The sequence below is a fragment of the Tachysurus vachellii genome, chromosome 23, assembly GCF_030014155.1.
Source record: "Tachysurus vachellii isolate PV-2020 chromosome 23, HZAU_Pvac_v1, whole genome shotgun sequence".
NCBI classification, from domain to species: Eukaryota; Metazoa; Chordata; class Actinopteri; order Siluriformes; family Bagridae; genus Tachysurus; species Tachysurus vachellii.
Window position 1 is genome coordinate 1,959,217 of NC_083482.1, and position 52,713 is coordinate 2,011,929.

General features: G+C 36.0%; 4 protein-coding genes across 6 annotated transcripts; all 4 read right to left on the reverse strand.

Annotated features, from left to right (window-relative positions):
• Positions 1–214: 214 nt before the first annotated feature.
• Positions 215–3,323, reverse strand: LOC132839056 (myelin-oligodendrocyte glycoprotein-like). Its single transcript, XM_060859816.1, has 4 exons — positions 3,279–3,323; positions 2,461–2,501; positions 2,007–2,327; positions 215–1,085 (listed from the first exon to the last, which is right to left on the reverse strand). The coding sequence occupies exons 1-4, from the start codon at positions 3,302–3,304 to the stop codon at positions 985–987; spliced, it is 489 nt and encodes a 162-aa protein (XP_060715799.1). The 5' UTR covers positions 3,305–3,323; the 3' UTR covers positions 215–984.
• Positions 3,324–13,888: 10,565 nt separating this feature from the next.
• On the reverse strand, positions 13,889–31,621 carry LOC132838860 (uncharacterized). 2 transcript variants are annotated; one of them, XM_060859475.1, is made up of 9 exons: positions 30,386–31,621; positions 29,900–30,250; positions 29,654–29,773; positions 29,415–29,491; positions 28,405–28,446; positions 26,517–26,632; positions 25,148–25,188; positions 15,477–15,794; positions 13,889–14,751 (listed from the first exon to the last, which is right to left on the reverse strand). In XM_060859475.1, exons 1-6 carry the CDS (start codon positions 30,408–30,410, stop codon positions 26,588–26,590), a joined length of 660 nt encoding a protein of 219 aa, XP_060715458.1. In that variant the 5' UTR covers positions 30,411–31,621; the 3' UTR covers positions 13,889–14,751; positions 15,477–15,794; positions 25,148–25,188; positions 26,517–26,587. The 2 variants fall into 2 exon arrangements, with proteins under 2 accessions (XP_060715458.1, XP_060715459.1); XM_060859476.1 differs by lacking the exons at positions 13,889–14,751; positions 15,477–15,794; positions 25,148–25,188; positions 26,517–26,632; positions 28,405–28,446 and adding an exon at positions 20,090–20,662.
• On the reverse strand, positions 31,606–39,270 carry LOC132838487 (uncharacterized). The gene is made up of 8 exons (XM_060858812.1): positions 38,775–39,270; positions 38,289–38,639; positions 38,045–38,164; positions 37,639–37,661; positions 33,900–33,946; positions 33,073–33,113; positions 32,619–32,939; positions 31,606–31,743 (listed from the first exon to the last, which is right to left on the reverse strand). Exons 1-8 carry the CDS (start codon positions 38,797–38,799, stop codon positions 31,643–31,645), a joined length of 1,029 nt encoding a protein of 342 aa, XP_060714795.1. The 5' UTR covers positions 38,800–39,270; the 3' UTR covers positions 31,606–31,642.
• A 6,291-nt stretch (positions 39,271–45,561) lies between these two features.
• LOC132838881 (uncharacterized) lies at positions 45,562–48,345 on the reverse strand. 2 transcript variants are annotated; one of them, XM_060859523.1, is made up of 5 exons: positions 47,851–48,345; positions 47,365–47,715; positions 47,116–47,244; positions 46,877–46,953; positions 45,562–45,816 (listed from the first exon to the last, which is right to left on the reverse strand). In XM_060859523.1, the coding sequence occupies exons 1-5, from the start codon at positions 47,873–47,875 to the stop codon at positions 45,742–45,744; spliced, it is 657 nt and encodes a 218-aa protein (XP_060715506.1). In that variant the 5' UTR covers positions 47,876–48,345; the 3' UTR covers positions 45,562–45,741. The 2 variants fall into 2 exon arrangements, with proteins under 2 accessions (XP_060715506.1, XP_060715507.1); XM_060859524.1 differs by lacking the exon at positions 46,877–46,953.
• Between the last annotated feature and the right edge of the window lie 4,368 nt (positions 48,346–52,713).

Consider the following 52,713-nt stretch of genomic DNA (forward strand, 5'->3'; position numbering starts at 1 on the left):
ATGAATACAACAATAGACTCCTAATTCATTAGTACTGATATTGTGGAAAACTTTTAGTGTAAAAATAAGAAGTCAAGCAACAAATTAAACAATACATTTATTCTTGTAAACAATTTAGATGAAATTAGAGAAGAAATGTGATCATTATAATATATAAATATGTTCAAGGTTATTCAACAACCTGTGAAAATATCATAGAAAGTTTCCATAGAAATGTCAAAGGAAATATCTGTTTAATCTGTTTATTTTCATTCAACTACACACTAACACACACTAATACACTGTAACACACACTAGCACACACTAATACGCTCTAACACACACTAATACACTCTAACACACTGTACACACTACTACACACACACATTAACACTAACACTGACACAGACACACACTGTACACTAACACACACAGTACACTAACACAGACACACACAGTAACGCACTGTATTTACTTTCCTTTAAAACATGTAAACACTGAACTGATAACAATGGATGTGACCATACAGTAAGGTTGAGAGGTTGGTAAGAAGTCTGTAAACACTTCTGTGAATCATTGTAATCGTGCACAAATAGGTAAAAAACATATCCGTGTTGAAGTGCTTTAGATATCACACATGACCTTAAACAGAATTTATAACAGATTTATCACTATATTTATCACTGGATAAACACTGCAAAAACACACGGAGGGGAAAAGCATGTTAAAGCGCAGAACAGCTTCCCTAGTGGTGACCACGCTTTATGACATCGGATTGTGCGTTTCCGTTATAACAGTCCAGTTTATACGCTTTAATAAATATAAATAACATAGAAAAACATGTACTTAAACTTTGAACATATTTAACACTATTTTAAAAAGAAGTACTAAATTATTGTGTTTATATATTTTTCTTTTCAAATTCATTTATTTTCTACCGCTTTATCCGAACTACCTCGGGTCACGAGGAGCCTGTGCCTACTGTATCTCAGGCACATGTTGTATTTAAAAGTCCAAACTGTACAGCAGACTGAACCCCAGCAGGAACAAGCTGCTTGCTCTTATTGTGATGTCACCATTCCTTGGAGTGATTTTTTTTTCTCCTTCTGTATGTGTAAGTGAAAGAGAAAAGCAGAAGTGAGTAAAGGTTTTATTAACATACTTGTATACTGACCCTGCAGTGTGAGAGACTGGGTTATTAAACCTGGTGGGAAAAACAGTGATCATTATAATGAAGAAGGAATAACAGGAGATTTGTACACACACGACACACAGCATATACTACTATAGACTGAATGGAATGTGGCACTGAGACAAGGCAAGAGACGACAAGTCAAACAAAGGAAGTAAGAGAGTCTTATTGAAAGCAGTTAAAGGAGCAGTGACTTTAGCTGTAACTGAACAGGTCATTTATTTATTCTGTAACTGAAAACCAGGCAAATGTTATAATATACATCCTTGTTGTGGAACATGTAGTTATTAAATGTTGGCTAATCTTTTATGTGGATTAGCATGTTATATGTGTGTGTTTTTTTTCCAGATGACACTGAGTTGACTGATTACAATAAATGATTTTGTATATTTCAGCGTGTACATTATTAGGAAAGTTAATTTGATGTGTTTCGATGTGCTTATTTACATTTACATTTACATTTACAGCATTTGGCAGACGCCCTTATCCAGAGCGACGTACATAAGTGCTTTATGTAAGTCACCGTATATTTACTGCAAGATACGGTGTAACTCAATATTGTTATGTGAGAGCAGGATAAGAAATCTGTTCTGCACACACACCTCTGCTATGGGGTACGACATGTCATGTACAAACAAATTTCAAATTCATTTCAAGACAAAATTGTACACTGTGTGTTTACTGGACATGGAATAAATTCCTCAAACCAAATCACACTGACCACAGTTTCAGAATTCATCATAATAATCATTTTCATTAAAAGGTCTGGTTAGATTAACATAGTCTTTAAGAAACTATTTTCACATCTGTGTGCTTTTGAAAAGATGATACTAACCTTTAACACTCAGTTTTACACTCTGAACAGCTCGAGGGGGGGGATGACAGGTGTAAGTTCCCGAGTCAGAGAGCGTCACATTACTCAGCTTGATGGAGAAGTTTCCATTTGCAATCTCAGTTTGAAAAGTTTGAACTCTTCCTCTGTATTCTGGGCTCTGATCAGAAAAAACTTCTTTACTCCTGATGATATCAACCAAAACTTTTTGTTCATCATCTCGCCAAAAAACATCCACACCCGCTACAGTGCGGTCGATGGAACATGGTAAGATGACTGTATCACCTACGATGGCTTCACGAGTCTCAATGCTCTGCACCAACACTGAAAGTACAACACAAATACACAAGAAATCAAATGTAGGTGAAATCTACTAGTAACCAGTTCCCTCCACTTCCTGCTGGATTGTGTATCATCAATGAAGTCAGACAGTTTTTCAGAGGTGTGTTAATCTCACCATTGTGTATCAGCAGATGGACCATGAAGAATAATAAATATCTGTGGAAAAGGAAAAGAGGAATAGCAGGATTCATTTATCTTGTGTTAACATCACAAGCCACTGTTACAGTTTTCAGGACAACAAACTGACAAAACCAATGTAGTGTCTGAACTGAAGGGTTCTGTCTATAAAAATCTCCTGTTTATAAAATATTTGGACATTTGGACAGGATTTAATCAGGTCCTCTTACTGAAATGTGATTTACTGAAGCCTCGATTCGAATGTAACAAGCAGGAAAAATACTGTTCTAAATATTTCATTAAGAACTTGAGGAAAGACATCAATCCTGAATAATCTTTCATGTCATTAAGATCAATTTTCCTTGTGTCTTTCTAAGAGGTTTGCTCTGACTAAACAATAGGTCATGATTTTATAGAATATGTTCATGTAAGTTTCCTTCATATGTGTGTGTGATCTCTGAGAAATCCTCTTAACACACTGATACTCAAATTTGTTGTTAAAATACAGCAAAAAGTAATAATCATTACCAGCTGACTACATCCTTGAGGACCTGCAGGAATCATTTACAATACTGTTAGAGTCATGATTATTATATAACAAAAAAAGTCAAATAAAAGAAAGTCTCTATGAGCTCTGAATATTAACACACACATACACAATGTTAATTACAATAATATTTAAATGAGTAATTGTTCTGTATCTCGGTGTGTATAAAGTCCTGAACACTATATACACAGATTTATTATTTATATTAATATACATGCTATAAGAAGGTTTTTATAGTTTTACTTCTTCCCCTTCACTCCTGTTCTTACTTATAGATGATGGTGAAAGCTCTCATGGTTCTGGCAGTCAAACACACAACTGAAACTCATTTACACAGCAAGTATATTTAATGCACTAACCCAGAATATTGTGTCGTTATTCTAACGAACCAATCAGGTAGCTCCCCTACATTAGTGGGCGGAGTCAGACACGCCCTGCAGTTATATTGTCCAGGTGTGTTAGTGTACTAGGGTATGTTAAAGTGTATTAGTGTGTATTAGTGTATTATTGTGTCTTCGTGTGTACAGTGTGTTTTAGAGTATTAGTGTGTGTTATGTTTCTCATAATTTGCTCCTAAAGCTTAGAGGAACAGTTCAGGATGGAAGATGGCTGGAGCCTCACTGCACATCTTTTCTTACTGTCTAATGTTTACTGAATAAAGTGTGTTTTCTCTCAATCAAAGGCCTACTTTGAACCTGGACCTGTGACAATGTGTCTTATTATATTCATCTGTAAGGAGTGTGTGTATAAAACACATTGTAGTGACTCCTCTGTCCTTTGTCCTTTGTGGACTCTGACTCCACAGTCCTTTGTGGACTGTGATAATCAACAATTTTTTTTTAGACTGAATGGAATGTGGCACTGAGACAAGGGCAAGTGACGACAAGTCAAACATTTAAGTAAGAGAGTGTTATTTACAGCAGTTAAAGGAGCAGTGACTTTAGCTTTAACTGAACAGGCCATTTATTTATTCTGTAACTGATGACTAGGTAAATGGTATAGTATATATCTTTGTTGTGACACATGTAGTTATTAAATGCTGGCTAATCTTTTAAGAAGATTAGCATGTTATATGTGTGTTTTTTCAAGTGTCAGTGAGTCGACTGATTACACTGAATGATTTTGTATATTTCTTTGTGTACTTTATTAGGATAGTTAACTTGATGTTATGTACTGAAAACTATGGTGTATCTAAAAAAACTATGTGAGAGCAGGATTAGAAATCTGTTCTGCACACACACCTCTGTTATGGGGTATGACATGTCATGTCATGTACAAACAAATTTCAAATTCATTTCAAGACACACAAAATTGTACACTGTGTGTTTACTGGACATGGGATAAATTCCTCAAAACAATTCACACAGGGGGCACGGTGGCTTAGTGGTTAGCATGTTCGCCTCACACCTCCAGGGTTTGGGGTTCGATTCCCGCCTCCGCCTTGTGTGTGTGTCTCCGGTTTCCTCCCCCGGTCCAAAGACATGCATGGTAGGTTGATTAGCATCTATGGAAAATTGTCCGTAGTGAGTGTGTGAGTGGATGAGAGAGAGTGTGTGTCCTGCGATGGGTTGGCACTCTGTCCAGGGTGTATCCTGCCTTGATGCCCGATGACACCTGAGGGGGGACGCCTCCCCGTGACCCGAGAAGTTTGGATAAGTGGTAGAAAATGAGTGAATGAATGAATGAATTCACACTGACCACAGTTCCAGACTTCATCATAATAATCGTTAACATTAAAAGGTCTGGTTGGATTAACACTGTCCTTAAAAATCAAAACACTCTACATCAGAGGTATTCAACTAAAATTTAAAGAGGTCCAGTAAGAGAAAATTTCTTGAAGCAAAGGTCCGGAAGATCATAATGTCTAACTAGTTAGTGTGATATATATTTATGTAGCCTAGTAGTTGTATGAACATCTGCAAGCAATCAATACCTGACTGTCAAATCAAATAAATTCAGTACAATTCAAAAACTAAATATTTATTGTCACGTAACATAGAACTGAACATATGTATGATTGTAGATATGTATAATGTTCTCTCATTAAATAAATAAAAGTAGGGCTACATTTCAAAATAATAGAAAATAAATAAAATGTGAATATTGTGTATGTGTAAATAAAGTGCTTAACTTTCCCTTTTATATCTCAATGAGAAAACTGAGCTCTGGCTTGGCAGGATGTTAAACCTGGGCTTGAATGGAGTCAGGGCCGCTCTCATACACATGTGGAGGTGCTCATTAGTGACCCTGGAACCATATTTAGTTTGGATTATGTTCATTGTAGAGAAAGCTGCCTCGCAGTTGTATGTAGAGCCAAACATGGTCAGGATGTATAGGGCTACTTCACTCAGACCTGGGAAAGCTGTCTCAGGGACGCTGTCTTCAGATTTGAGTGGATATGTTTGTTCAAAACCTTTATGTTTTGTCTCATAATGGCGTTTCACATTAACACTTTTAATAAGTGTCACAGTTTCTGTACATGACACACAGTGGTTTAGTGGGAAGTGTGAACAGAAATCAGTCTGTTCATTCAGGATTAAATGCTCTATTTTCGCGGTCCACTTTTCTTTTTTTGGAGAGCGCCATTTGTTCTTTATTCTCCCTTTCTCCGTCTCACTCGTCCGTTTCTCTCCCTTTCTCCGTCTCACTCGTCCGTTTCTCTCCCTTTCTCCGTCTCACTCGTCCGTTTCTCTCCCTTTGTTTTCTACATGTATCGCTATCTTTCTCTCACGTGTAACTTTACTCTTAATTTGATTTATAGAATATTATTAACTGATAAATATTTATTGTTTCTTTTTTGTAGTGAAAAGTATTCTATTAAAGACAAAAAATATTTAATATGTAAAATAAGTAGTTTTTCAATTTTTATTTATTTATTTAAATATTTATTTGTTTGTTTTTCAAATCTGCTTATTATTGTCTATAAATTCTATGGTGTATCTGCTGTACAAGTCCCTGTGAAGTGTAAAGTTTTAACACATGTACATTAACACCTGCACTATTGTTAAAGCTGCTGTTATAGAAAATTATTGAACATCTTCTGACCAGAATCCCGAATCTGACCTTCTGTGTTAAAAATACAACCACAATACAAATGTTATGATCTTTGTATATCTTTGGCTTCATGTTTGAGGTTAAAATCTTTTGATTAATCAGTTAGAGATTGTTCTAATTATTACAAATCTTAGTGCAGGATCTAGTCATGATTTATCATCTTCTACAGAATGGTCCTCTCTGTTTTTGTCACTAGTCTCTATTTGTTTGTTTATTCTATTCTATTTATTCCCGACAAGCGCGTAATTTCTAATATTGGGGCAACTTTAATGATTAAACCATATAAGGAGTTTTGCCTAGCAACAAGACAACTATTGGATTGGATCTTTTGGCCTTGTGGCCTCAACTGTTTCCGTCACCACAGTCTCAGGTTTTTCTTTGTGTCTTATGTTCAGTAAGTGAAATTATGTAGATATGAAGTTATTTTGTGTGGTTTTTAAAGGTGAAAGATGTTTATTTAAGTCCCTGTGGTACATTTCTATAATAAAAGACAACCCACCCATAATTACAATATTTCCTGGTCAAACTTTTCCATCGTCGATCTTCTTATTGCTGTTTTTTGTGATGGTATGATAACTGAGATATTAAGTCATTCTGTATTTGATTTGTAATACTGAAATATGTTAGTCAATAAACTATCACAGTGTAATCGTGTATTTCTGAGGGAAAGAACATGGCAGTCACTTCTGAGACCAGTTAATTTCTTCCCGTCATTAATTAACCAGCTCTTTGTTCAAGAAATGTCACTGTGAGACTTTAACACCACTCTTTGTTTTGGGTATTTTCCCCCACTTTCTATTCATTTATGAAGAATAAAAAGTATGTTTAAATTGTTAGTTCTATATTTCCATTACATTATAGTCTGTACTGTAATATTCTGACCTTTTGGCCAAAGACACTGAACATGTTCAGCAGGTTTTATTTTAGTTTCCTATGTTCACACAAACCTTAAATGGTGAAATGTAATAGGAATGTAATCCTTGTCTTCACTCTCACCAGCACTATCTGACATAAGTCCTGGTCCCAAACCAATCACATTTATCAAAAATGATCTAATAGATAATAAACTAACGGGCTAACAAGATCAATTACACACTCTTTATAAGGACAGAGTGTAACTTCAATGATAATAAGTATACACATACATGCTTTAAATAAATAAATAAATAAATACACATGCACAAGTCAAGAAGGTTTTATTGTCATTTCGACCATATATAGCTGATGCAGTACATAGTGAAATGAGATAATATTTCTCCATGACCAACATGGTACTAAATAAAACAACACAGAACTAAGGACTTAAATTATGCTGTCCTAGCCACATAAAGTGCAACTGTGCAACCTGTGCAAACAGTATAAGACAAAAGAAGACTACAGGACAAATACAGAAAATAACACCGGTGTAAGACCAGTGTATATTCTGTATATTATACTGTAAATTGTGCAAAAATAAAGAAATGTGAACAGAGATGGTTCAACTAAACATACTTCTGTAATATCAGCTCTGTTGTTTTGGATTACAAAAGTGAATGAGTAATTGTTCTGTATCTCAGTGTGTGTAAAGTCATGAACACTATATACACACATTTATTATTTATATTAATATACATGCTACAAGAACGTTTTAATAGTTTCACTTCTTCCCCTTCACTCCTGTTCTTACCTATAGATGATGGTGAGACCTCTCATGGTTCTCGCAGTCAAACACACAACTGAAACTCATGCGTTCTTCATCAACCGGCTTTTTCAAACTTTTCCTGTTGCTAACTAACCTATAATATTGTGTTCTTATTCAGACGAACCAATCAGGTACGTTAGTGGGCGGAGTCAGACACTTCCTGCAGTTATATTGTATCTGTTAGTTGATATTAAAATATTAATTTTCTAATCCAAACGTGATTTCTTTGTTTATAGTAAAATAACGTAATAACTCGTTTTTAATCTCTACGTTGAAGTGTAAAAGTTTCAGAATAAACAATAAAAATCTACACGATACATTCTCTTTTGTCTTTTATTTATTTGGTGGTTATTTAGTCTCTCCAACAGCACACGGTCAGACCAATGGCAGAAGTTATGAACACCACGGCAGCTTTTATTGGCCAAGAGGACGTGTGACTGACATATAAAACAACCAATCACAGTTCGTTATGTTTAGCGTTAAATAAACAGCTCTGTGTCACGCCTTCTTTTGGTGGCGGAGGGTAAACAAATTTAAAGGTGGACTTGGGTTGACATTTATAAAATATTCATTCATTCATTCATTCATTCATATCTCCTATCTCAGGCGTCATCGGGCATCAAGGCAGGATACACCCTGGACGGAGTGCCAACCCATTTTATAAAATATTATTAACTGATAAATATTTATTGTTTCTTTTTGTAAGGAAAAGTATTCTATTTTAGACATTAAAAAATATTCAACAGGTAAAAGAACTCGTTTTTGTTTTTATTTTAATTATTTATTTTATTTATTTCTATATTTATTTATTTATTTTTAATCTGCTTATTATTATCTATAAATTATATGGTGTATCTGCTGTACAGAGCCCCTGTGAAGTGTAAAGTTTTAACACATGTACATTAACACCTGCACTATTGTTAGAGCTGCTGTTATAGAAAATTAATGATCATCTTCTGACCAGAATCCAGAATCTTTGGCTTCATGTTTGAGGTCAAAAGCTTTTGATTAATCAGTTAGAGATTGCTCTAATTATTACAAATCTTGGATCTCATTCAAGTCATGATTTATCATCTTCTACAGAATGGTCCTCTCTGTTTTTGTCACTAGTCTCTATTTGTTTGTTGGAATCCTGCAGAAGTAGGATGTGACTCGATAACTAACATGTTATCTAAATAAACAAGAAAATCCTTTGTGTGTCTTTAAGAAGCTTTTGATAATTAATTCCAAAAAGGACCATTTTCTTTTCTGTCTGCATTCTATAGTCTTGTTCACTTAATCCCACATCTAATAATCTGATTAAATAAACTGGACTAAAGATAACAAGGAATTAAATAAAGAGATTAGTTTACATGTAGAGAAGAATCTCATTCGTCAAACTGGGTCTGATGCCCTCTAGTGGCTGACTGAAGAACTGTTTTTAATCATAGTCATTACCATGTTAGTCAGTGGGACAGACGGCAAAATATATATATATATATATATATATATATATATATATATATATATATATATATATATATATATATATATATATATCAGAAAATGGTCCTTTATAGCCCTGAGATTATTGCGCCATTTTGCCCCCTAGTGGAATAACAGAGACTCAGTCTATAAAAAAACTTGTTGATTATCACAGTCCACAAACAGCAGACAGAGGAGTCACTACACTCTGTTTTATACACACACTCCTTACAGATGAATATAATAAGACACAGTGACACAGGTCCAGGTTTAAAAGTAGGCCTTTGATTGAGAGAAAACAGGCTTTATTCAGTAAACATTAGATTTGTGATGACATTATGGCCTGGTGTTAAACAGCACAAAGACAGGAAGAGAAGATGTGCAGTGAAGCTCCAGCCATCTTTGATCCTGAACCATGACACTCAGCTTTAGGAGCAAATTATGAGAAACATAGACAAACAATTTTAATGTAGAGAAAACTGGTGAGAAAACGACTGCAGAAGATCAGTCTCAGAGAACAAGAAGCGGAAGATAGAGCTGTGTGTGTGTGTGTGTGTGTGTGTGTGTGTGTGTGTGAGAGAGAGAGAGAGAGAGATGTGTTAGGCTGCAAAGTAGAACCGCAGTGTGGCTTATAAAAAAAGCATTGACCAATATATATGTGTGTGTGTGTGTGTTTGAGTGTGTATGTGTTTGTGTGTGTGTATTTGTGTGTGTGTATGAGAGTGTGTGTGTATTTGTGTGTGAGTATTTGTGTGTGTGTGTGTGTATATTTGTGTGTGTGTGTGTTACTTCAAAGGGTGAAATGGAATAAACCCCACCACAGTGTAGCTGCTGTCATTACTTGCATTTGACGACCAGCTCTGTTAAAGGGAACAAAAGTCATGAGGTCTGTGTGTAGATTTGTCTCGTAAATGCATTTAAAATGTCATTTTACGGCAAAACAGAATCTGAGTCCATGTGTGTATTTATGTGAAAGAAAAAAAAACATGTATTTGTGAATTTAAGAGAAAAAACAAAGAACATTTTAAAATAGCAAAATTTATACAGAAACCCAAAGATTAGATTCAACTAATAACAACTTCCTTTGTGTCCCTGTGTAACAAAACTGTGTAACTGACACAATAACACATAAATAACACTGTACACACATAACACACACTGTACACACATAACACACAATGTACACTCCTGGGCTGGATTCAGTCAGTGTAGATTATATCATCAGTTCTACACACTGGACAGAGAAAATGATTTCAAACTCACCTGTGACTGCAACCATCACAACACCGATCACAAGTCCTGTTATGATGAAGAGATTTCTCCAGAGTCTGATCTTTCCATCTTCATCAGGTGTCTGATCCGGACACACTTCAGTCTTACACGTCTGATTCTCTGGAAAAATGATCAGAGAGTCTGAACTTTATTATTAAATAAACAAGTAAGTTAAAAGAGAATTTAAATGTTTTGATTTAACACAAACATTTGCTGTAAAAATAATAAATAAACTCACCAGCTGAGTGACTCTGGATGTAAAGTCTGATTCCACGGCTGATGTTTGGAGGTGAACCTTTTTGAGTATGAATACAACAATAGACTCCTAATTCATTAGTACTGATGTTGTGTATAAATAAACTGTTGTTATACTGCAGTGAGAATCTCTTGTTGAAGGTTGTGTTACTGTATTCTGCTGTCAGGGATTTGCTGGAGAAAGAACGTAATATAAACACTGGAGGTTCTGACGCCTCAGGAATCAGGAACCAGTACACGTCTTTCACAGACACTTCACACTTTAGAGTCACATTTTGTCCCAAATCTACAGACTTCTCTGTGAAACATTCAGCAGCTCCACAGAACACAAGTAGATCTAGGAAACAAAAAAACAACACATGACAAAACCCTGACTTGTGATTCGCTGCTCAAATAAAAATACAGAAATGTTTTAATCCAGAAACACGTTCATTAAATATGATCAGTGATTTAACTAAAGGAAATAAACTTACAGAAGTGAATGTGGAGGATCTTCATGATGAGGCTTGATCTCTGTTCACAAGGAGGAAATTATCAGTGAGCTTCAGAATCATTTACAGCTACAGGAGTGAGGGGAAGTGGCAGTGCAACTCGCTCTGACCGCAAGCTTTTTTCATCTCTTTCTGATGTAAAGACCAGAAGTCTTTAGAGGAGGAGCAGAAAAATGATCTGTCTGTGAAGAGGCCGAAAGAAACGTAGATCCTTGTCCTTCTCGACATTAATAACTGGCCACTCGCCACATCTCATGTGTTTCTACATAGTTTTTAGATGAAGGTGCAGCAGATTGGTGTTGATTTAAACCTCAGATTAAATGTGTTTCATGGAGGAGGAAAACTTTTAGTGTAAAAATAAGAAGTCAAGCAACAAATCAAACAATATATTTATTCTTGTAAACAATTTAGATAAAATTAGAGAAGAAATGTGATCATTATTATATATAATTATGTTCAAGGTTATTAAACAACTTGTGAAAATGTCATAAGAAGTTTACATAGAAATGTCAAAGGAAATATCTGTTTAATCTGTTTACTTTCATTCAACATCTACACACTAACACACTAATGCACTGTAACACACACTGTACACACTAACACACACTAATACACTGTAACACACACTGAACACACTAACACACACTAATACACACTAACACACACTAATATACTCTAACACACACTGAACACACTAACACACACTAATACACTCTAACACACACTGAACACACTAACGCACACTAACACACACTAATAAACTCTAACACACTGTACACATTAACGCACACTAACACACACTAATACACTCTAACACACACTGTACACAATAATACAAACTAACACACACTAATACACTAATGCCCACTAACACACACTAATAAACTCTAACACACACTGTACACACTAATACACACTAACACACACTGTACACACTAACAAACACTGTACACACTAACGCACACTAACACACACTAACACACACTAATACACTCTAACACACACTATACACAGTAACACACACTAACACACACTAATACACTGTAACACACAATAACACACTAATACACACTAATACACTCTAACACACAATGTACAAACTAAGACACAATAATACACACACACACATTAACATACACTGTACACACTAACGCACACTAATACTCTAACACACACTGTACACACATTAACACACACTTTACACACTAACACACACTACAAACTAACACACACATTAACACACACTTTATGCATTAACACACACATTGTACATACATTAACACACACATTAACACACACTGTACACACTACCACACACACACACATTAACACACAATGTACACTAACACACACTGTACACACTAACACACTGTACACTAACACAGACACACACACAGTACACACTAACACAGACACACACACTAACACACTGTATTTACTTTGCTTTCAAACATGTAAACACTAATGGATGTGACCATACAGTAAGGTTGAGAGGTTGGTAAGAAGTCTGTAAACACTTCTGTGAATCACTGTAATCGTGCACAAATAGGTAAAAAACATATCCGTGTTGAAGTGCTTTAGATATCACACATGACCTTAAACAGAATTTATAACAGATTTATCACTATATTTATCACTAGATAAACACTGCACTGCGATGGGTTGGCACTCCATCCAGGGTGTATCCTGCCTTGATGCCCAATGACGTCTGCAAAAACACACGGAGGGGAAAAGCATGTTAAAGCGCAGAACAGCTCCCCTAGTGGTGACCATGCTTTATGACATCGGATTGTGCGTTTCCGTTATAATAGTCCAGTTTATACGCTTTAATAAATATAAATAACATAGAAGCACATGTAATTAAACTTTGAACATATGTAACACTATTTTAATAAGATATACTAAATTATTGTGTTTATATATTTTTCTTTTCAAATTTCAAATGACATTTGAGTTGCATGTTTTTGATCATACCGTAAGTGCACAGCAGGGGGCAGCACAGTGCAGCAGAACGAAAGGCGCATCTGACGTTCAAAACGCAGGTCACTGGATCTGTACAGGGTTTAAAAAGTTTTTATGTGGCACACAAACGCCACTTTAACGCCATTTGCAAGTTTTTTTTATATACTTTAGATTGCAGACTTTTAATTTGCGATCTGAGTTCTTTAAATAACGTCAAATTCTGACTTATAAAGCAGTAATGCATTTTAATTTCACTTCAGCTGTTTCTAACATATTCTCTATACTATATGCTCACAACACTTACAATTGTTGAAGTGAAGTAATTAAAGTATGTAAGCTAAATATATTTTCACTAACTACTGTGTGTCATGTGCAGGAGTGAACAAAAAGAAAGAAAGTTTACTCAGAAAACAGAGTTTTGATTATTTACCCACGCTGGGATTATGTAATCCATCAAGTTGGATTGTTCATTAAACCCAATAGAAAGACAGAAACATGTAAAAGTGTTCAGATGGTCAAAAAGCTTTATGTAATGAGCTTCATGTTTACATACAGAGAATTAGTGTCGATTCACATACATTTGTATTTAAAATAAAAACAGAAGAAATATTGTATAAAAAAATTAAATTCATTATTTTTCATGTGAAAAATAAATGTACTTCATTATTAGCATAAAACTAAAAAAAAGAGTTCAGATGGTCAAAAATTCACATACATTTGTATGTAAGAAAACAGAAGGAATACTGTATAAATATATTATACATTCTGTGAAAAATAAATGTACTTCATTATTAGCATAAAACTTCAAAATAACAGTTGTTTTTTTAATTCACAGATAATGTTTGTAATTTTACAGCATTTTGTGAACAAATGCAAAAAAACAAAAAAAAAAAAAAAAACCCCAACATAAATCTAGTATCAAAGATTATTTTCAATGAAAATAGATTTCTTTTCTTTCCCGGATTGTTGGTAATGTGAAAGCTGGTATGGTTTGTATGAAGTTTTGCATCATAACCTCTTGTTTTCTGTCACAGCACTTACAGTATCTGACAGAAGTGAGTACACCTCATGTGACAACACTGAAGAAATGACACTGTGCTACAATGTAAAGTAGTGAGTAGTTCAGCTTGTATAACAGTGTTAATTTGCTGTCCCCTCAAAATAACTCAACACACCGCCATTAATGTCTAAACCGATGGACACAAAAGTGAGTACACGAGTAAGTGAGAATGTCCAAATTGGACAATTAGCCATTTTCTCTCCCCAGTGTCATGTGACTTCTTAGTGTTACAAGGTCTCAGGTGTGAACAGGGAGAAGGTGTGTTACATTTGATGTTATCACTCTCACTCTCTCATACTGGTCACTGGAAGTTCAACATGACACCTCATAGAAAAGATCTCTCTGAGGATCTGAAAAAAGAATTGTTGCTCTACATAAAGATGGCGTAGGTTATAAGAAGATTGCCAAGACCCTGAAACTGAGCTGCAGCACGGATGTCTATATTGTGGCATAATGGCATATTGTGATGTCACCATTTCTTGGAGTGTTTTTTTTTTCTCCTTCTGTATGTATAAGTGAAAGAGAAAAGCAGAAGTGAGTAAAGGTTTTATTAACATACTTATATATTGACCCTGCAGTGTGAGAGACTGGGTTATTAAACCTGGTGGGAAAAACATTTGTAAAACAGTGATCCTGAACATGAAGAAGGATTAACAGGAGATTTGTACACACATGACACACAGCATACACTACTATGCCCTTAACTGATGACTAGGTAAATGTTATAATATACATCTTTGTTGTAGAACATGTAGTTATTAAATGTTGGCTAATCTTTTAAGGGGATTAGCATGTTATATGTGTGTGTTATTTTCCAGATGACACCGAGTTGACTGATTACACCAAATGATTTTGTATATTTCAGAGTGTACGTACGTTATTAGGACAGTTAATTTGATGTGTTTCGCTGTGCTTATTTACTGCAATAATACGGTGTAACTCAAGATTGTTGTGTGAGAGCAGGATAAGAAATCTGTTCTGCACACACACCTCTGCTATGGGGTATGACATGTCATTTACAAACAAATCTTAAATTCATTTCAAGACAAAATTGTACACTGTGTGTTTACTGGACATGGAATAAATTCCTCAAACCAATTCACACAGACCACAGTTTCAGAATTCATCATAATAATCATTATCATTAAAAGGTCTTGTTAGATTAACATAGTCTTTAAAAATCAAAACACTCTACATGTCTTTGTGCTTTTCAAAAGATGATGCTAACCTTTAACAGTCAGTTTTACACTCTGAGCAGGTCCAGGGACATGACAGGTGTAAGTTCCCGAGTCAGAGAGCTTCACATTACTCAGCTTGATGGAGAAGTTTCCGTTTGCAATCTCAGTTTGAAAAGTTTGAACTCTGTCTCTGTATTCTGGGCTCTGATCAGAAAAAACTTCTTTACCCTCGAAAAAATCAACCACCACTTTTTCTTCATCATCTCTCCAAAAAACATCCCACAATGCTTTAGTGCGGTCGATGGAACATGGTAAGATGACTGTATCACCTACGAAGGCTTCACGAGTCTCAATGCTCTGCACCAACACTGAAAGTACAACACAAATACACAAGAAATCAAATGTAGGTGAAATCTACTAGTAACCAGTTCCCTCCACTTCCTGCTGGATTGTGTATCATCAATGAAGTCAGACAGTTTTTCAGAGGTGTGTTAATCTCTCACCATTGTGTATCAGCAGATGGACCATGAAGAATAATAAACATCTGTGGAAAAGGAAAAGAGGAATAGCAGGATTCATTTATCTTGTGTTAACATCACAAGCCACTGTTACAGTTTTCAGGACAACAAATTGACAAAACCAATGTAGTGTCTGAACTGAAGGTTTCTGTCTATAAAAATCTCCTGTTTATAAAATATTTGGACATTTGGACAGGATTTAATCAGGTCCTCTTACTGAAATGTGATTTACTGAAGCCACGATTCAGAAATAACAAGCAGGAAAAATACTGTTCTAAATATTTCATTAAGAACGAGAGGAAAGACATCAATCCTGAATTATCTTTCATGTCATTAAGATCAGTTTTCCTTGTGTCTTTCTAAGAGGTTTGCTCTGACTAAACAATAGGTCATGATTTTATAGAATATGTTCATGTAAGTTTCCTTCATATGTGTGTGATCTCTGAGAAATCCTCTTAACACACTGATACTCAAATTTGTTGTTAAAATACAGCAAAAAGTAATAATCATTACCAGCTGACTACATCCTTGAGGACCTGCAGGAATCATTTACAATACTGTTAGAGTCATGATTATTATATAACAAAAAAAGTCAAATAAAAGAAAGTCTCTATGAGCTCTGAATATTAACACACACATACACAATGTTAATTACAATAATATTTAAATGAGTAATTGTTCTGTATCTCGGTGTGTATAAAGTCATGAACACTATATACACAGATTTATTATTTATATTAATATACATGCTATAAGAGGTTTTTATAGTTTTACTTCTTCCCCTTCACTCCTGTTCTTACCTATAGATGATGGTGAAAGCTCTCATGGTTCTGGCAGTCAAACACACAACTGAAACTCATTTACACAGCAAGTATATTTAATGCACTAACCCAGAATATTGTGTCGTTATTCTAACGAACCAATCAGGTAGCTCCCCTACATTAGTGGGCGGAGTCAGACACGCCCTGCAGTTATATTGTCCAGGTGTGTTAATGTACTAGGGTATGTTAAAGTGTATTAGTGTGTATTAGTGTATTATTGTGTCTTCGTGTGTACAGTGTGTGTTAGAGTATTAGTGTGTGTTATGTTTCTCATAATTTGCTCCTAAAGCTTAGAGGAACGGTTCAGGATGGAAGATGGCTGGAGCCTCACTGCACATCTTTTCTTACTGTCTAATGTTTACTGAATAAAGTGTGTTTTCTCTCAATCAAAGGCCTACTTTGAACCTGGACCTGTGACAATGTGTCTTATTATATTCATCTGTAAGGAGTGTGTGTATAAAACACATTGTAGTGACTCCTCTGTCTGCTGATTGTGGACTGTGATAATCAACAATTTTTTTTTAGACTGAATGGAATGTGGCACTGAGACAAGGGCAAGTGACGGCAAGTCAAACATTTAAGTAAGAGAGTGTTATTTACAGCAGTTAAAGGAGCAGTGACTTTAGCTTTAACTGAACAGGCCATTTATTTATTCTGTAACTGATGACTAGGTAAATGGTATAGTATATATCTTTGTTGTGACACATGTAGTTATTAAATGCTGGTTATAACACACGTTATATGTGTGTTTTTTCAAGTGTCAGTGAGTCGACTGATTACACTGAATGATTTTGTATATTTCTTTGTGTACTTTATTAGGATAGTTAACTTGATGTTATGTACTGAAAACTATGGTGTATCTAAAAAAACTATGTGAGAGCAGGATTAGAAATCTGTTCTGCACACACACCTCTGCTATGGGGTACGACATGTCATGTACAAACAAATTTCAAATTCATTTCAAGACACACAAAATTGTACACTGTGTGTTTACTGGACATGGGCTAAATTCCTCAAAACAATTCACACGGGGGGGGTGGGGCACGGTGGCTTAGTGGTTAGCACGTTTGCCTCACACCTCCAGGGTTGGGGGTTCGATTCCCACCTCCACCTTGTGTGTGTGGACTTTGCATGTTCTCTCCGGTTTCCTCCCCCGGTCCAAAGACTTGCATGGTAGGTTGATTGGCATCTCTGGAAAATTGTCCGTAGTGTGTGAGTGTGTGAGTGGATGAGAGAGTGTGTGTGTGTCCTGCGATGGGTTGGCACTCTGTCCAGGGTGTATCCTGCCTTGATGCCCGATGACACCTGAGGGGGGACGCCTCCCCGTGACCCGAGAAGTTCGGATAAGTGGTAGAAAATGAGTGAATGAATGAATTCACACTGACCACAGTTCCAGACTTCATCATAATAATCGTTAACATTAAAAGGTCTGGTTTGGATTAACACTGTCCTTAAAAATCAAAACACTCTACATCAGAGGTATTCAACTAAAATTTAAAGAGGTCCAGTAAGAGAAAATTTCTTGAAGCAAAGGTCCGGAAGATCATAATGTCTAACTAGTTAGTGTGATATATATTTATGTAGCCTAGTAGTTGTATGAACATCTGCAAGCAATCAATACCTGACTGTCAAATCAAATAAATTCAGTACAATTCAAAAACTAAATATTTATTGTCACGTAACATAGAACTTAACATATGTATGATTGTAGATATGTATAATGTTCTCTCATTAAATAAATAAAAGTAAGGCTACATTTCAAAATAATAGAAAATAAATAAAATGTGAATATTGTGTATGTGTAAATAAAGTGCTTAACTTTCCCTTTTATATCTCAATGAGAAAACTGAGCTCTGGCTTGGCAGGATGTTAAACCTGGGCTTGAATGGAGTCAGGGCCGTTCTCATACACATGTGGAGGTTCTCATTAGTGAGCCTGCAACCATATTTAGTTTGGATTATGTTCATTGTAGAGAAAGCTGCCTCGCAGTTGTATGTAGAGCCAAACATGGTCAGGATGTATAGGGCTACTTCCCTCAGACCTGGGAAAGCTGTCTCAGGGACGCTGTCTTCAGATTAGAGTGGATATGTTTGTTCAAAACCTGTATGTTTTGTCTCATAATGGTGTTTCACATTGACACTTTTAATAAGTGTCACAGTTTCTGTACATGACACACACTGGTTTAGTGGGAAGTGTGAACAGAAATCAGTCTGTCCATTCTGGATTAAATGCTCTATTTTCGCGGTCCACTTTTCTTTTTTTGGAGAGCGCCATTTGTTCTTTATTCTCCCTTTCTCCGTCTCACTCGTCTGTTTCTCTCCCTTTCTCCATCTCACTCGTCTGTTTCTCTCCCTTTCTCCGTCTCACTCGCCTGTTTCTCTCCCTTTCTCCGTCTCACTCGCCTGTTTCTCTCCCTTTCTCCGTCTCACTCATCTGTTTCTCTCCCTTTCTCCGTCTCACTCGTCTGTTTCTCTCCCTTTGTTTTCTACATGTATCGCTATCTTTCTCTCAAGTGTAACTTTACTCTTAATTTGATTTATAGAATATTATTAACTGATAAATATTTATTGTTTCTTTTTTGTAGTGAAAAGTATTCTATTAAAGACATAAAAAATATTTAACATGTAAAATAAGTAGTTTTTCAATTTTTATTAATTTATTTAAATATTTATTTGTTTGTTTGTTTTTCAAATCTGGAATCCTGGAATCCAAATTTGGAATCCTGCAGAAGTAGGATGTGACTCGATAACTAACATGTTATCTAAATAAACAAGGAAACCCTTTGTGTGTCTGGAAAAAGCTTTTGATAACTAATTACAAAAAGGACCATTTTCTTTTCTGTTTGCATTCTATAGTCATGTTCACTTAATCCCACATCTAATAATCTGATTAAATAAACTGGAATAAAGTTAACAAGGAATTAAATAAAGAGATTAGATTACATGTAGATATGAATCTCATTTGCTTAACATTGCTAGTTTTATCCCCATTCTAAATCAAACCCAATGACAACAGGGCTTCAAACTGGGTCTAATGCCCTCTAGTGGCTGACTGCAGAACTGTTTATAATCATATTCATTACCATGTTAGTCAGTGGGACAGATGGCAAATATATATATAAAATTCTTCTGCATGTTCTGTCCGTAGCTGAGTTTATAGCCCTGAGATTATTGCTCCATTTTGCCCCCTAGTGGAATAACAGGGACTCAGTCTTTAAAAAAACTTGATTATCACAGTCCACAAACAGCAGACGGAGGAGTCACTACACTGTGTTTTATACACACACTCCTTACAGATGAATATAATAAGACACAGTGACACAGGTCCAGGTTTAAAAGTAAGCATTTGATTGAGAGAAAACACACTTTATTCACTAAACATTAGATTTGTGATGACACTATGGCCTGGTTTTAAACAGCACAAAGACAGGAAGAGAAGATGTGCAGTGAAGCTCCAGCCATCTTCGATCCTGAACCATGACACTCAGCTTTAGGAGCAAATTATGAGAAACATAGACAAACAATTTTAATGTAGAGAAAACTGGTGAGAAAACGACTGCAGAAGATCAGTCACAGAGAACAAGAAGCGGAAGATAGAGATGTGTGTGTCTGTGTGTGTGTGTGAGAGAGAGAGAGATGTGTTAGGCTGCAAAGTAGAACCGCAGTGTGGCTTATAAAAAAAGCATTGACCAATATATGTGTGTGTGTGTGTTTGTGTGTTTGAGTGTGTATGTGTTTGTGTGTGTGTATTTGTGTGTGTGTTTGTGCGTGTGTGTGAGAGTGTGTGTGTATTTGTGTGTGTGTGTGTGTATTTGTGTGTGTGTTACTTCAAAGGGTGAAATGAAATAAACCCCACCACAGTGTAGCTGCTGTCATTTTTTGCATTTGATGACCAGCTCTGTAAAAGGGAACAAAAGTCATGAGGTCTGTGTGTAGATTTGTCTCGTAAATGCATTTAAAATGTCATTTTACTGCAAAACAGAATCTGAGACCATGTGTGTATTTATGTGAAAGAAAAAAACGTGTATTTGTGAATTTAAGAGAAAAAACAAAGAACATTTTAAAATAGCAAAATTTATACAGAAACCCAAGAATTAGGTTCAACTAATAACAACTTCCTTTGTGTCCCTGTGTAACAAAACTGTGTAACTGACACAATAACACACATAACACACACTGTACACACATAACACACACTAACACACAATGTACACACCTGCAGCTGGATTCAGTCAGTGTAGATTATATCATCAGTTCTACACACTGGACAGAGGAAATGATTTCAAACTCACCTGTGACTGCAACCATCACAACACCGATCACAAGTCCTGTTATGATGAAGAGATTTCTCCAGAGTCTGATATTTCCATCTTTATCAAGAGTCTGATTCTGACACACTTCAGTCTGATTCTCTGGAAAAATGATAAAGATCAGAGAGTCTGAACTTCATTACTAAATAAACCACTCAGTTAAAAGAGAATTTAAATAAGTTTTGATTTAACACAAACATTTGCTGTAAATATAATAAATAAACTCACCAGCTGAGTGACTCTGGATGTAAAGTCTGATTCCACGGCTGATGTTTGGAGGTGAACCTTTTTGAGTATGAATACAACAATAGACTCCTAATTCATTAGTACTGATATTGTGTATAAATAAACTGCTGTTATACTGCAGTGAGAATCTCTTGTTGAAGGATGTGTTACTGTAATTTGCACTCAAGGATTTGCTGGAGAAAGAACGTAATATAAACACTGGAGGTTCTGACGCCTTCATCAGGAACCAGTACACGTCTTTCACAGACACTTCACACTTTAGAGTCACATTTTGTCCCAAATCTACAGACTTCTCTGTGAAACATTCAGCAGCTCCACAGAACACAAGTAGATCTAGGAAACAAAAAACAACACATGACAAAACCCTGACTTGTGATTCGCTGCTCAAATAAAAATACAGAAATGTTTTAATCCAGAAACACGTTCATTAAATATGATCAGTGATTTAACTAAAGGAAATAAACTTACAGAAGTGAATGTGGAGGATCTTCATGATGAGACTTGATCTCTGTTCACAAGGAGGAAATTATCAGTGAGCTTCAGATTCATTTATAGCTACAGGAGTGAGGGGAAGTGGCAGTGCAACTCGCTCTGACCTCAAGCTTTTTTCATCTCTTTCTGATGTAAAGACCAGAAGTCTTTAGAGGAGGAGCAGAAAAATGATCTGTCTGTGAAGAGGCCGAGAGAAACGTAGATCCTTGTCCTTCTCGACATTAATAACTGGCCACTCGCCACATCTCATGTGTTTCTACATAGTTTTTAGATGAAGGTGCAGCAGATTGGTGTTGATTTAAACCTCAGATTAAATGTGTTTCATGGAGGAGGAAAACTTTTAGTGTAAAAATAAGAAGTCAAGCAACAAATCAAACAATATATTTATTCTTGTAAACAATTTAGATGAAATTAGAGAAGAAATGTGATCATTATTATATATAAATATGTTGAAGGTTATTCAACAACCTGTGAAAATATCATAGAAAGTTTCCATAGAAATGTCAAAGGAAATATCTGTTTAATCTGTTTACTTTCATTCAACATCTACACAATAACACACACTAATACACTGTAACACACACTGTACACACTAACACACACTAATACATTGTAACACACACTGTACACACTAACACACTAATACACTCTAAGACACTCTGTACACACTAACGCACACTAACACACACTAATACACTAACACACACTGTACACACTAATACACACTAACACATACTAATAAACTCTAACACACACTGTATACACTAACACACAATGTACACACTAACGCACACTGTACACACTAACACACACTAATACACACTAACACACACTAATACACACTAATACACTCTAACACACGCTGTACACACTAACACACACTAATACACACTAATACACTCTAAGACACTCTGTACACACTAACGCACACTAACACACACTAATACACTCTAACACACACTGTACACACTGTACACACTAACACAATAATACACACTAATACACACTAATACACTCTGTACACACTAACGCACACTAACAGACTAATAAACTCTAACACACACTGCACACATTAACACACACTAACACACACTAATACACTCTAACACACGCTGTACACACTAACACACACTAATACACTAATGCACACTAACACACACTAATAAACTCTAACACACACTGTACACACTAACGCACACTAACACACTAATACACTCTAACACACACTATACACACTAACGCACACTAACACACACTAATACACTGTAACACACAATAATACTCTAATACACACTAATACACTCTAACACACAATGTACACACTAAGACACAATAATACACTAACACTCACTAACATACACACATTAAAATACACTGTACACACTAATGCACACTAATACTCTAACACACACTGTACACACATTAACACACACTTTACACACTAACACACACTGTACACACTAACACACATATTAACACACACTGTACACATTAACACACACACTGTACATACTAACACACACATTAACATACACTGTACACATTAACACACACACACTGTACACACTACCACACACACATTAACACACAATGTACACTAACACACACTGTACACTAACACAGACACACACACAGTACACACTAACACAGACACACACACTAATACACTGTATTTACTTTGCTTTAAAACATGTAGGGAGCACAAGTGATCCCTACACCAATACAACATTTGTCTGATTGTAAATCTGGAATCACACCATCTAGTGTCACCCATATGAGGATGAGGTTCCCCTTTGAGTCTGGTTCCTCTCAAGGTTTCTTCCTTTACCAATCTAAGGGAGTTTTTCCTTGCCACTGCTGCCTGAGTCACCTCAGACTTGCTGATTGGGGATAAATACATATACATATACATGTACACTGTGAACTATATATATTTTGAATTTTGAATTTTTATTATATTAATTCTCTATATTACTCCTTATGTTTATCTTCTGTTCTATGTTTACGTTCTGTAAAGCTGCTTTGAGACAATGTCCATTGTAAAAAGCGCTATACAAATAAACTTGAATTGAAAAAAAATTGAATTAAAACTTGTAAACACTGAACTGATAATAATGGATGTGACCATACAGTAAGGTTGAGAGGTTGGTGAGAAGTCTGTAAACACTTCTGTGAATCATTGTAATTGTGCACAAATAGGTAAAAAAAAATATCCGTATTGAAGTGCTTTAGATATCACACATGACCTTAAACAGAATTTATAACAGATTTATCACTATATTTATAACTGGATAAACACTGCAAAAACACACGGAGGGGAAAAGCATGTTAAAGCGCAGAACAGCTCCCCTAGTGGTGGCCATGCTTTATGACATGGCATTGTGCGGTTCCGTTATAATAGTCCAGTTTATACGCTTTAATAAATATAAATAACATAGAAGCACATGTAATTAAACTTTGAACATATGTAACACTATTTTAAAAAGATATACTAAATTATTGTGTTTATATATTTTTCTTTTCAAATTTCAAATGTCATTTGAGTTGCATGTTTTTGATCATACCGTAAGTGCACAGCAGGGGGCAGCACAGTGCAGAATAACGAAAGGCGCAGCTGACGTTCAAAACGCAGGTCACTGGATCTGTACAGGGTTTAATAAGTTTTTATGTGGTACACAAACACCCCTTTAACGCCATTTGCAAGTTTTTTTTATATACTTTCAATTGCAGACTTTAAATGTGCGATCTGAGTTCTTGAAATAACGTCAAATTCTGACTTATAGAGCAGTAATGCATTTTAATTTCACTTCAGCCCTGTTTCTAACATTCTCTATACTATATGCTCACAACACTTACAATTGTTGAAGTGAACATAATTAAAGTATGTAAGCTAAATATATTTTCACAAACTAATGTGTGTCATGTGCAGGAGTGAACAAAAAGAAAGAAAGTTTACTCGGAAAACAGAGTTTTGTTTATTTACCCACGCTGGGATTATGTAATCCAACAAGTTGGATTGTTCATTAAACCCAATAGAAAGACAGAAACATGTAAAAGCTTCATGTTTACATACAGAGAATTAGTGTCGATTCACATACATTTGTATTAAAGAAAACAGAAGAAATATTGCATAAAAATATTTAAATTAATTATTTTTGATGTGAAAAATAAATGTACTTCATTAGCAGCATAAAACTTTAAAATAACAGTTGCTTTTTTTAATTAACAGAGAACGTTTATAATTTTACAGCATTTTGTGAACAGTTCCACTTCCTGCTGGACTGTGTATCATCAATGAAGTCAGACAGTTTTTCAGAGGTGTGTTAATCTCTCACCATTGTGTATCAGCAGATGGACCATGAAGAATAATAAACATCTGTGGAAAAGGAAAAGAGAAATAGCAGGATTTATTTATCTTGTGTTAACATCACAAGCCACTGTTACAGTTTTCAGGACAACAAATTGACAAAACCAATGTAGTGTCTGAACTGAAGTGTTCTGTTTATAAAAATCTCCCGTTTATAAAATACAATTCGAGCTTATTCAAGATCATAAATAAGGTCTTAATGGAATTTGGTTCAGTATCTTGGTGTATTTACACAACAGTCAATAGTCATGTGAGATACACCACAACTCGGCCCAACATAAACAAACCTGTCAGTAGCTTCATGAGCTAAATGTATATAGAGAACAATGACAAATTTCTAACAAGATGTCACTTGTTGAAGAGGAGGTCACATGGCCAGGATCAAGACAGCAGCTTACCCTTGCACAATTCAACCCAAAAAACCTTAACACACACTGTTAACATTAAGGAATCTGCATGTTTAATATATCTAAACCTTCTGCAAATAAACTGTGATACTGATGCCACCTTGAGCCATGTGACACTTATCGAGGTAGCTGATGGCCAAATACACGTTACAGAAAAAACACTTGAAGAACAAAAGCATATAATTGTTATTTATTTTATCATAATTACGATAAATTAACAACCGACAAAGCAGCTGAAAGTCTAATGTAGACTAAACAAACATATTATGACCAGGAGCATCTCATTTTACAGACTGATGTTTGAAACCTGTTACTTTTTTTAAATCATCATTTGTTGTTGTATTAATAAATTATAATATGTTATTATTTAATGGTGTTTTATTTGAATTTTTTTTGTAACCGTATTGCTAATTGAATTTCCTCGGGTTCCTCAGGATAACATCTGAAAGTGTGGATAAATTTACTAGCTCTACTCTCTTTGTACGACATTAGAACACGCCGATGATGAATTTGGACAGGATTTATTCAGGTCCTCTTACTGAAATGTGATTTACTGAAGCCTCGATTCAGATGTAACAAGCAGGAAAAATACTGTTCTAAATATTTCATTAAGAACGAGAGGAAAGACATCAATCCTGAATTATCTTTCATGTCATTAAGATCAGTTTTCCTACATCATTGAGGACCTGCAGGAATCATTTACAATACTGTTAGAGTCATGATTATTATATAACAAAAGAAATAAAAGAAAGTCTTTATGATCTCTGAATATTCTGTTAATTACAATAATATTTAAATGAGTAATTGTTCTGTATCTCGGTGTGTGTAAAGTCATGAACACTATATACACAGATTTATTATTTATATTAATATTCATGCTATAAGAAGGTTTTTATAGTTTCACTTCTTCCCCTTCACTCCTGTTCTTACCTATAGATGATGGTGAGAGCTCTCATGGTTCTGGCAGTCAAACACACTTCTTCTTCTTATTTTCCTGTTGTTTAAATTGCGCTTGTCACACCAACTATAAGCTGCATTATCGCCACCTACTGGGTTGGAGTATGGAGCACGTCACGGTTTAAGACATTGGGAGCAAAAAACTCCAATTCTACAATTATTTTCTCCTAATATTTTTTTAGGTGAATAATTATTTACACTCATTGTTTTAGTGACTTATTTACACTCATTGTTTTAGTGACTGAACACATTTTGTACGTTCTCTATAAGCTGTACAAGATATTTTTTATACAGTTCCTGATCCACACATATCACAATTATCTGTTTCATATTTCTCTGTAACATATAAACTCTACGTTTAAAGGCCCTATACATATTCTTTCATAATCACATCCCTTTTCCTGTTATCCTTTTATCACGCTCTCCCGCCACATGTTGTATTTCTCACATAGAAAAACTTTTTTATTATATATTTAATACGTCGCAGCTCCCAAAATGTATCAGTCCGCACCGCTGTCTCTATGGAAAACGGGCAGGAATCAAGCGCGTCTCCCCTGGAGTTCTTAGTCGAGCCTGACACTTATCAGCCAATCAAAAAAAGAGGCTACACAATAGCGAACGTGCTAACCACTAAGCCACCGTGCCCCCGCATTCTATAGTCATGTTCACTTAATCCCACATCTAATAAACTGATTAAATAAACTGGAATAAAGTTAACAAGGAATTAAATTAAGAGATTAGATTACATGTACCTGTAGGGGGGGACACGGTGGCTTAGTGGTTAGCACGTTCGCCTCACACCTCCAGGGTTGGGGGTTCGATTCCCGCCTCCGCCTTGTGTGTGTGGAGTTTGCATGTTCTCCCTGTGCCTCGGGGGTTTCCTCCGGGTACTCCGGTTTCCTTCCCCGGTCCAAAGACATGCATGGCAGGTTGATTGGCATCTCTGGAAAATTGTCCGTAGTGTGTGAGTGAATGAGAGTGTGTGTGTGTGTGTGTGTGCCCTGCGATGGGTTGGCACTCCGTCCAGGGTGTATCCTGCCTTGATGCCCGATGATGCCTGAGATAGGCACAGGCTCCCCGTGACCCGAGATAGTTCAGATAAGCGGTAGAAAATGAGTGAGTGAGAGGTTACATGTAGAGAAGAGTCTCATTTGTCAAACTGGGTCTGATGCCCTCTAGTGGCTGAATGAACTGTTTTTAATCATATTCATTACCCCATGTTAGTCAGTGCGACAGATGGCAAATATATATATATATATATACATACACACGTGTATATATATATATATACGTGTGTATGTATATATATATAATCTCAGAAAATGGTTCTTTTATATATAATTCATCCGCATGTTCTGTCAGTAGCTGAGTTTATAGCCCTGAGATTATTGCTCCATTTTGCCCCCTAGTGGAATAACAGAGACTCAGTCTATAAAAAATCTTGTTGATTATCACAGTTCACAAACAGCAGACAGAGGAGTCACTACACTGTGTTTTATACACACACTCCTTACAGATGAATATAATAAGACACAGTGACACAGGTCCAGGTTTAAAGTAAGCCTTTGATTGAGAGAAAACATGCTTTATTCAGTAAACATTAGATTTGTGATGACACTATGGCCTGGTGTTAAACAGCACAAAGACAGGAAGAGAAGATATGCAGTGAAGCTCCAGCCATCTTTGGTGTGTGAGAGCAAGTGTGAGATGTGTTAGTTTTCAGACTAGAACCGCAACCCCGCAGTATAGCTTATAAAAAAAGCAAAAACCGGTGTGTGTGTGTGTGTGTGTGTGTGTGTGTGTGTGTGTGTGTGTGTGTGTGTGTGTGTTACTTCAAAGGGTGAAATGGAATAAACCCCACCACAGTGTAGCTGCTGTCATTAGTTGCATTTGATGACCAGCTCTGTAAAAGGGAACAAAAGTCATGAGGTCTGTGTGTAGATTTGTCTCTTAAATGCATTTAAAATGTTATTTTACTGCGAAACAGAATCTGAGACCATGTGTGTATTTATGTGAAAGAAAAAAAAACTTGTATTTGTGAATTTAAGAGAAAAAACAAAGAACATTTTAAAATAGCAAAATTTATACAGAAACCCAAGGATTAGATTCAACTAATAACAACTTCCTTTGTGTCCCTGTGTAACAAAACTGTGTAACTGACACAATAACACACATAACGCTGACACACCCTGTGCAACCTTAAAAAAAATGGGGACACACTGTACACACATAACACACACTGTACACACATAACACACACTGTACAAACACTGTACACACATAACACACACTGTACACTCATAACACACACTGTACAAACACTGTACACACATAACACACACTGTACACACATAACACACACTGTACAAACACTGTACACACAAAACACACACTCACACACTGTACACACAACACACACTGTACACAGTGACACAACCTGTACACACAAAACACATGCTAATACACTAACACACATAACACAAACTAACACACACTGTACAAACACACACTAACACACACTGCACACACACTAACACACATACACACTGTACACACTGACACGCACTGTACACACACTAACAAACACTAACAAACACTAACACACATACACACTGTACACACTGACACACACTGTACACACACTGACATACACACTGTACACACATAACACACACTGTACACACTAACACACACTGAACACACTAAGACACGCTCTACACACTAACACACATTGTACACACATAACACACTTTGTACACACATAACACACTCTGTACACACTAACACACACTGTACACACTAACACACACTGAACACACTAGCATTGTGTATTAAAAGTGTTAAGTGTGTATATCTTTACAGTGAATGTACCTGTGTTCCAGTGACTTCCAGAAGCTTCACATCACAGTCTGGAGATCTGGATTTTCCACAGCAGATTATGATGGAGACTAAAAGATCAAGACACATTGGGAATAAAACAAGCTGAGTGGAAGACTGATGGTGGGATTTTAGATGGAGTGATAAAGTGATGAAACCTGGGCTGGATTCAATCAGTGTAGATTATATCATCAGTTCTACACACTGGACAGAGGAAATGATTTCAAACTCACCTGTGACTGCAACCATCACAACACCGATCACAAGTCCTGTTATGATGAAGAGATTTCTCCAGAGTCTGATCTTTCCATCTTTATCAGGTGTCTGATTCTGACACTCTTCAGTCTGATTCTCTGGAAAAATGATAAAGATCAGAGAGTCTGAACTTCATTATTAAATAAACCACTCAGTTAAAAGAGAATTTAAATAAGTTTTGATTTAACACAAACATTTGCTGTAAATATAATAAATAAACTCACCAGCTGAGTGACTCTGGATGTAAAGTCTGATTCCACGGCTGATGTTTGGAGGTGAACCTTTTTGAGTATAAATACAATAATAGACTCCTAATTCATTAGTACTGATATTGTGTATAAATAAACTGCTGTTATACTGCAGTGAGAATCTCTTGTTGACGGTTGTGTTACTGTAATCTGCTGTCAAGGATTTGCTGGAGTAAGAGAGTAATATTAACACTGGACGTTCTGACGCCTTCATCAGGAACCAGTACACATTACTTAAAGACACTTCACACTTTAGAGTCACATTTTGTCCCAAATCTACAGACTTCTCTGTGAAACATTCAGCAGCTCCACAGAACACAAGTAGATCTAGGAAACAAAAAACAACACATGACAAAACCCTGACTTGTGATTCGCTGCTCAAATAAAAATACAGAAATGTTTTAATCCAGAAACACGTTCATTAAATATGATCAGTGATTTAACTAAAGGAAATAAACTTACAGAAGTGAATGTGGAGGATCTTCATGATGAGACTTGATCTCTGTTCACAAGGAGGAAATTATCAGTGAGCTTCAGAATCATTTACAGCTACAGGAGTGAGGGGAAGTGGCAGTGCAACTCGCTCTGACCGCAAGCTTTTTTCATCTCTTTCTGATGTAAAGACCAGAAGTCTTTAGAGGAGGAGCAGAAAAATGATCTGTCTGTGAAGAGGCCGAGAGAAACGTAGATCCTTGTCCTTCTCGACATTAATAACTGGCCACTCGCCACATCTCATGTGTTTCTACATAGTTTTTAGATGAAGGTGCAGCAGATTGGTGTTGATTTAAACCTCAGATTAAATGTGTTTCATGGAGGAGGAAAACTTTTAGTGTAAAAATAAGAAGTCAAGCAACAAATCAAACAATACATTTATTCTTGTAAACAATTTAGATGAAATTAGAGAAGAAATGTGATCATTATTATATATAAATATGTTCAAGGTTATTCAACAACCTGTGAAAATATCATAGAAAGTTTCCATAGAAATGTCAAAGGAAATATCTGTTTAATCTGTTTATTTTATTCAACTACACACTAATACGCTCTAACACACACTAATACACTCTAACACACTGTACACACTACCACACACACACATTAACACTAACACTGACACAGACACACACTGTACACACTAACACACACAGTATACTAACACAGACACACACACTAATGCACTGTATTTACTTTCCTTTAAAACATGTAAACACTGAAATGATAACAATGGATGTGACCATACAGTAAGGTTGAGAGGTTGGTAAGAAGTCTGTAAACACTTCTGTGAATCACTGTAATCGTGCACAAATAGATAAAAAAACATATCCGTGTTGAAGTGTTTTAGATATCACACATGACCTTAAACAGAATTTATAACAGATTTATCACTATATTTATCACTGGATAAACACTGCAAAAACACACGGAGGGGAAAAGCATGTTAAAGCGCAGAACAGCTCCCCTAGTGGTGGCCATGCTTTATGACATCGGATTGTGCGTTTCCGTTATAATAGTCCAGTTTATACGCTTTAATAAATATAAATAACATAGAAGAACATGTTCTTAAACTTTGAACATATTTAACACAATTTTAAAAAGAAGTACTAAATTATTGTGTTTATATATTTTTCTTTTCAAATTCATTTATTTTCTACCGCTTTATCCGAACTACCTCGGGTCACGGGGAGCCTGTGCCTACTGTATCTCAGGCACATGTTGTATTTAAAAGTCCAAACTGTACAGCAGACTGAACCCCAGCAGGAACAAGCTGCTTGCTCTTATTGTGATGTCACCATTCCTTGGAGTGATTTTTTTTTCTCCTTCTGTATGTGTAAGTGAAAGAGAAAAGCAGAAGTGAGTAAAGGTTTTATTAACATACTTGTATATTGACCCTGCAGTGTGAGAGACTGGGTTATTAAACCTGGTGGGAAAAAGTGATCCTGAACATGAAGAAGGATTAACAGGAGATTTGTACACACATGACACACAGCATACACTACTATAGACTGGATGGAATGTGGCACTGAGACAAGGGCAAGAGACGACAAGTCAAACAAGGAAGTAAGAGAGTCTTATTGAAAGCAGTTAAAGGAGCAGTGACTTTAGCTGTAACTGAACAGGTCATTTATTTATTCTGTAACTGAAAACCAGGCAAATGGTATAATATACATCTTTGTTGTGGAACATGTAGTTATTAAATGTTGGCTAATCTTTTAAGTGGATTAGCATGTTATATGTGTGTGTTTTTTTTCCAGATGACACTGAGTTGACTGATTACACTAAATGATTTTGTATATTTCAGAGTGTACGTTATTAGGACAGTTAATTTGATGTGTTTCGCTGTGCTTATTTACTGCAAAATACGGTGTAACTCAAGATTGTTATGTGAGAGCAGGATAAGAAATCTGTTCTGCACACACACCTCTGTTATGGGGTACGACATGTCATTTACAAACAAATTTCAAATTCATTTCAAGACACATAAAATTGTACACTGTGTGTGAGTGTGTGAGTGGATGAGAGAGTGTGTGTGTCCTCAAACCAAATAAAACCGAATAAATTCCTCAAACCAAATCACACTGACCACAGTTTCAGAATTCATCATAATAATCATTATCATTAAAAGGTCTGGTTAGATTAACATAGTCTTTAAGAATCTCTTTTCATATCTGTGTGCTTTTGAAAAGATGATACTAACCTTTAACACTCAGTTTTACACTCTGAACAGCTCGAGGGGGGGGATGACAGGTGTAAGTTCCCGAGTCATAGAGCGTCACATTACTCAGCTTGATGGAGAAGTTTCCATTTGCAATCTCAGTTTGAAAAGTTTGAACTCTGTCTCTGTATTCTGGGCTCTGATCAGAAAAAACTTCTTTACTCTTGATGATATCAACCAAAACTTTTTGTTCATCATCTCGCCAAAACACATCCACAGTAACTACAGTGCGGTCGATGGAACATGGTAAGATGACTGTATGACCTACGAAGGCTTCACGAGTCTCAATGCTCTGCACCAACACTGAAAGTACAACACAAATACACAAGAAATTAAATGTAGGTGAAATCTACTAGTAACCAGTTCCCTCCACTTCCTGCTGGATTGTGTATCATCAATGAAGTCAGACAGTTTTTCAGAGGTGTGTTAATCTCACCATTGTGTATCAGCAGATGGACCATGAAGAATAATAAACATCTGTGGAAAAGGAAAAGAGGAATAGCAGGATTTATTTATCTTGTGTTAACATCTCAAGCCGCTGTTACAGTTTTCAGGACAACAAACTGACAAAACCAATTTAGTGTCTGAACTGAAGGTTTCTGTCTATAAAAATCTCCTGTTTATAAAATATTTGGACATTTGGACAGGATTTAATCAGGTCCTCTTACTGAAATGTGATTTACTGAAGCCTCGATTCAGATGTAACAAGCAGGAAAAATACTGTTCTAAATATTTCATTAAGAACGAGAGGAAAGACATCAATCCTGAATTATCTTTCATGTCATTAAGATCAGTTTTCCTTGTGTCTTTCTAAGAGGTTTGCTCTGACTAAACAATAGGTCATGATTTTATAGAATATGTTCGTGTAAGTTTCCTTCCTTTGTGTGTGATCTCTCAGAAATCCTCTTAACACACTGATACTCAAATCTGTTGTTACAATACAGCAAAAAAGTAATAATCATTACCAGCTGACTACATCCTTGAGGACCTGCAGGAATCATTTACAATACTGTTAGAGTCATGATTATTATATAACAAAAAAAGTCAAATAAAAGAAAGTCTCTATGAGCTCTGAATATTAACACACACACACACACACACACACAATGTTAATTACAATAATATTTAAATGAGTAATTGTTCTGTATCTCGGTGTGTATAAAGTCATGAACACTATATACACAGATTTATTATTTATATTAATATACATGCTATAAGAAGGTTTTTATAGTTTTACTTCTTCCCCTTCACTCCTGTTCTTACCTATAGATGATGGTGAAAGCTCTCATGGTTCTGGCAGTCAAACACAACTGAAACTCATTTACACAGCAAGTATATTTAATGCATTAACCCAGAATATTGTGTCGTTATTCTAACGAACCAATCAGGTAGCTCCCCTACATTAGTGGGCGGAGTCAGACACGCCCTGCAGTTATATTGTCCAGGTGTGTTAGTGTACTAGGGTATGTTAAAGTGTATTAGTGTGTATTAGTGTATTATTGTGTCTTCGTGTGTACAGTGTGTTTTAGAGTATTAGTGTGTGTTATGTTTCTCATAATTTGCTCCTAAAGCTTAGAGGAACGGTTCAGGATGGAAGATGGCTGGAGCCTCACTGCACATCTTTTCTTACTGTCTAATGTTTACTGAATAAAGTGTGTTTTCTCTCAATCAAAGGCCTACTTTGAACCTGGACCTGTGACAACGTGACTTATTATATTCATCTGTAAGGAGTGTGTGTATAAAACACATTGTAGTGACTCCTCTCTCTGCTGATTGTGGACTGTGATAATCAACAAGTTTTTTTTTAGACTGAATGGAATGTGGCACTGAGACAAGGGCAAGTGACGACAAGTCAAACATTTAAGTAAGAGAGTCTTATTTACAGCAGTTAAAGGAGCAGTGACTTTAGCTTTAACTGAACAGGCCATTTATTTATTCTGTAACTGATGACTAGGTAAATGGTATAGTATATATCTTTGTTGTGACACATGTAGTTATTAAATGCTGGCTAATCTTTTAAGAAGATTAGCATGTTATATGTGTGTTTTTTCAAGTGACAGTGAGTCGACTGATTACACTGAATGATTTTGTATATTTCTTTGTGTACTTTATTAGGATAGTTAACTTGATGTTATGTACTGAAAACTATGGTGTATCTAAAATCTATGTGAGAGCAAGATTAGAAAAATGTTCTGCACACACACCTCTGCTATGGGGTACGACATGTCATGTACAAAAAAATTTCAAATTAATTTCAAGACACATAAAATTGTACACTGTGTGTGAGTGTGTGAGTGGATGAGAGAGTGTGTGTGTCCTGTGATGGGTTGGCACTCTGTCCAGGGTGTATCCTGCCTTGATGCCCGATGACACCTGAGGGGGGACGCCTCCCCATGACCTGAGAAGTTTGGATAAGTGGTAGAAAATGAGTGAATGAATGAATTCACACTGACCACAGTTCCAGACTTCATCATAATAATCGTTAACATTAAAAGGTCTGGTTGGATTAACACTGTCCTTAAAAATCAAAACACTCTACAGCAGAGGTATTCAACTAAAATTTAAAGAGGTCCAGTAAGAGAAAATTTCTTGAAGCAAAGGTCCGGAAGATCATAATGTCTAACTAGTTAGTGTGATATATATTTATGTAGCCTAGTAGTTGTATGAACATCTGCAAGCAATCAATACCTGACTGTCAAATCAAATAAATTCAGTACAATTCAAAAACTAAATATTTATTGTCACGTAACATAGAACTTAACATATGTATGATTGTAGATATGTATAATGTTCTCTCATTAAATAAATAAAAGTAAGGCTACATTTCAAAATAATAGAAAATAAATAAAATGTGAATATTGTGTATGTGTAAATAAAGTGCTTAACTTTCCCTTTTATATCTCAATGAGAAAACTGAGCTCTGGCTTGGCAGGATGTTAAACCTGGGCTTGAATGGAGTCAGGGCCGTTCTCATACACATGTGGAGGTTCTCATTAGTGAGCCTGCAACCATATTTAGTTTGGATTATGTTCATTGTAGAGAAAGCTGCCTCGCAGTTGTATGTAGAGCCAAACATGGTCAGGATGTATAGGGCTACTTCCCTCAGACCTGGGAAAGCTGTCTCAGGGACGCTGTCTTCAGATTTGAGTGGATATGTTTGTTCAAAACCTGTATGTTTTGTCTCATAATGGTGTTTCACATTAACACTTTTAATAAGTGTCACAGTTTCTGTACATGACACACACTGGTTTAGTGTGAAGTGTGAACAGAAATCAGTCTGTCCATTCTGGATTAAATGCTCTATTTTCGCGGTCCACTTTTCTTTTTTTGGAGAGCGCCATTTGTTCTTTATTCTCCCTTTCTCCGTCTCACTCGTCTGTTTCTCTCCCTTTCTCCGTCTCACTCGTCTGTTTCTCTCCCTTTCTCCGTCTCACTCGTCTGTTTCTCTCCCTTTCTCCGTCTCACTCGTCTGTTTCTCTCCCTTTCTCCGTCTCACTCGCCTGTTTCTCTCCCTTTCTCCGTCTCACTCGTCTGTTTCTCTCCCTTTCTCCGTCTCACTCGTCCGTTTCTCTCCCTTTGTTTTCTACATGTATCGCTATCTTTCTCTCAAGTGTAACTTTACTCTTAATTTGATTTATAGAATATTATTAACTGATAAATATTTATTGTTTCTTTTTTGTAGTGAAAAGTATTCTATTAAAGACATAAAAAATATTTAACATGTAAAATAAGTAGTTTTTCAATTTTTATTAATTTATTTAAATATTTATTTGTTTGTTTGTTTTTCAAATCTGGAATCCTGGAATCCAAATTTGGAATCCTGCAGAAGTAGGATGTGACTCGATAACTAACATGTTATCTAAATAAACAAGGAAACCCTTTGTGTGTCTGGAAAAAGCTTTTGATAACTAATTACAAAAAGGACCATTTTCTTTTCTGTTTGCATTCTATAGTCATGTTCACTTAATCCCACATCTAATAATCTGATTAAATAAACTGGAATAAAGTTAACAAGGAATTAAATAAAGAGATTAGATTACATGTAGATATGAATCTCATTTGCTTAACATTGCTAGTTTTATCCCCATTCTAAATCAAACCCAATGACAACAGGGCTTCAAACTGGGTCTAATGCCCTCTAGTGGCTGACTGCAGAACTGTTTATAATCATATTCATTACCATGTTAGTCAGTGGGACAGATGGCAAATATATATATAAAATTCTTCTGCATGTTCTGTCAGTAGCTGAGTTTATAGCCCTGAGATTATTGCTCCATTTTGCCCCCTAGTGGAATAACAGGGACTCAGTCTTTAAAAAAACTTGATTATCACAGTCCACAAACAGCAGACGGAGGAGTCACTACACTGTGTTTTATACACACACTCCTTACAGATGAATATAATAAGACACAGTGACACAGGTCCAGGTTTAAAAGTAAGCATTTGATTGAGAGAAAACACACTTTATTCACTAAACATTAGATTTGTGATGACACTATGGCCTGGTTTTAAACAGCACAAAGACAGGAAGAGAAGATGTGCAGTGAAGCTCCAGCCATCTTCGATCCTGAACCATGACACTCAGCTTTAGGAGCAAATTATGAGAAACATAGACAAACAATTTTAATGTAGAGAAAACTGGTGAGAAAACGACTGCAGAAGATCAGTCACAGAGAACAAGAAGCGGAAGATAGAGCTGTGTGTGTGTGTGTGTGTGTGTGTGTGTGTGTGTGTGTGAGAGAGAGAGAGAGATGTGTTAGGCTGCAAAGTAGAACCGCAGTGTGGCTTATAAAAAAAGCATTGACCAATATATATGTGTGTGTGTGTTTGTGTGTGTGTGTTTGTGTGTTTGAGTGTGTATGTGTTTGTGTGTGTGTATTTGTGTGTGTGTTTGTGCGTGTGTGTGAGAGTGTGTGTGTATTTGTGTGTGTGTGTGTATTTGTGTGTGTGTTACTTCAAAGCGTGAAATGGAATAAACCCCACCACAGTGTAGCTGCTGTCATTTTTTGCATTTGATGACCAGCTCTGTTAAAGGGAACAAAAGTCATGAGGTCTGTGTGTAGATTTGTCTCGTAAATGCATTTAAAATGTCATTTTACTGCAAAACAGAATCTGAGACCATGTGCGTATTTATGTGAAAGAAAAAAACTTGTATTTGTGAATTTAAGAGAAAAAACACAGAACATTTTAAAATAGCAAAATTTATACAGAAACCCATGGATTAGATTCAACTAATAACAACTTCCTTTGTGTCCCTGTGTAACAAAACTGTGTAACTGACACAATAACACACATAACACACACTTTACACACATAACACACACTGTACACTCCTGGGCTGGATTCAGTCAGTGTAGATTATATCATCATTTCTACACACTGGACAGAGGAAATGATTTCAAACTCACCTGTAACTGCAACCATCACAACACCGATCACAAGTCCTGTTATGATGAAGAGATTTCTCCAGAGTCTGATCTTTCCATCTTTATCAAGAGTCTGAATCTGACACACTTCAGTCTGATTCTCTGGAAAAATGATAAAGATCAGAGAGTCTGAACTTCATCATTAAATAAACCACTCAGTTAAAAGAGAATTTAAATGTTTTGATTTAACACAAACATTTGCTGTAAAAATAATAAATAAACTCACCAGCTGAGTGACTCTGGATGTAAAGTCTGATTCCACGGCTGATGTTTGGAGATGAACCTTTTTGAATATAAATACAATAATAGACTCCTAATTCATTAGTACTGATATTGTGTATAAATAAACTGCTGTTATACTGCAGTGAGAATCTCTTGTTGAAGGTTGTGTTACTGTAATCTGCTGTCAGGGAAATACTGAAGAAAGAGCGTAATATAAACACTGGAGGTTCTGACGCCTTCATCAGGAACCAGTACACATTATTTACTGATACTTCACACTTTAGAGTCACATTTTGTCCCAAATCTACAGACTTCTCTGTGAAACATTCAGCAGCTCCACAGAACACAAGTAGATCTAGGAAACAAAAAACAACACATGACAAAACCCTGACTTGTGATTCGCTGCTCAAATAAAAATACAGAAATGTTTTAATCCAGAAACACGTTCATTAAATATGATCAGAGATTTAACTAAAGGAAATAAACTTACAGAAGTGAATGTGGAGGATCTTCATGATGAGACTTGATCTCTGTTCACAAGGAGGAAATTATCAGTGAGCTTCAGAATCATTTACAGCTACAGGAGTGAGGGGAAGTGGCAGTGCAACTCGCTCTGACCGCAAGCTTTTATCATCTCTTTCTGATGTAAAGACCAGAAGTCTTTAGAGGAGGAGCAGAAAAATGATCTGTCTGTGAAGAGGCCGAGAGAAACGTAGATCCTTGTCCTTCTCGACATTAATAACTGGCCACTCGCCACATCTCATGTGTTTCTACATAGTTTTTAGATGAAGGTGCAGCAGATTGGTGTTGATTTAAACCTCAGATTAAATGTGTTTCATGGAGGAGGAAAACTTTTAGTGTAAAAATAAGAAGTCAAGCAACAAATCAAACAATATATTTATTCTTGTAAACAATTTAGATAAAATTACAGAAGAAATGTGATCATTATTATATATAAATATGTTCAAGGTTATTAAACAACCTGTGAAAATATCATAGAAAGTTTCCATAGAAATGTCAAAGTAAATATCTGTTTAATCTGTTTACTTTCATTCAAAATCTACACACTAACACACACTAATACACTGTAACACACACTGTACACACTAACACACACTAATACATTGTAACACACACTAATACACTCTAACACACACTGTACACACTAACACACACTAATACATTGTAACACACACTGTACACACTAACACACTAATACACTCTAAGACACTCTATACACACTAACGCACACTAACACACACTAATACACTCTAACACACACTGTACACACTAACACACAAATACACTGTAACCCACACTGTACACACTAACACCCACTAATACAATCTAACACACACTGTACACACTAACACACACTAATACATTGTAACACACACTGTACACACTAACGCACACTAACACACACTAATACACTCTAACACACACTGTACACACTAATACACACTAACACATACTAATAAACTCTAACACACACTGTACACACTAACACACACTGTACACTGTACACACTAACACACTCTAATACACACTAACACACGCTAATACACTCTAACACACACTGTACACACTAACACACACTAATACACTGTAACACACACTGTACACACTAACACACACTAATACACACTAATACACTCTAAGACACTCTGTACACACTAACGCACACTAACACACACTAATACACTCTAACACACACTGTACACACTAATACACACTAACACATACTAATAAACTCTAACACACACTGTACACACTAACACACACTGTACACACTAATGCACACTGTACACACTAACACACACTAATACACACTAACACACACTAGTACACACTAATACACTCTAACACACACTGTACACACTAACACTCACTAATACACACTAATACACTCTAAGACACTCTGTACACACTAACGCACACTAACACACACTAATACACTCTAACACACACTGTACACACTAATACACACTAACACATACTAATAAACTCTAACACACACTGTACACACTAACAAACACTAACGCACACTGTACACACTAACACACACTAATACACACTAACACACACTAATACACTCTAACACAATAATACACACTAATACACACTAATACACTCTGTACACACTAACGCACACTAACACACTAATAAACTCTAACACACACTGCACACATTAACACACAAACACACAGTAATACACTCTAACACACACTGTACACACTAACGCACACTAATACACTCTAACACACACTATACACACTAACGCACACTAACACACACTAATACACTGTAACACACAATAATACTCTAATACACACTAATACACTAACACACAATGTACACACTAAGACACAATAATACACTAACACTCACTAACATACACACACTAAAATACACTGTACACACTAATGCACACTAATACTCTAACACACACTGTACACACATTAACACACACTTTACACACTAACACACATTAACACACACTGTACACATTAACACACACACTGTACACACTAACACACACATTAACATACACTGTACACATTAACACACACACACACACTGTACACACTACCACACACATTAACACACAATGTACACTAACACACACTGTACACTAACACAGACACACACACAGTACACACTAACACAGACACACACACTAATACACTGTATTTACTTTGCTTTAAAACATGTAGGGATCACATGTGATCCCTACACCAATACAACATTTGTCTGATTGTATATCTGGAATCACACTATCTAGTGTCACCCATATGAGGATGAGGTTCCCCTTTGAGTCTGGTTCCTCTCAAGGTTTCTTCCTTTACCAATCTAAGGGAGTTTTTCCTTGCCACTGCTGCCTGAGTCACCTCAGACTTGCTCATTGGGGATAAATACATATACACGTACACTGTGAACTATATATATTTTGGATTTTGAATTTTTATTATATTAATTCTCTATATTACTCCTTATGTTTATCTTCTGTTCTACGTTTACGTTCTGTAAAGCTGCTTTGAGACAATGTCCATTGTAAAAAGCGCTATACAAATAAACTTGAATTGAAAAAAAATTGAATTAAAACATGTAAACACTGAACTGATAATAATGGATGTGACCATACAGTAAGGTTGAGAGGTTGGTGAGAAGTCTGTAAACACTTCTGTGAATCATTGTAATTGTGCACAAATAGGTAAAAAAAATATCCGTATTGAAGTGTTTTAGATATCACACATGACCTTAAACAGAATTTATAACAGATTTATCACTATATTTATCACTGATAAACACTGCAAAAACACACGGAGGGGAAAAGCATGTTAAAGCGCAGAACAGCTCCCCTAGTGGTGGCCATGCTTTATGACATGGCATTGTGCGTTTCCGTTATAATAGTCCAGTTTATACGCTTTAATAAATATAAATAACATAGAAGCACATGTAATTAAACGTTGAACATATGTAACACTATTTTAAAAAGATATACTAAATTATTGTGTTTATATATATTTTTTTTCAAATTTCAAATGTCATTTGTGTTGCATGTTTTTGATCATACCGTAAGTGCACAGCAGGGGGCAGCACAGTGCAGAAGAACGAAAGGCGCAGCTGACGTTCAAAACGCAGGTCACTGGATCTGTACAGGGTTTAATAAGTTTTTATGTGGCACACAAACGCCCCTTTAACGCCATTTGCAAGTTTTTTTTATATACTTTCAATTGCAGACTTTAAATGTGCACGTCAAATTCTGACTTATAAAACAGTAATGCATTTTAATTTCACTTCAGCTGTTTCTAACATATTCTGTATACTATATGCTCACAACACTTACAATTGTTGAAGTGAACATAATTAAAGTATGTAAGCTAAATATATTTTCACTAACTAATGTGTGTCATGTGCAGGAGTGAACAAAAAGAAAGAAAGTTTACTCGGAAAACAGAGTTTTGTTTATTTACCCACACTGGGATTATGTAATCCAACAAGTTGGATTGTTCATTAAACCCAATAGAAAGACAGAAACATGTAAAAGCTGCATGTTTACATACAGAGAATTAGCATCGATTCACATACATTTGTATTTAAGAAAACAGAAGAAATATTGCATAAAAAATATTAAAATTAATTATTTTTGATGTGAAAAATAAATGTACTTCATTAGCAGCATAAAACTTTAAAATAACAGTTGTTTTTTTAATTAACAGAGAACGTTTATAATTTTACAGCATTTTGTGAACAGTTCCACTTCCTGCTGGATTGTGTATCTTCAATGAAGTCAGACAGTTTTTCAGAGGCGTGTTAATCTCTTACCATTGTGTATCAGCAGATGGACCATGAAGAATAATAAACATCTGTGGAAAAGGAAAAGAGGAATAGCAGGATTTATTTTTCTTGTGTTAACATCACAAGCCACTGTTACAGTTTTCAGGACAACAAATTGACAAAACCAATGTAGTGTCTGAACTGAAGTGTTCTGTTTATAAAAATCTCCCGTTTATAAAATACAATTCGAGCTTATTCAAGATCATAAATAAGGTCTTAATGGAATTTGGTTCAGTATCTTGGTGTATTTACACAACAGTCAATAGTCATGTGAGATACACCACAACTCGGCCCAACATAAACAAACCTGTCAGTAGCTTCATGAGCTAAATGTATATAGAGAACAATGACAAATTTCTAACAAGATGTCACTTGTTGAAGAGGAGGTCACATGGCCAGGATCAAGACAGCAGCTTACCCTTGCACAATTCAACCCAAAAAACCTTAACACACACTGTTAACATTAAGGAATCTGCATGTTTAATATATCTAAACCTTCTGCAAATAAACTGTGATACTGATGCCACCTTGAGCCATGTGACACTTATCGAGGTAGCTGATGGCCAAATACACGTTACAGAAAAAACACTTGAAGAACAAAAGCATATAATTGTTATTTATTTTATCATAATTACGATAAATTAACAACCGACAAAGCAGCTGAAAGTCTAATGTAGACTAAACAAACATATTATGACCAGGAGCATCTCATTTTACAGACTGATGTTTGAAACCTGTTACTTTTTTTAAATCATCATTTGTTGTTGTATTAATAAATTATAATATGTTATTATTTAATGGTGTTTTATTTGAATTTTTTTTGTAACCGTATTGCTAATTGAATTTCCTCGGGTTCCTCAGGATAACATCTGAAAGTGTGGATAAATTTACTAGCTCTACTCTCTTTGTATGACATTAGAACACACCGATGATTAATTTGGACAGGATTTAATCAGGTCCTCTTACTGAAATGTGATTTACTGAAGCCTCGATTCAGATGTAACAAGCATGAAAAATACTGTTCTAAATATTTCATTAAGAACGAGAGGAAAGACATCAATCCTGAATTATCTTTCATGTCATTAAGATCAGTTTTCCTACATCATTGAGGACCTGCAGGAATCATTTACAATACTGTTAGAGTCATGATTATTATATAACAAAAGAAATAAAAGAAAGTCTTTATGATCTCTGAATATTCTGTTAATTACAATAATATTTAAATGAGTAATTGTTCTGTATCTCGGTGTGTGTAAAGTCATGAACACTATATACACAGATTTATTATTTATATTAATATACATGCTATAAGAAGGTTTTTATAGTTTTACTTCTTCCCCTTCACTCCTGTTCTTACCTATAGATGATGGTGAGAGCTCTCATGGTTCTTGCAATCAAACACACTTCTTCTTCTTATTTTCCTGTTGTTTAAATTGCGCTTGTCACACCAACTATAAGCTGCATTATCGCCACCTACTGGGTTGGAGTATGGAGCAGTCACGGTTTAAGACATTGGGAGCAAAAAACTTCAATTCTACAATTATATTCTCATTTTTCTTTAGGTGAATAATTATTTACACTCATTGTTTTAGTGACTTATTTACACTCATTGTTTTAGTGACTGAACACATTTTGCATGTTCTCTATAAGCTGTACAAGATATTTTTTATACAGTTCCTGATCCACACATATCACAATTGTCTGTTTCATATTTCTCTGTAACATATAAACTCTACGTTTAAAGGCCCTATACATATTCTTTCATAATCACATCCATTTTCCTGTTATCCTTTTATCACGCTCTCCCGCCACATGTTGTATTTCTCACATAGAAAAACTTTTTTATTATATATTTAATACGCCGCAGCTCCCAAAATGTATCAGTCCGCACCACTGTCTCTATGGAAAACGGGCAGGAATCAAGCGCGTCTCCCCTGGAGTTCTTAGTCGAGCCTGACACTTATCATCCAATCAAAAAAAGAGGCTACACAATAGCGAACGTGCTAACCACTAAGCCACCGTGCCCCCGCATTCTATAGTCATGTTCACTTAATCCCACATCTAATAAACTGATTAAATAAACTGGAATAAAGTTAACAAGGAATTAAATTAAGAGATTAGATTACATGTACCTGTAGGCGGGGACACGGTGGCTTAGTGGTTAGCACGTTCGCCTCACACCTCCAGGGTTGGGGGTTCGATTCCCACCTCCACCTTGTGTGTGTGGAGTTTGCATGTTCTCCCTGTGCCTCGGGGGTTTCCTCCGGGTACTCCGGTTTCCTTCCCTGGTCCAAAGACATGCATGGAAGGTTGATTGGCATCTCTTGAAAATTGTCCGTAGTGTGTGAGTGAATGAGAGTGTGTGTGTGTGTGCCCTGCGATGGGTTGGCACTCCGTCCAGGGTGTATCCTGCCTTGATGCCCGATGACGCCTGAGATAGGCACAGACTCCCCGTGAACCGAGGTAGTTCAGATAAGCGGTAGAAAATGAGTGAGTGAGAGAGATTACATGTAGAGAAGAGTCTCATTCGTCAAACTGGGTCTGATGCCCTCTAGTGGCTGAATGCAGAACTGTTTTTAATCATATTCATTACCATGTTAGTCAGTGCGACAGATGGCAAATATATATATATATCTCAGAAAATGGTCCTTTTATATATAATTCATCTGCATGTTCTGTCAGTAGCTGAGTTTATAGCCCTGAGATTATTGCGCCATTTGCCCCCAGTGGAATAACAGAGACTCAGTCTATAAAAAATCTTGTTGATTATCACAGTCCACAAACAGCAGACAGAGGAGTCACTACACTGCGTTTTATACACACACTCCTTACAGATGAATATAATAACACACAGTGACACAGGTCCAGGTTTAAAGTAGGCCTTTGATTGAGAGAAAACACACTTTATTCAGTAAACATTAGATTTGGGATGACATTATGGCCTGGTGTTAAACAGCACAAAGACAGGAAGAGAAGATGTGCATTGAAGCTCCAGCCATCTTTGGTGTGTGAGAGCAAGTGTGAGATGTGTTAGTTTTCAGACTAGAACCGCAACCCCGCAGTACAGCTTATGAAAAAAGCAAAAACCGATGTGTGTGTGTGTGTGTGTGTGTGTGCTACTTCAAAGGGTGAAATGGAATAAACCCCACCACAGTGTAGCTGCTGTCATTTTTTGCATTTGATGACCAGCTCTGTAAAAGGGAACAAAAGTCATGAGGTCTTTGTGTAGATTTGTCTCGTAAATGCATTTAAAATGTTATTTTACTGCAAAACAGAATCTGAGACCATGTGTGTATTTATGTGAAAGAAAAAAAACTTGTATTTGTGAATTTAAGAGAAAAAACACAGAACATTTTAAAATAGCAAAATTTATACAGAAACCCATGGATTAGATTCAACTAATAACAACTTCCTTTGTGTCCCTGTGTAACAAAACTGTGTAACTGACACAATAACACACATAACGCTGACACACACTGTGCAACCTTAAAAAAAATGGGGACACACTGTATACACATAACACACACTGTACACACATAACACACACTGTACAAACACTGTACAAACATAACACACACTGTACACTCATAACACACACTGTGCAAACACTCTACACACATAACACACACTGTACAAACACTGTACACACAAAACACACACACACTGTACACACACTGTACACACAACACACACTGTACACACAAAACACACACTAACACACATAACACACACTAACACACGTAACACACACTGATTCACACTAATACATTAACACACAATGTACACACTGACACACACACAGACACACTGATACACTAACACATGCTGTACACATACTAGCACACAACACACACTGTACACAGTGACACAACCTGTACACACAAAACACATGCTAATACACTAACACACATAACACACACTAACACACACTGTACAAACACACACTAACACACACTGTACACACACTAACACACATACACACTGTACACACTGACACGCACTGTACACACACTGACATACACACTGATACACACTGTACACACATAACACACACTAACACACGCTGTACACACTAACACACACTAAGACACGCTCTACACACTAACACACATAGTACACACATAACACACTTTGTACACACATAACACACTCTGTACACACTAACACACACTGTACACACTAACACACACTGAACACACTAGCATTGTGTATTAAAAGTGTTAAGTGTGTATATCTATCCAGTGAATGTACCTGTGTTCCAGTGACTTCCAGAAGCTTCACATCACAGTCTGGAGATCTGGATTTTCCACAGCAGATTATGATGGAGACTAAAAGATCAGGACACATTGGGAATAAAACAAGCTGAGTGGAAGACTGATGGTGGGATTTTAGATGGAGTGATAAAGTGATGAAACCTGGGCTGGATTCAGTCAGTGTAGATTATATCATCAGTTCTACACACTGGACAGAGAAAATGATTTCAAACTCACCTGTGACTGCAACCATCACAACACCGATCACAAGTCCTGTTATGATGAAGAGATTTCTCCAGAGTCTGATCTTTCCATCTTTATCAGGTGTCTGATTCTGACACACTTCAGTCTTACACGTCTGATTCTCTGGAAAAATGATCAGAGAGTCTGAACTTTATTATTAAATAAACCACTCAGTTAAAAGAGAATTTAAATAAGTTTTGATTTAACACAAACATTTGCTGTAATTATAATAAATAAACTCACCAGCTGAGTGACTCTGGATGTAAAGTCTGATTCCACGGCTGATGTTTGGAGATGAACCTTTTTGAATATAAATACAATAATAGACTCCTAATTCATTAGTACTGATATTGTGTATAAATAAACTGCTGTTATACTGCAGTGAGAATCTCTTGTTGAAGGTTGTGTTACTGTAATCTGCTGTCAGGGAAATACTGAAGAAAGAGCGTAATATAAACACTGGAGGTTCTGACGCCTTCATCAGGAACCAGTACACATTATTTACTGATACTTCACACTTTAGAGTCACATTTTGTCCCAAATCTACAGACTTCTCTGTGAAACATTCAGCAGCTCCACAGAACACAAGTAGATCTAGGAAACAAAAAACAACACATGACAAAACCCTGACTTGTGATTCGCTGCTCAAATAAAAATACAGAAATGTTTTAATCCAGAAACACGTTCATTAAATATGATCAGAGATTTAACTAAAGGAAATAAACTTACAGAAGTGAATGTGGAGGATCTTCATGATGAGACTTGATCTCTGTTCACAAGGAGGAAATTATCAGTGAGCTTCAGAATCATTTACAGCTACAGGAGTGAGGGGAAGTGGCAGTGCAACTCGCTCTGACCGCAAGCTTTTTTCATCTCTTTCTGATGTAAAGACCAGAAGTCTTTAGAGGAGGAGCAGAAAAATGATCTGTCTGTGAAGAGGCCGAGAGAAACGTAGATCCTTGTCCTTCTCGACATTAATAACTGGCCACTCGCCACATCTCATGTGTTTCTACATAGTTTTTAGATGAAGGTGCAGCAGATTGGTGTTGATTTAAACCTCAGATTAAATGTGTTTCATGGAGGAGGAAAACTTTTAGTGTAAAAATAAGAAGTCAAGCAACAAATCAAACAATATATTTATTCTTGTAAACAATTTAGATAAAATTACAGAAGAAATGTGATCATTATTATATATAAATATGTTCAAGGTTATTAAACAACCTGTGAAAATATCATAGAAAGTTTCCATAGAAATGTCAAAGTAAATATCTGTTTAATCTGTTTACTTTCATTCAAAATCTACACACTAACACACACTAATACACTGTAACACACACTGTACACACTAACACACACTAATACATTGTAACACACACTAATACACTCTAACACACACTGTACACACTAACACACAAATACACTGTAACCCACACTGTACACACTAACACCCACTAATACAATCTAACACACACTGTACACACTAACACACACTAATACATTGTAACACACACTGTACACACTAACACACTAATACACTCTAAGACACTCTGTACACACTAACACCCACTAATACAATCTAACACACACTAATACACTAATACACACTAACACACACTAATACAATCTAACACACACTAATACACTAATACACACTAACACACACTAATACACTCTAACACACACTAATACAATCTAACACACACTAATACACTCTAACACACACTAATACACTGTAACCCACACTGTACACACTAACACCCACTAATACAATCTAACACACACTGTACACACTAACACACACTAATACATTGTAACACACACTGTACACACTAACACACAAATACACTGTAACCCACACTGTACACACTAACACCCACTAATACAATCTAACACACACTAATACACTAATACACACTAACACACACTAATACAATCTAACACACACTAATACACTAATACACACTAACACACACTAATACACTCTAACACACACTAATACAATCTAACACACACTAATACACTCTAACACACACTAATAGGCTACACTAATACACACTAACACACACTAATACACACTAACACACAATGTACACACTAATACACTCTAACACACACTGTACACACTAATACACACTAACACACACTAATACACTCTAACACACACTGTACACACTAACACACAAATACACTGTAACCCACACTGTACACACTAACACCCACTAATACAATCTAACACACACTAATACAATCTAACACACACTAATACACTAATACACACTAACACACACTAATACAATCTAACACACACTAATACACTAATACACACTAACACACACTAATACACTCTAACACACACTAATACAATCTAACACACACTAATACACTCTAACACACACTAATAGGCTACACTAATACACACTAACACACACTAATACACACTAACACACAATGTACACACTAATACACTCTAACACACAGTACACACTAACGCACACTAACACACACTAATACACTCTAACACACTCTGTAAACACTAATGCATACTAACACACACTAATACACACTAACACACTTTAACACACTAATACATTCTAACACACTCTAACACACACTGTACACACTAAAGCACACTAACACACACTAATACACTCTAACACACACTGTACACACTAACGCACACTAACACACTAATATACTCTAACACACTCTGTACACACTAATGCATACTAACACACACTAAAACACTCTAACACACACTGTACACACTAAAGCACACACTAATACACTCTAATACACACTCTACACTCTAACACACTGTACACTTTAACACACACTGTTCACACTAATACACTCTACACTCTAACACACTCTAACACTCTAACAGACACTGTATGCACTAATACACACTGTACACATTAACACACAGTAATACACTCTAACACACTGTACACACTAATAAACACTGTACATGCTAACACACACTAATACACTCTAACACACTGTACACTTTAATACACAGTGTACACACTAATACACTCTACACTCTAACACACACTAATACACTTGCACACACTGTTCACACTAATACACACTGTGCACACTAACACACAATCCTAAAACACGATCCTAACACACGATCCTTCCAAGATGGTGGTATGGCAGTAGCATGCAGCGGCCACTCCGGATTCAATATGGTGCTTTTTGTCTGCACTGCCTTTTGTCCTGCACTGTCTTTTGTCCTGCACTGTCTTGTTTGTCCTGCATTGTTTGCACCAGGGGGACACGGTGGCTTAGTGGTTAGCACGTTCGCTTCACACCTCCAGGGTTGGGGGTTTGATTCCCACCTCCACCTTGTGTGTGTGGAGTTTGCATGTTCTCCCCGTGCCTCGGGGGTTTCCTCCAGGTACTCCGGTTTCCTCCCCCCGGTCCAAAGACATGCATGGTAGGTTGATTGGCATCTCTGGGAAATTGTCCGTAGTGTGTGATTGTGTGAGTGAATGAGAGTGTGTGTGCCCTGAGATGGGTTGGCACTCCATCCAGGGTGTATCCTTCCTTGATGCCCGATGACACCTGAGATAGGCACAGGCTCCCCGTGACCCGAGGTAGTTCGGATAAGCGGTAGAAAATGAGTGAGATGAGAGAGTGAGTGTTTGCACCAGGTTGCACAGATGCACTTTATGTGGCCAGGACTTACTTACTAAGTCCTTAGCTCTGTCTTTGTTTTATGTAGCACCATGATCCTGGAGAAACGTTGTCTCATGTCTTTTCTCCCTGCTGCTATTAAACTTTACAATCAAAACTGCTCCCAGTGAACCAACCAGTCACCATAATACACACTGGATTACTGTTTAACTGCAATAATAACAATAACAAAGTATTTTAAAGAACATGTGCAATAACAGAAATTTAAAAACGTGCAATATTACCTGGTGCAATATGTCTGTTTATGTAACTACTTACTCGTGGTCTCTTTTTTCTTCTTTGTATTTATACATTGTGTTGTGTATACACTGTATATTATGTCTTTATTTATATATATATATATATATATATATATATATATATATATATATATATATATATATATATATATATATATATATTTGCATTTCTTTTTCTTTTCTGCTGTAACAGAAAAATTTCCCCATTGTGGAATGAATAAAGGTACATCTTATCTTATCTTATCTTATCTTATCGAATCTTATTTCACTGTATACTGCAACAGCTATATATGGTTGAAATGACAATAAAAGCTTCTTGACTTGACTTGACACTGTACACACTAACACACACACTGTACACATTAACATACACTGTACACACTAACACACACTGTACACATTAACACACACTGTACACACTAACACACACACACACACACATTAACACACATTGTACACACTAACACATACTGTACACTCTAACACACACTGTACACTAACACACACACACATTAACACATACTGTATTTACTTTGCTTTAAAACATGTAAACACTGAACTGATAATAATGGATGTGGCCATACAATAAGGTTGAGAGGTTGAATGAATGAATGAATAAGAATGAATAAGTCTGTAAATACTTCTGTGAATCATTGTAATCGTGCACAAATAGGTAAAAAAAACATATCCGTATTGAAGTGTTTTAGATATCAAACATGACTTAAAACAGAATTTATACAGATTTATCACTATATTTATCACTAGATAAACACTGCAAAAACACACGGAGGAGAAAAGCATGTTAAAGCGCAGAACAGCTCCCCTAGTGGCGACATGGGATTGTGCGTTTCCGTTATAATAGTCCAGTTTATACGCTTTTATAAATATAAATAATATAGAAGCACGTGTAATTATACTTTGAACATATGTAACACAATTTTAAAAAAGTACTACAAGATGTACTACATTATTGTTTATATATTTTTGCTTATTTCAAATGTCATTTGAGTTGCATGTTTTTGATCATACCGGAAGTGCACAGCAGGGGGCAGCATATTGCAGCAGAACGAAAGGCGCAGCTGACGTTCAAAACGAAAACGCAGGTCACTGGATCTGTACAGGGTTCAAAATGTTTTTATGTGGCACACAAACGCCGCTTTAACTCAATTTTGCAGGTTTATTATACTTTCTATTGCAGACTTTAAATTTGAGATCTGAGTTCTTTAAAAAATGTCAAATACTGACTTATAAAGCAGTAATGCATTTTAATTTCACTTCAGCCCTGTTTCTAACATATTCTCTATACTATATGCTCACAACACTTACAATTGTTTAAGTGAACATTATTAAAGTATGTAAGCTAACTATATTTTCACTAACTAATGTGTGTCATGTACAGGAGTGAACAAAAAGAAAGAAAGTTTACTCGGAAAACAGAGTTTGGTTTATTTACCCACACTGAGATTATGTAATCCAGCAAGTTGGATTGTTCATTAAACCCAACTTTAATTTTTTAATTTTTACATTTTTTTTATCTTATCTTTATCTTTTTTATTTATCAGACTGCTGGTTCAACAAGTTTCAGTTAAATTTTAGACTTTTAACTTTTGACTACTTTTAGATTTGAATGTTTTGAGTGCCAATTTCTTCT

What these genes read in the sequence shown, in the direction of transcription:
- LOC132839056 (XM_060859816.1), bottom strand. Translation starts at nt 3,304, where the DNA reads ATGAGAGCTTTCACCATCATCTATAA. An exon ending in GCTTTCACCATCATCTATAA is followed by an intron (nt 2,502 to 3,278) that starts GTAAGAACAGGA and finishes CCTTTTCCACAG; the next exon opens with ATATTTATTATTCTTCATGG. An exon ending in TGTAAAACTGAGTGTTAAAG is followed by an intron (nt 1,086 to 2,006) that starts GTTAGTATCATC and finishes TTACACATACAG; the next exon opens with AAGGAGAAAAAAAAATCACT.
- LOC132838860 (XM_060859475.1), bottom strand. Translation starts at nt 30,410, where the DNA reads ATGAAGATCCTCCACATTCACTTCT. An exon ending in TGGAAGTCACTGGAACACAG is followed by an intron (nt 28,447 to 29,414) that starts GTACATTCACTG and finishes TCCCTTTTACAG; the next exon opens with AGCTGGTCATCAAATGCAAC. An exon ending in ATGACAGCAGCTACACTGTG is followed by an intron (nt 26,633 to 28,404) that starts GTGGGGTTTATT and finishes CCAACCCAGTAG; the next exon opens with GTGGCGATAATGCAGCTTAT.
- LOC132838487 (XM_060858812.1), bottom strand. Translation starts at nt 38,799, where the DNA reads ATGAAGATCCTCCACATTCACTTCT. An exon ending in TGTGATGGTTGCAGTTACAG is followed by an intron (nt 37,662 to 38,044) that starts GTGAGTTTGAAA and finishes TCCCTTTAACAG; the next exon opens with AGCTGGTCATCAAATGCAAA. An exon ending in CCATCTGCTGATACACAATG is followed by an intron (nt 32,940 to 33,072) that starts GTGAGATTAACA and finishes TTGTACTTTCAG; the next exon opens with TGTTGGTGCAGAGCATTGAG.
- LOC132838881 (XM_060859523.1), bottom strand. Translation starts at nt 47,875, where the DNA reads ATGAAGATCCTCCACATTCACTTCT. An exon ending in TGTGATGGTTGCAGTCACAG is followed by an intron (nt 46,954 to 47,115) that starts GTGAGTTTGAAA and finishes CTGATCTTTTAG; the next exon opens with TCTCCATCATAATCTGCTGT. An exon ending in TGGAAGTCACTGGAACACAG is followed by an intron (nt 45,817 to 46,876) that starts GTACATTCACTG and finishes TCCCTTTTACAG; the next exon opens with AGCTGGTCATCAAATGCAAA.